This window comes from Phragmites australis, chromosome 24 (assembly GCF_958298935.1).
Source record: "Phragmites australis chromosome 24, lpPhrAust1.1, whole genome shotgun sequence".
Taxonomy (NCBI): Eukaryota; Viridiplantae; Streptophyta; class Magnoliopsida; order Poales; family Poaceae; genus Phragmites; species Phragmites australis.
Window position 1 is genome coordinate 5227273 of NC_084944.1, and position 71466 is coordinate 5298738.

The 71466-nt window shown below is 41.3% G+C and overlaps 5 protein-coding genes across 5 annotated transcripts; all 5 read right to left on the minus strand.

The window, feature by feature from the left end:
• Positions 1–513: 513 nt before the first annotated feature.
• Positions 514–5397, minus strand: LOC133907500 (auxin response factor 22-like). The gene is made up of 4 exons (XM_062349553.1): positions 5004–5397; positions 3769–4895; positions 1024–1907; positions 514–881 (listed from the first exon to the last, which is right to left on the minus strand). The coding sequence occupies exons 2-4, from the start codon at positions 4831–4833 to the stop codon at positions 785–787; spliced, it is 2046 nt and encodes a 681-aa protein (XP_062205537.1). The 5' UTR covers positions 4834–4895; positions 5004–5397; the 3' UTR covers positions 514–784.
• Positions 5398–16769: 11372 nt separating this feature from the next.
• Positions 16770–26179, minus strand: LOC133907369 (protein ENHANCED DISEASE RESISTANCE 2-like). The gene is made up of 22 exons (XM_062349394.1): positions 25912–26179; positions 24772–24846; positions 24629–24682; positions 24459–24524; positions 24316–24374; positions 22699–22733; positions 22460–22549; positions 22344–22390; positions 22169–22269; positions 20380–20475; positions 20237–20301; positions 20089–20160; positions 19844–19990; positions 19424–19740; positions 18833–18896; positions 18570–18745; positions 18348–18449; positions 18221–18271; positions 17989–18132; positions 17798–17893; positions 17252–17353; positions 16770–17118 (listed from the first exon to the last, which is right to left on the minus strand). The coding sequence occupies exons 1-22, from the start codon at positions 26137–26139 to the stop codon at positions 17023–17025; spliced, it is 2283 nt and encodes a 760-aa protein (XP_062205378.1). The 5' UTR covers positions 26140–26179; the 3' UTR covers positions 16770–17022.
• An 11430-nt stretch (positions 26180–37609) lies between these two features.
• Positions 37610–42802, minus strand: LOC133907931 (UDP-xylose transporter 1-like). Its single transcript, XM_062350057.1, has 8 exons — positions 42501–42802; positions 39451–39597; positions 39134–39318; positions 38966–39033; positions 38707–38839; positions 38400–38561; positions 38041–38319; positions 37610–37940 (listed from the first exon to the last, which is right to left on the minus strand). Exons 2-8 carry the CDS (start codon positions 39569–39571, stop codon positions 37818–37820), a joined length of 1071 nt encoding a protein of 356 aa, XP_062206041.1. The 5' UTR covers positions 39572–39597; positions 42501–42802; the 3' UTR covers positions 37610–37817.
• Positions 42803–44508: 1706 nt separating this feature from the next.
• Positions 44509–49219, minus strand: LOC133907347 (mitochondrial import inner membrane translocase subunit PAM16 like 2-like). Its single transcript, XM_062349370.1, has 4 exons — positions 49060–49219; positions 48278–48365; positions 44995–45125; positions 44509–44889 (listed from the first exon to the last, which is right to left on the minus strand). The coding sequence occupies exons 1-4, from the start codon at positions 49060–49062 to the stop codon at positions 44761–44763; spliced, it is 351 nt and encodes a 116-aa protein (XP_062205354.1). The 5' UTR covers positions 49063–49219; the 3' UTR covers positions 44509–44760.
• Positions 49220–49949: 730 nt separating this feature from the next.
• Positions 49950–53509, minus strand: LOC133907346 (probable cytokinin riboside 5'-monophosphate phosphoribohydrolase LOGL10). Its single transcript, XM_062349369.1, has 7 exons — positions 53202–53509; positions 52381–52478; positions 52254–52284; positions 51229–51328; positions 50762–50832; positions 50522–50665; positions 49950–50375 (listed from the first exon to the last, which is right to left on the minus strand). Exons 1-7 carry the CDS (start codon positions 53307–53309, stop codon positions 50316–50318), a joined length of 612 nt encoding a protein of 203 aa, XP_062205353.1. The 5' UTR covers positions 53310–53509; the 3' UTR covers positions 49950–50315.
• Positions 53510–71466: the final 17957 nt, after the last annotated feature.

Sequence of the window (71466 nt, forward strand, 5' to 3'; positions counted from 1 at the left end):
CACGAATTCATGCTCGACCTCGTGTTCGTGTGGCATGACTGTATCGCGACCCGTACGGTCGATTCAGACCATGTGCTAGCCCAGTTTAAACCACGTGAGGATCCACTCTTTTCAAATGACAGGTGCATGAGCATCCTTCGCGACCTGTCCGCGTGCTTCAGATACCAGATCCTTCCGTCGCTCGTACAATGATACTTAGCCGAAGTCCACCTTACCAACGCGCATGGCTTCAGAAACCAGAAATTTTAGTGTTCAAAACCCTTGGATTTCTTGGGACGATCCTGAAGCTTCAACTGTCAAAGACGTCGCATTGGACGGTTCAGATAGACCCTAGTATTCATGTGATGAAATGAACATTGCATCCGTGTAGGAATTTAGCATATGAAATGCTCTCATAGAGCGCCGTTGCAAGAATAAACTGTCAAAATGCAGCAACATATGCAAGCATTTTAACTGAAACGACGACAGCGAATGCCTGATTCATTAATAAGTATCATGTAGTACCAGCCTTCCTTAACACAACTCGCACTTTATTTCAAGCTAATTCATCGAAGAGGTTATTTCTGAACTCCCACCGAAGTACATCACAACTGATCACAAACAAAGTTCTGACGATCAAATCACGTAAACAAATGAAAACCACTACCGAGGCTTTCCACAAGACTGAACAAACATCGCAGTTTCTGCTTCACAGCAGGCAAACAAAAATGAAAATGTAACGATTCCTTCATTCTAAGCTTAGCCTTCCACAAGCTTCAGATTGGCACATCGAAAGGCCATGTACTCAAGCCCGCTCAACCATACATTCGATGAGAGGTTTCTGCAGCCTCCCCTCGCTGCTCTCTATTATGGTGAGCCTCCGTGCTACTTTCATGAAGTCACTGTAACACATAAGGAATGAATTAGATTTATCATGTATGCCATTTTTTGAGCTAAGATATCAAATATGTGGTTGCAATAGTATAAATTAGACACAACTCAGAAGGTAGAAAAAAGCCCCGCAGATCTTAAGGAAAGGCTCACCTGAATGGTTCTTCACCAGTATGCTTGACAGCACCAGCTGCGTCCCGGTAATGAAGATGGCTTATTAGTGCTGCTTTCTCGATTCCAAACATGTCAGCTAGCTGACCATACAACTCTTCGTATGACCCAAAGACAGACAAGTCGATGGTGCGACCAAGATCCTCTGATTCCATAAATACCTTGCAGTGCCCGGCTTCTAACCCAAGCTCAGATGCTTCATGAGTTTGAGACGAGAAACCAATGCAGATCGATGATCCAGAACCGTCAGATACATTTGCAGTCTTCTGCGAATGGCTATTAGATGAACTATTTCCAGTAACCGCAGGGTAGAGTGTTTCACTTGATCCTCTAGAAGTCATCTGCTGCTCGGTAAGAATAGGCTTTCCAAACAGCATTATATGGGGTTTCTTTCTGTCATCAGATTTGTCTGTGCCCTGTGGTGTGCCAATTGTCAACAAGCAAGAGATACTCTCATGGACTGGTGCACTGGTGATCACAAAACCCTTGGAAATCCGTGAAGGCGGAGTGATAGCGTCAAGCCGGTTAAAACCACCGCCATGGAACAGACCAAGGTGCAGCTTGTTAAGCTGGTGGTCTGTTAGGGGTAAACCAAATTGAGCATGCCTGGCTCCCTGTATGCCTGCAGGAGCGTTGTCCGGGAAACAGCATAGGGAGCTGTTGCTAGGACCAAGTGGGTTGCTGTGGAATGTTGGATTCAACAGCTGACCATCAAATGGAAAGTCAGGATGGTGAGGCACCCGCAACTTCTTTCTAGGTGGAGAAAATGGTCTCAGGTGAATTGGTGGGATGCTGGATACCAGCTCCACAAGCCATGGGTTGACAGACTTCACATTCTGCAACAGGTCTGGTTCATCCCATGTCACCTGTAAGAAATTTGCAACTATGTGAAAGGGTAAAAAGACACGAAGCAGACAATGAAAGTGGTGCTTGCAGAGCTAATAAGCACAAAAGACACATCAGACAACAATTTGTTAAACCAATTTCGCAAGTAAATTATTTTATGGTTGAAATTTGAAAATATTCTTTCAAGATCTGCCATACTTGATGACATTGGAGATAATATAATCTGATGACCTTCAAATCTCACTTAACACTACTAGTAAGATGCCTTCCTCGGTATTCCTACATTGCCTGTCAAACTATGTATCAAGCCAATTCCAAGAAAACCAAGCATATTACAGTTAAGAGAGACAAAGGACCAAGAAAGTCCTAGGGTACATCTGAAAATAGAGCTAGCTCGTTCAGGTTAAACTAATGCTAGGTCAATCTTATTACCAGAAGTTCAACATCTCTTTCTCAAGGTACAAATGTACAATGGTAGCTATTAGGCTGCATTTAAGGATCAGCTAGCAATCTTATAAGGGGATTGATCATAAAAAGCAAATGTAAGGTACTACCATGAAGTAGGGACAAGGACCAATCAATTCAGGAGTTCAGGACCAAGAGACCTACTTTTTATACATGGATGTTTGTGTAAGTATGTGAATGTTATATTAGTTTGTTATATTGGTTCACTACCAACATTTGAAGTTCAACAAGACACATATGGCAAATCAGGATTGCAAGAAATGCATTCATAAACACTCCAAACAAAGCTAGCACTGGTCCCTAAATCCGCATTTACTAATGCCTCCTGACAGCTGACGCTAACAAAACCCAATTCAATACCTGGGCACTCTCGTAATGAACTTCTCAATAATCAGGGATACTTAGTAGCAAAGTAGTCTGACGGTAGAAAAATGTTTTTGATATTTCTGGAGCTTGATTAATTATGCCGAATTCGTGGCCATCTTTTTCCTTGTTAAGTGGATGTCTCCTTTGTCAATGTTAGTAGCAAGCTTTGAAAGTTCATCTCCCTCCCTCTCCCATCACTCCCGCTCTTGAAAAGAACAAACTGTGCAACAGCTATTATTTGCATCTCTTTTTTGGTTATTGATTCAGGAAGAAGTCACAATAATGACGCTTGCCAGCTTTTAAAGTGTGCAGAGACACGGACACAGAAAGTTAAGTAGATAAAGGATGGTCTACACTGAATCTGTCGACTTCGATGATAGGGTTTTGAATAAATGGGTGATTAGAAATGAAACTGTTGAAAATGATGACACTGATATCAGTTTTCAGTGACCACAAGAGACTGGTGAAGCATACTAACAATATATAACGAGTTCCTGATGAGAAACTAACTGAACCAAACAAACAGTAAAGTTCCCTATATGGTAAATGTGTACTCATTTTCCTATGTTGTTCTTTATGCTTAGAACTATGTTACAAAATTGTTCCCATCCTAGTAAACACAATTAGACATCTAGCTTCCTTGCCTGCCTCTGTATCTCCCAATTACGCCTCGGCCATCCAATTTCTCATTGGTAGTTTGTCCAGTAATCCAATGGCATTTGGATACTTCATGTGGGCTACAAGCGTGTGAGCACAATGCGCTGTGTGCTGGTCATCTCTTACATGCATCTTCTAGAGCCAATTGGAGCACCTCAAGCAAAGATCATCTTTGAGTGATTTATGCATATTCCATATTTCTATTGAACCAATGGTTAAACGGGAGCTGTTGATTTTAGCAGGGCATTGCAAATTCATAGATACCAGATACAACATAGTGACATACTAGTAACACCCACTCAGACAGTAAGAGTTAAAAGATCAGAAACAGTATGCATTAGCCTATAATGCAGTATGGCATATAACTATGGATAGCATGAGATCAAGCAAAACCTGAAGAAGCCTCCACGGTGAATTCGGCCATCGGATTGGATCAGCAACCTGAGCAGAAGATATTGTTCCCATAAACCAGCTAATCCTTGATGAGTCCTCCGTCTCAAATGCCATCCTGGACCTCATCCCAGGGCACCACTGGATCCTCATCGCATTCAACACCGATGCAGCCTTCACAACAAACTCCGGTGTGCTAGCTCTCGGGTAGTACACCACCTCAAATGGCTGCCCGCTCGCCGCTAGGCTTGCCGCATCCACGACATCCGCAATCTTCACCTTCCCCCTGCCCCTCATGTGCCCACTTGGACCCTTCGTCAGTTTACTCTCCTCCTTCAAGAAAGCTGAGAACCCCCCATATCCCGGAGCGTTCCACCCGGACATGTACTCCATGCCACCACAAGACACCCGCTTCGCACGCCGTATACCGACGCACAATTCGCCGTGCTCTGTGCGCAAGAACACGATGTTATCCCCCGCGACGAGCTTCTTCTGGTTGACGAACGTGCTCCAACCCGTGGTGAGCAAATGCCGGCGTGGCGTGCCCCGGTAAATGTGCCGGAACTTCCACACTTCCCCGTGCACGTCCTTGGCGAGCACCGTCTGCACCGGCGGGTCGGCCCGGTAGTCCAGCTTGGGGAAGATGGTCTCCGCGCAGTAGCGCGGCACCGAGAAGCCGCCGCCGTTGTTGGCGTCGGACTGCGTGAGCGTCTTGGCGAAGGACGCCAGCTTCTCCCGGGCGTCCGCGGGGTCGCCTCCGAGCTCGTCCGGCTCCCGGAACTCCACCTCGTCGGGCGCGACCGGCACCAGCCGGATCTTGGCGAACACCTCATCGGTCTCGGGATCAGCCAAGAACCGCACCCCGGCCACGCGGCAGAGCACGAGCGGCGGGAGCTCGCGCGGCCCGGCCGCCGCCGCGAGGTCCGCGCCGCCGCCGTGCGCGTGCTCCGCGTGGCCCTGCGGGAAGTAGAACACGCGGGACCGCACAGGGGGCATCTGCACCATGCTGCCGGCGCACGCGTGCCACAGCTGTGGGTCAAGGTACCTCTCCTCGCCCGCCTCCTTCATGGTCTCCTCCTGTTCCTCCTCCTCCACCGCCACCAAATGCGATCACTGTGCGCCCAAGAAACCTGCCACGTCCACCATTAATCACATCCCTCGCGAACCAAAACACACCACGCAACCAACCAAACGAAAAGCAAGCAATTGGAGCGAAGCGGCGAAAGCAACAGCGATACCTCTCTCACCCACGCCCATAGTTCCCGACTGGCAGATCAAGGAGCACCAGAACGGCTGCAGCTGCGATTGATTCTGCGAGAGATGTTAACACCGGGCACAGCGGAAGCTAAATCTACATCAGGGCAGCCTCCGCCGCCCCTGCAACTTCTTCCACGAAACCCGGGGGTGAAATCGAAGCTTTGGCGGCCGGAGCCGAAAAAAAGATCAAACCTTTCCTGGCTCTCGACGAAGGCGAGGTGGTGGAGGAGGAAATGGCGGTGGGGGTGGTGTGCGCGCTGCTACAGCGGCACAGTGGCTTGGAATTATGGCGAGGTCTTGGTCTCTTGGACCACCTCCGTTTCGGTGATGAGTGCCGCTCGCCTCGCACCCTGCCGCTGCAGTAGCAGCCCAGTGGAGGTGCGGGCCCGCCGGATCCGCCGCGCCCGCACGAACAGCAAATAGCCGCGCCCGCGTGGCGCGGCACGAGACACCACCCGTAGAGCGCATGACGCGTGGGGGCGGGCGTACGCGAGGCCCCGCGCGCCAGCGAGTGGATCTTCTGCTGTCGGTGGGGTGCGGCCGGCCGTGCAGTGAGAACGTAGTGACAAGAGGTTCCGTTCCGTTTTTGCGGGTCGTGTCCGTTTCCATCTCAAGATAGCTGTTCTACCAGTCCAACAGACTCCTGGACTATCTCAACCGATTTACAAATTTTTTGTCGATTGTTGCAGCATTTCAAAAGAATCCCGACAGTATAAAAAATCAGAGCTCTGAGCTTTAGTAGGATTGCAATGCTCAATGGAATTTGCTACAGATAATTCCTAGCATGTCATGGAAAATTTTCGAAATTCTCGATTTATCATATAAAAAAGTTCTGGGCTCTCATCTATCACTATTTAAAAATTTTCTTCCCTGTATATTATTACCGTTATAACGGAGCTAACAGCAATAGCGCACATGAGAAAAGAAATTTAGTTTTTTTATCCTCTTATATGTCATTAATATTGTTATAATAACAATGTCATACATGATAAGAATAATTTCAAGTAGTGGTACATGATAAATGATAACTTTTTTTTTGATAAAATGAGAATTTTGATAACTTTCAATGGTATGCAGGTAATTTTGATAACTTGCTGGTATGCATCGTGATCATCACCGGAACAAGTAAACCATGACTCGAAATGGACCGGATCATGTGGCTTGTTTATCGATCTCCAACTCCTCACCGCACTACGCCCTTATCTTCGGCGATCATGCCATTCCCAGCGCGGCGACGAACTGAATTCCGAGAAATTATAGCAAAGCATGGGCCAGGACGGTCTGGCTACAATTTGTAAACGCGACACACGATTGCGACGGTCTGGCCAGGGTTCGAAAATGCTATCGCATGCCACGAATATTGACTATTATTGGTCGATTCAAATTCAAAAAACCAAATAATACAAAATTCAGCTGAATTCTCACCAAATTTTTTGAATTTTGATCGATATTCACAATATTCAAAGAATTTGCTTGGAACGTATTTCGATGCTACACTGTCTTGTGAGTCCGAGAGTACAGACTATATATATATATATATATATATATATATATATATATATATATATATATATAAAAGGAATGAGAGCTGGAACGCTCGGTTGACAGCGACACCACCTAGGCTCTAACACAGTGCCTACCTACTTTATTAGCGAGTATGCCCAGCACTCCCTGGCCCCTTTAAAGAAAAGGGTGAGGATATATTCCACCACAAGAAATCGATTGCACCTCTCAACAGGGATGAAAATGGACGAAAACGATCGAAAAAACTCTCTAATCTTTTCACTTTCATATTTTCTCTGCCGGACGAAAAAGAAAACGGGATAGGTGAGAACAGAAAAAAAAACGGTCGGACATAATCGGAGGGTCGAAAACGAACCAATCCGATCGGGAAAATACCGGTATTGGTCGGGATTCGAAAACACAAAATGGAAACACCGACCTACAGAACCATCAAGACATGTCAACATGTATAAGTTTCACATTATGTTCAGATAACACTAAATTAATAAGTTTAATGAACCAATTCAATCAGCAAGTCGCATTAAAGTAAAAAAAATATCAGATGATTTTTCGATTCACATGACATATCATTTTTTATCAATATTTGACTCAAACAATACAAGATACGAAGATACAACAATATAAGCCTTAGGATCGAGCAGTAGCTCGATCGGTTCGCTTCTAGTGGCAAACTGACAGGGACGGCCAGTCGTGGGTTCGATCCCTAGGATCGACCCACAAGCCTCATCGGGGTTTTTTCTTTAGTAGTTAGGGGTATGCACACACGTGCCCGTTTAACGAGAATATATCTGTAACATGTATGCTTAGGACATGCACGTGCGCGCGCGCGTTAGGCGTGAGTGTGATGTAAGTGGGTTATGTACGTCATGTTTTGTACCCCTCTAAAAAAGAACCACATAAACCTTAACTCGATACTCGAGCATATAATATATATAAGTGATAAGTCTCAACCAAAGACATAAGTGAGCGTAGGGGTAAAAATGGACAGAAACGGTCGGAAAAACCTCGTACCGTTTTCACTTTCACATTTTCTTAGCCGGACGAAAACGAAAACAGGATAGACGGGAACGGGAAAAAACGAAAACGAATTGAAAAAAACAGGATACGGCACCGGGACGGAACGAGATTTTTCTGTTCCGTTTTCATCCCTACCTCTCAATATGTCATTGGCCTCATCCCTATTCCCAACCGTTGGATGGATCATAGCGACGGTATTCGTAACAGCAAGATGGACGCTTGACTCGGTAGCAGTGCAATGGTCGGCAACGCATCGCTGATGTCACCACCCGAAGGATCCGTCCAAGCGTGGATGGGTCCACAGCGCCAGCGCCAAACCGCCAATGTCTAAAAACTAATTCTTATAATCCACAAATTAAATTGTACTACGAAATTCTATCATTTACGATACGATAAAAATAAGTTTATTCACAAAATCTAAATCATGATAATCAATAAAAAAAAACAAAGGCCGGTAGTACTCCTATCCTAACGTGTGTTTTAGACTTCGTAAATTTTATCAAACCAATTAGCTGAACTACACTCAAAATACTCTACGCATTTGTTGCTTCAAAGGTTGGAGTAACAAAAGTTCGGTTCTGAAGACCGTGCCCGATCGATCAAAGGCTTTAACATTATCAGCGGCACGAATTCTTAACACGGTCGCGATCTCTAGGCGCCGTAGCGACCGATCCGACGGGCCAAAACTCTTGTTGACTGTACGTACGATTAAGGACGGACGGCAGCACACGGTATTGTGCTCTTCTGCACCGTGCCGTGTCGTCCTTTTCGTTTCCATTTATACTCGATGGATGTCGGTTCCCTTCGCCTGCCGCCAATGGCGTTTCCAGTTTTGGAGAGAGAGAGAAGCAAGGCGACATGACCAGGCCGGCCGTCCACTGTTTTGGATGTGGGGAGCCATGGTCCATGGACGATGGCACAAGCGTGCCTTTCTGTAATCTCGGTAATTACCAATGGTTAAATTAAAAATGGACGGATCACTGGGGTAACATGTGTGGATAAATTAACCCAAGGATAGAGTTTCGAATTCGAAGATCGCATTTTAGCAAATTTATAAAATTCTATTTTATAAAAAACTCGCTCTCTGTAATGATATGTGTTAACTTTTTTTTTCCCTTCAGACTAATTATTATAACACATGATGATTGATATAGATAAGATTTTTTGAGAATCTTCTAATTTACTTTACCGAGAAAGAGTCTTGGGGTCGGTGGTTTTGACCGGAGAGCAGCTGATTCCGTGCTGCTCGAGAGGGTGGCGAGACCGCGAGAGCACCACGCCCGCGGGATTACATGAATGGATGTGCTTAAACTTGAAGCTGTACGGGAGCGTCGGCTCGCGTAGTCTCTGACTGACCGAACCTGGAACCGAACCTGGAACCGAACCTGGGGAGCCTCGCCCTCGGAAATCGCAGATAGAATTCAGGCCTGCCGAATGAAGCAATTCCAGTCTTCAATTGATTTTTCCTATTTCACCCCTCATCTGTTCACTATACCAAACTCTGGGGCTGTTAGGTTATTAACTTTAAGAAGTTAAAGTCAAATTTTAATCATGTCAAGATTAAAGGTATATTAAAATCCGGATAAATAGAGTGAGAAAAAAGTTTAGCCGGATAAAAACTAAGGAGACCCTTTTAGACATCAAAATATTGTCTAGTTTTGCTAAAAAAAATTTAGCCGACTAAATTTTTTTAACGTACTATAAAATTTTAGCCTTGATTTAAATGGAAGCTATTTTTTAGGCGTGATTAAATTTTAGCTTGAATTTTTGAAGTCCAGAACCAAACAATCCTAGACTGTCTGAGATTAACTTTTACGAAGCTGGGTAGGGTTCTAATCGAGTTGAGATTTTGCTACCGCATTCGAGTCTCCATCGACATAGTGCAAGAACCCCTGCCGCTCCCTGACAAGTTCCCTGCACTTAGCGAAACTGGCCCATCCGTGGATACAAGGGGTTGCTACCAACTTCTGCATCCTAGAATCGGCTAGGCCCTTGAACTCTTTTTTTTTTCCTTTTCTATTGATTTAAATTTTCAAAATGGATGTCCTTAGTCTCAAGAATATGATTCGAAAGAGTACTTAACACTCAAATGGTTAAGCCCTGAATAGAATTAGAGACTGGCCGATCAGGGTTTGAGTCTTGTTCTCACGCCTTCTCATAAGGCTATGACGTATTTTATTCACTGCGCTCTAAGAAACTGATTTGAAAAAACATTTTAACAGAAGAATCGAATAATCATACAACTACATGGAGTAACAACCTAATTACAACGTAAGAATTTCACAGAATTCCCCTGGAAATAATTTAACTCCCTTCTTCTAACAAGAGTCTATTTGTTTTAATTTTAAGAATCCATTCATGCACGCGTAGTTGATGCCTCGGCCGGCATCCTCCAAACGTGCGGGCGGCCACTCCAACCCGTGCAACCGATCAGGGACACACGCAGGCTGGCCTGGCATCGCCGTCGTTCCCGATCGATCGCCTCACTTGTGATGCACCGCGCGCCGTGCATGGGGATCCGTTCAGGTCAATGGCACGTAACGATTTTGTCGTCTGGCACCCTGAACGGCCCAAGCCACACCATGACCAACACGTCGTCAGCTCAAAAAGTGCAGCGGCTCGGCCGTCACGTCGGCGGCTACAGCGCTTCGCAGCCAAGGCCGTATCTAGAAACAGTGATGAAGCTACAGCAAAATAGAGAGATGCAGCCTATAAGATTGGACCGAATAGGTGTATAAGATTGAGTTGAGCGATACGTTAAGAGTAAAATTTTAAGACTTAGCTGTGATTTCCGTTTTTTCCTGAGTGCATCTACATCTTCTCCCTTCGAATAGCTTCGCCCATGTCTAGAAATTTGAGACCCACTGCGAAATGCAAAATAGGATCTAAAATTGGAAAATACAGATAATTAAAGCATACTTTCACTTAATTATATAACTTCAATACATATTATTTCTTACAATACTTAGGAATATATCAAATATTGATGTTAAAAGAGTAAAGGTAATAATAGGATCTAAAATTGGAAAATACAGATAATCAAAGCATACATTCACTTAATTATATAACTTCAATACATATTATTTCTTACAATACTTAGGAATATATCAAATATTGATGTTAAAAGAGTAAAAGTAATACTCAAGCAATAAACTAACCTTATGTTTTACTGAAAAGCATCATCCTTTTAGTATTTCTTAAAATAAAATTTGCTATTATACCTTCATAATTAATCTTCTCTAAGATATCATTTTCAAGTGCTATTATCACTAATCCATTGAGTATTTCTTGTGCCATAGTTGAACGCAAGTAGGACTTTAATAACTTGAGTTTAGAAAAGCATTTTTTCACAAATACAACAGTCACATGAATAGTTAACAAGATTCTATATACAATAACAACATTAGGAAAACAGCCTAGCTATTTCAAATACTCCAGAATATCAAGAGGGCTTATAGATTCCTTAAGGATAAAATTTTGGATGAATTTCAACTCCACATACAATTTTTTTTTCTATCAATGTCTGAATGTTCTCCACTCTTCAGTGCAGCCTCGAGATGAACAGAAGAAGAAAATAAACTCTTATCATCTAAGGAGCGTAGCTTATCTGAAGTAAACAAGAAATCAAAAGTATTTTGCACCCCCTGGTATTGTGCAAATATGCTAGTAAGTGAAGCTATAGCTTGATCAACAACAAATATAATAATTGACCCTGAATGACTCCTCTGCAAATTGTGAAGTAATAGATGCATCATCAGTGCTCTCGTCAAATTATCCATTTCTTTCAATTTTACGCTTGGTACGGAATTCTAGATCAATATCTATCTCAAGTGCAATTTCTTTTACAGTCTCCATTGCATTTTAAAAGCCAATTTCTCTATACTTACTGAAACAGAAAATCAGCCCCTATACTTTCTCAATTGCAATATCAATAAACATATCATTTGCTTATAGCTACTTGTTGACCAAATTAATAGCAGATAATATTTCATACTAGATGACTATTACCATTAAAAATTCAAAGCCACCAAGTCCATTGTCCTCCTAAGATTTAGCTTCACTACTTGTCTTTGGATCATTATCACTTTTAGCCACATGTAGTAAAGCCTCCCTTATTTCCCAAACCTGAAATCTTATAGCCTTAACACTATCAACGTGACTTTTCCAACGAGTAGATGACAATGACTTCAGAGTCAATCCTGTTATGTTCTCTTTCAGAATGTGCTATTTCTTAGTAGAATTAGCGAATGTTGTATTGATACATTGTATAACTAAAAAAAAATCTTTTGCTTTACCACAAGACTTTGTCATATCACATAATGTTAAATTCAGACTATAACAAACCACAAGCTGAATAAAAAGCTCTAGGATTTATATCCAAAAATTTCTTTTGTACCCCTTGATATTTTCCTTTCATATTTGACCCATTATCATATCCCTATCCTCTCACATTGTCTACAACAAGATCAAGATTCTTCAATTCATTTTATAGAACATCAAACAATCCTTACCCAGTTGTATCATTTACATCTACAAAACATAAAAATGATTCTTCAATGCAAATAGTATCTGAAGATGCACCAACATACCTTATGATCAAAGACATTTGTTCTTAGTGGCTTGCATCAGGAGTACAATCAAGTATAAGTGAAAAGTAATTTGCTTATTTTACCTTCCTAATGATTTTATACCTAATTGCAGCAGTGAGTAAATGCGTCGAACATGTTGTTGGATAACAGGGTCAAATTGACCCAACATTTGAACCATTCCTAAGAAATTAGCATTGTTGTCTTGGTACAACCTGCTATTAGTGCCACGAAATGCTATATTATGTTCTGCAAAAAAAATTACGATCATGATAATTCTAAACAAAATTTTTCTCCAATGCTCCCTTTCCTTTTGAAGTTCTGGTTGAGCAACTTTATCAATTATTTGATTCTTTTGCAACCTGAGGCGCAAGTCATACCAAGTAGCCATATTCAAAAAATGTTCTTCACTAGTTTGATGCTCTTTTAAGTCTAATGCCAAGATGATCTAGTCATTGAAGCCCTCATTTGCTAAGTGACCTTTTTCCATGCCCCTTTTCTTAATAATTTGCAACAAAAACAAAATACTCTATTATGATCTTTGCAATATACAAGCCATTCTCTGTTAAAAGTTTCTCTATTTGAGGAAACTCTAGTGTAAAATATTGGAGAAAACCTTCTAAAGAATCTATCTTTAGGACATTTCTAAATAGACAAGTCTCTTTTTAGGACCCTTTAGCACCATAATATCAACTATTTTAGGATAAGTGCATCCCAATATCTTGGATCAAATATATCATACTGAAAAGAATTATTGATGTCATTATTACTTTTAGTATTTGGTGATCCATCCAAACTAGCATGAGCTCTAGCAGCATGGCGACTAACTTCATCGTTAATATTAGCATCATCATCATGATCAATTTCTGCAGTGCGCACCTCAACTTCTATTGTGTTGTTAGCATCATCACCATGACCCACGTCAACATTACCATCAGGGGTTTGATTTTCATAAGTAAATTGAGATTTTTTTTTTCACAACAAACCTATCAAGAGCACCCTTTTGAGTTTGAGCTGCCGCTTCCAATATTTATTTCTTCTTACGCTTTTCATAACCAGAATCATACCTCCTATTTCTAGAACTAGAAGACATGATGATGATTGATTAAATAATCAAACAAATGCCTTCCTATTTATAACATGAATTTTAGACTTAGTTAGAGATTAGAGAAGAAAAGAAAAAACCTAGCTGTGATGTGGCCTGATGGACAGGGGCTATACCTTCTACCTTGAGTTGCTGGCTGTTGCGATCTAGAGTAAGGAGTTCAGGACTTAGGAGTTGCTATGATGTACGATCAGGACTTTGGGAATCGGGAGTTGCGGCTAGCTGGCTGTGAGCCTGCGACTTGGCGTGCCTGGCGGAGCTGTGAGACTGTGAGTCGGCGGCCAATGGAGAACAGGAGAAGACAAAGCGATTAGCTTAGGGAAGCAAGAGTTGCTGTTATCGGGTCGGGTCATTGGGTGTTCACGTGATGGTCATGAGCTCATGATGGTGGATGTGTCACTTAGCAGGCTTGCGGGTGCCCTTGCCGGTCTTTTTCATTTTTTTTCTCTTTGTTGGGCCATCTATTTTGATGCTAATTAAGCATACGTAGTTAGCACTAAAATTAGATTTGGATCCCCTAATTTTTTAGGGTACTATGCAGTCGTCCACCCTGCACCTGCCAAAAAAACCGGTGCTACCACTAGTAGCACACTAGAACTCTATAAGCAATAAAACAGTGATCCTGAACGTACGCGACCTTTTTTTCCTTAGATCTTGAACGCGACGTCGCACCGATGATCGACAAGGTGGCGCCGTTCTACCCTGGAAGCCCAAGAAATGCCAATCCCACTTCTGCTTGCTCGTTGATCCTCCTGGTTCAAGGGACCCGGAAACTGAAACATCGGTGCCCATGATCGTTGCAAATAATTTGGCCGCAGGTCCCTTTCAGTTCCTGACGAATGTGGGAGCTTACCCCCCAACCCAAGTCCTCGAATATGATGATCATTCTAGCCTTTACTCGATCACTTGGTCAATGGATAGCTAATGGTTTGCTTTGGTGTTGGATCTGATGATCTGATCTCGATCAGGTTACAAATGGATGTGGAGTTGCATTTCCCTGGTATCAGATTCTCATGATTAGAATGCACTTTCTTTCCCAATTATTGCTTCTCTTGATGACGAGACACCAAAGAATGGAAGGCTCCTATCATGGATTACTGTCGTCATAACACGCTCCTAGAATTTGCCTATGACGGTGCAGGTCTCAAGAGCAAATAGGTTAACGAATAATTTCACTAGTTCAGGATAGCACGTATGAGCACACGTCTCATGCATACAAAACCCTCGTAGTAACAATTATCTAGCAATATTCCAATAGACGTTAAATTGTTCCATAGGTCAAATTATCAATTAATTAGGAGATTACTAACTAGCAAACTCTCACTAGATCCTATCTAGTTAACGTTCACTATAAACATTGTAGTGAGGTTTCAAAGATTGTCGAGCTGTGTTTCAAAATTGTTGGATGATGTTTAGAAATTGCTCCCAAGTTTTCAGAAATTATCGACATGTTTCAGGAATTATTGAATTATGTTTAGAAAATTGTTGAACTAGGTTTTAGAAACTTTTGACAGGTTTTAGAAAATGTCAAACTATGTTCAGAGAATTTGTTTAACTAAGTTTCTGAAACTGCTGCCCTGTTTTTAAGAATGGTGTTCACTATATAGTAATAATTCCTCCCTCCGTCCAAGAATACAACACGCGTTTTATTTTAAAAAGTCAAACTTTATATAATTTGGCCAATAATTAGTCAAATTATAAATATATTTAGTGTATAAAAATTATACAACTAAATTTATATTTCAAAATATTTTCACACTATATTAGTTTTCTAGCTATAGATATATTTTGTGAGAAGATAATAGTTAAAATCTAATTTTGAAGATCGGGTTCTAATAAAATATGCATTGTATTCTTGGACGGAGAGAGTATCTTGTAAAGTTCGTCTTGTAGAGCCTCTGACTAATTGACCACGCACGGCTAATCCACCACTAAAAGATTAATTAACCCAAGGCACTGTTGAAATATTTGGAGATCCTGGGTCGCATATACCATATACGCCTGGGCGTCAAGCATTCTTTCTTCGTCAAGCACAACTCGTTTGAACCAAAATGTTGTACATAGTTAACGCAACCAATATTTCTCTCTTCTTTGTTTAAAAAACTCAACAATTGAAATAACCTATAAATAATTCAAATGTGCCATCTCAACAAATATGTCATCGCAAATTGTTAGACAAATCTCAACATATTTATGTGCTTGCAAGGCATATATGTCAGTCAACCTGCGGAGGTGTTGGCTACTTGTACCAACTTTCGCATCCTAGAACCAGCCAGCCGCTCGATGCCGTGAACGACACAGATCCGCCGCGCCATGACAACGTGGAGCCACTCTGACCGCCCTAAAAACGCCGCGCCCAGGCGTGCGTCGCCGTTCCCGATCGGCCGGCGCGATCATCCCGCCTCGCTTCGCTTGCGTTGCGCTAAACCGCGCGCACGTGAAGGGGGCCGGGCGCCCGGGTCGGCATCCGCCCGTGCATCGCGCGACCGACCCGACCGCCGCCGTGGGGACCCGTTCAAAGTCAATGGCAAACAAGGATCCTGTCTAGTGCTACCATCCACGCCGCACTCGCACACCTCGCTTTTACCTTAGGACATGTTTAGTTTACGTCTAATTTTGTCACACCAAACTTTAAGCAAAGCGTGGCTACTTACAATAAAGTTTAAAAATGAGTCTACAACAGTGCAAATGATTACAAAAGTTTAGTAAGCTAAATTATAACATTAAACTAAACATATATTTAGAAATATGTGGCGTCGAAGATATGGCTAGCGACTAAACATACCCTACCGAAAATGGTCCGCTCAAAAGTGCGGCGGGCTCATCAAAAGCTAGGCGGTTCAGCTGTCACGTCGGCGGCTACAAGCGTGACGGACAACGGACATGGTACATCCTACGTGGCCAGGCCAGAAAAGCTGGCGCTACCACTAGCAGAACACAGTGATCTTGACCACGATGTCGCAGCGACGATGGGACCGTCGTTTTATCCTGCTGTCCTTCCGGAGGAGCGATGGCCCAAGACAAGAGATGCCAACTCCACTTCTGCTTGTTGATGCTTCCAGTTCAAGGGATCTGAAAACAGGAGCAGGAGTGCCCATGATCGCTGTAACTTTGGCTGGAGGTCAGGTCCCTTTCAGTTCCTGAGGAATGTGGGATGAACCTCCCAAGTCCTCAAATATAATCATTCCAGCCATTGCCCACTTGGTCGATGGCTAGTTAACGGTTTGCTTCGTTGTCAGATCTGAGGATCTGATCTGATCTCACTCAGGTCACAAGGGACGACACGGTATCAGGATTAGAATACACTTTCTGTCTTCGTTTCTCCTTTCTCGTGGTGGTGAGAAGGTTCTAAAATGCGATGGTAATCGCTCGGTTATCACGGTTACTGACCAATTCGGTTCACACTGTATTTAGAAACTGAGCGGTTACCGATCAAACTCAAATTCAAAAATTAGACTGGTTTCTACCAAGTTACTATACGGTTACCGACTACGGACAGTTTTTGGGAGTGTATCTAATTTGTGAACCCTGGTGATAAGATGCCAAAGAATGGAAGGATTTCATCATGGATTGCTATCATCATTACAACGCAATACCTGAGCGGTCGGCAAGAAGAGAATGTACAATGCTGCAGTGGATACCCCACTTTTGCGGGGGCAATGCAAGGAGCTCTGGGATTCGCTGACTGTGTCGGCAGCAAGGAATGGCTTTGAAGCTTTTGGTTTGTGCTGTACTGGCTTCAAAAAGAATCAGGTCAATCTGACGCCTTTAGCATTCGTCTATCGACACTGCCTTGGAGGCGTCCAGATAATTCAGTCGGCAAGTGCCTAGGAGGAACTCCGGGAGCTCTTCATGTGTATTGCCCTGAATGAGGCAAACCAGGCATGAACGTGGTAGTTAGAAAGAAGCAATAAGTCTTCTGTGGTCTCTACGGATATATGGTCAAGCAGATTAATACGAACAGGTGTTGTGAATTAGTTAGATGTACGTCGATTACCTGTACCAAGAAGGCCATTTCAATCACAAGATTATTCAAGTAGCCAAGCACAAGGCTCACTACACCTCGTGCTACTGTTGATGAGCCTATATCAACTCCAAGCTGAAAAATTACAGGCAAAGATGTTTAGAGTTGGAATCTCAGGAAACATATATTTATGCAGTCACATGCCATACTGTCAGAAAAGCAAATCTAAATCCGACCAATATGTAACAAGTTACAAGGAACCGCTTGAATGTTTGTTATGCTCATCGTGGATTGTTGTAAACGAAACTAACAACTAGCTTGAGTAAAAGTTCAGTCCCATACTGCTTCTCAGATAAAACATGAAAGAATATCAAAGCAATTAAAGACAAAATAGTGGTAACAGAAATTAAAGCAGTCATTATTTTGCCACTGTACCATCCCAGGAGAAATATAATCATAATGCTTCAAATAAACTGCTCTTGAATCCAGTAAGAATGCAAAACATGAATAATGCTGTATTTGGATGATAGATCATAGAATGCAACAAAAGAAGCACATAATCACATGCTGAGAGCTTACCTCCAAATAGTTGCTCCCCCGGAAATAATTGATTTCTAGTGCCTGTCCAACCAAGCAAGCTTTCTTGCCCACACTCTGCTTAACGATCCAAGATCCCTAAATGGACACACATTCCAAACGAAATACATCAACATTTTATTGAGTAAAGTTCAAAACGAATCAAATAAGGCTCATAGTGCAAAAATAGGTACCTTTGAGATGTAAGGGATGAGTTTGAACCTTGAATTTCTGAATGCGTCATCTCCATTTACAAATCTTTCAAGTAGAGGGACCTTTTCTAATTGTGTATCCATCATATAATACAAAGCTAAGCTGTATGTGGTTGAACCAGGAACCTGTATCCATCATGTTAAAAGTAAAGATTTATTTTGTTGTACGCATATGACAAAATCAACCCATGTATAAACCCAAACAATATCTGACCTGTATGTTTACAATGAAGAAGAATTTGGTGCCCCCTTGTGCTGCACATCTCTACAATAAAAGCTATTGGTAAATTTCTTTGTTCCTTTTGCCGTTGAAACTGAATACTGGCTTTAGCATAAGATACCTGGACTAGTCCTCCAGGGCGACCAGCTAGATCATCCTCACGCTTATCAGACTTTATCCAATCAGCACCTACCATTTGCATCAGGGTACTATTTGCCTTGATCTGTCAAAGTTACAGGTAAGTTGTAACTGCATCATTATGGTAACTTAACACATTCAAGCTAAACTTTGAATTCGAATTTTTTTTCTTCAGGATTTGATCTTTGCAATATATCTAAGATACCTTTTGACGATCATGCAAATATGTCTCTCCCCGGATTAAGAACGTTGTAGGATCTGTCATTGCCCAAGTAGAAGGCACTGTACAACTCGAATCTTTAGGAAGAGTATATCCATAGCAACATGGCCCATTATCAGCATCCGCAGCTCCCTGTAGGTCAATGTATCCTCTTTTTTGGACTAGAATAGAGGCAAAGGAGGAAAGAGAAGACCAAAGTTAGAACCAAAAAAAAAAATGCTGAAAATCGGACACTAACTGTAACACACCTGCAAGATCATGCAACCTTTTTACAAAAACAGCAGCAGTGGACAATTTAGCATGCCATTGGTCCTGCAAAAGATACGCCAAAACATTATATATGATCATATGAGATATAAAATTAGTAAGGAGTTCAGATGGCCTGGTTCACCGGATTATGTCAACATCATGCCATTCTTTGTAATTAAGTTGCTGTTCTGACATAAAACGTTCCAACTTTTCAAGGATGGACACATTTGATATGTTCAATATTTATTTTTATTCTTGAAAATGTAGGAGCTATAGTATTTGCTAAGACAGCTGCAAGTACACTCAAGCTGAATATTTGAAACAAGAATGGATATTTTGTTTTCCTCGCTACTCAAGGTTATTGTAGAGACTCTACATTTGAATGCACAAGGGATTTTTCAAGAGTTAAAAAGCCAAGAGGTAAGCATGCTGATATAAACAACCACACAACCATACATCCATACTGTGACCAAAAGATAGTACTTCAGAAGATGTGATGCAACAGAACTGACTTTATCAATAAGAACAGTAGTAAGTTAGTTGCTTAACAATCTTCTATCATGCTTCATGCAAACACACAATTAACTCACCACAGCATGTGTGCTCTCATCAGAAGGAAACATAACTTCTCTCTGATCATATTCTGATTCATCTGGGACATCAAAGAACTCATCTGCTGCATCGTTAAGTTGAACGAAGGAACCAGCACTGCTTAAATGCCTGTTAGAACCACCCTGTGATCCTTCAGTAGGACCCTCAAGCCTTCTGTTCTCATTTGCTGGCTGCATTTCTAAATTTATTCGCTCATTTTCACCTTGTGACAGTCCCATGTCCCTGATCAAGTCACCTGATGAGAACTCCATGCAAGCGCAATTTCCATTTTTTGCTCGGAAGAATTCTCGAAGTGCTGTAAAAATGTAAGTTCGAACAGAGCATTACTGAAATTTGCAAAAAAAGAGAGGTTTCACAATCACATCAGGCAACATCTATTGATTTAATCCAAGACATGCCTGCTATTCTGCCTAGCATACGTATAGTGATATATTTGGCGGATGAGGTAAACAGATAAGACTTCCAGAATTTCCAATCTATGGCAAGCATGTGTTTCACAACTGATTGTCTTCCTTGATTGACTGGTGATATTACATATCCTCCACCTAAATATTAAAAAAGGCACATATAATTCAGTATAAATGAAGACAATAGCTAGTTTAGTTCTCGTGGAGATTCAATTGAAAAGTAAAGCATACATTACTTTTAAGACATGCACGGATGTATCCTCTCTCAGGTCGACATTTGTAGTGGAAAACAGAGTGGTATAGAATAACTGGAAATTCAAGAGAAGTGTCAGATCTAGATCATTGCAAGTAGAATATTTACCATTTTCTGTCAAACAATAGTACCGTAAGTTCCATCATCTTCTCGCCTCCAATATCGTCTAAGTAATAGATCTCTTTTTCTCATTCCCCTGAAAACTAAATACAATGTTATTCAACTTAACGAAGCATGTATGTAAAAAAGCAGGATAATTGATCCAGCAACAGACCATGGTAACCAGTCGCCTCTCAACTTCTTGTGGATTATGTCTGTATGGCCATCTAGATGCTCGACTACCCTTCCTTCCCGCAAACAGAAGTCCCACCTAAAAAAGGATCAAAACAGTTGAATAGTGGAAAAAGAAACACATATAACTCAGTCACATGCATATGCATATCAATGCCATGTAGTCTGAATTTATTATCAGGAGAATTCGTAGGAGTGGTGATCCACTAAACGAATTTGAAATCCTAAAAAACATTACATAATGTTGTTCTTGAAAAGCTTCCCTACTTTAGGGAGTACACATGAATTGTTAAGGCCAAGTTTGAGTTTGACGCCAATAAGCTCAGGTCTAGAACAGATGCAATTTTAGGAAGTTGTTTTAGCCACCTATTGCTTGATTGTTGGTAGTGCTTTTATAGAGATGGGTGAATAATCATTAGGGGCAAACTATGAGAAAAGCAAGGTATTAACTCTCCTCTTGTTCTATGTGCATGACCTAAAGCTACAAGTAATTCGTTCTTGGGAGAAAAAAAGTAATTTAGACAAGAGGAAGTACAATAAGATTATTTGGAAGGACAAAAAAATAAGTCCAAGATTTTTTACTTGCTATTCACTGGGATTTTTTATTCCAATATTCCGAAAGACGGTAACTAACCAGTTGGTGTCAAGAAGAAGCAGTATTGTGGTCACTGCGTAATACACAAAAGCAATTCAAAGATAACGCTGCTAATATCCAAAGTTGTTCCCAGGATGCTCACCACTTGCAACGCTCGTGCTGCCACTGGAAATGGAGGCCACATAGGGTAATTGTCTCATAAAACTCATATCGACATTTTTTGGAGGACAAACATCTACTCTTCCTATAGCATGTCAAGAGTGGTCTAGGCCTCTAGGGTCTCAACCCTCAAAAGGACGGTGTTTTAAAAACCGGCCTAGGTGGTTGCTACCAGTTCAAGGCAACAACTTGTAGCTGGAAGCAGATGAGACCAGGTCAGCAGCCACCATGGTCCCAAGCCCTTTCATGCCGCGCTTGCCACAGGCCAAATCCACCTCAATTTTGCCTACCGGGTGGCAGCAGAGGCAAGCATGGAACAAGAGGAGCAAGAGCCAGATAAGAGAGGCCAACTGGTGGAGGCAAGGGAGAACGGAGAAGGCTGGCTTAGGGCTTCCTTTCCTCCAGCTTCTTTGGATGATTGGAAGTGGAACATGGCAGAAGGTTAACTTTGAGGTTCTGTGTTTTATACTTTTATGGGTGTATTATCTGTGTTGTACAGACTTTAATACTCGATGAATCAGGAAGAATGTGCAACCGTGAGGTGATATAGGACAGGGTGTCATCAGGACTTTTGAAAAATGAAAACTAGAATTTAATTAAATACTGAACTTCTATGGATAGATAGTTATATTAAACGAGCTTGATGTTGAATGGGTAAAAGTTTCTTTCTTTCACAAGACAAATGGACTAAAATATGTTTCCAGTGGAGTCAACCCCCTCCTGCTCACCCTGCCACCTCATCTTTTCAGCTTTGCATGTTATGCTGCTACTGCTTAACTATTGTGTACATCCAACAGTCAACGTGATACACAGTTGGGTCTTCATGTTTCCTGTACGCAGAAAATCATGCAACTTTGGGCTCCCATTATTTCGATCACGTGAATACCCACACATGCTCAGAGAGAGTTTATATGTTTCCCTACTCTGGGATGCTAATGCTGTAATGCATTTGCAACAAAATGTACTGCAAACAGTTTATATAAAATAAACAGTTTGAAAGTGGGAACATTTGTCTTACTCTGATCTTGATTGGCCAAGGGACATTAGAGTCTGGAAGACAGCCTCAGAATTCGCTTCAACAACACCAACTGCCATTATAGCCGGATGATCATCCCAATACTGAGATAGGCAAAGCCATTGTGAATTTGTCCATCCACACTCATGCACAATGCATTTTTGAGAACAAGAAATACCTTTCCATGAAAACCACCGTCATTTGCCTCAGTAAACAAGCGTAACCCTAGATGCAAGGAAAACAGATTTTTAGCTGAACTTTCATTGATGAGAAAGGAAGGCATTTTAATATTACCATTTTTACAGCCAAATATTGTCCATGGAGAAGGTGCAATAACATCAGATGCCATTGGATCATTATGAGCGGATGAAAATAAAGTCCAATCTGATAACATTTCACACCAAAGAGAAAATAAGAATGGCGTAGCACTAAAGAGCACAAAGAGATATGTTACTTCTATAAACATAGTCAAAAGCTAACTAATTCACTATAATTACTCATACCACTGAAAACTATATAAACATATAAGTTACCTATTGAGTGCATGCAGCTACTGCGGCGGCTTAACCTGCAACGATGTAGTAGCCAATTAGACAATAGAGCAAATACAAATACTATTATATAAATACGAATACAGTTAGTTCATTACAATGGCGTTTCTACTCTCTTTTTTACAGCAGAGCATGGAGCAAATAACTGCAATGGCTAGCAGCCTGCGGGTCAAACTCAGTCAGATCAAGACATGTTTTCATGTAACATTCAACCCTCACACGAGACCGGTTATGCATGTGTAGCAACTCAATTGAGCTTTTGTCCTCACTTCAACCAAATCCTGAGTACTCACTCCAGTCACAAAAAGTGCTGTTTTGGGCATCGACATGGTATTCACAATGCAACTGTGACTAGTAGTTCCTACGCTAATATAGTTATGAACGTAGCAAAAACTATAATACTATGAAAGTAGTTTTTGAAGAAAATCTACTCAAAACATTTTCAAATATTCAGACTCAATATAATAAAAGTAATTGATGATCAAAGTTTTGACTGGTCGACTACATACAACCCAAAACGTCACATTTCTTGTGACAGGAGGAAGTACTGTGTTAGATAGAATTCCGATGTAGCACTACACCTCCGCTACTCAACTAGAGTCACACGGGACACTCCAATTGGACCAGGGTGTTACACGCAATGCCCTTAAAGTGATGTTTCCCTCGGTAAGTCGGTAATATATATGCGTAGGCAAGAGTCCAGAACCACCTTGCTGCTACCTGCATGGCATGGGTACCCACGCATGCAACAATGTTGATTCTCCGGTAGACTTGTAGCATTTAAAACATCCCAAGGTCAAAATTCACTTAACGTCCACCCCCCAGGTGGGACAAGCTACACACACGTAGCACCTCATTTGGGCTCTCGCCCTCACTTCACACTAAAGGAATAGTCTAAAGTTACTATGTGTGGCCCATGCGACATTATATGAAACTGCTACTTACTTTAGAATTTGAGTGTGAGACTATAACCCACCACCACTACTCCACTTGAGCCACACGGGCCACTCCAATTGAACCAGGGTTTTACATGAAGAAAATCAAGCACAATCAAAAGCATAGGTCTGTGTTGCATCCCTTTTAATCAGCATAAACATATTTTTCTAATTTCAGTTTAAACTAAAATATCTCATGGCATTTTGTGCCACCCTAATAATGATTTCTCTTCGGCACTAACAAGATTTTCCTAAATTACACAGAAAGGGACAGCATGGCAATTCACCGTATCTATGGTTGCTTTCAGGCATTAACAAGAATTTCTAACGTGCACAAAACAGGGATTACATTATAGATAATCCTGACTCCTAAGACCAATATATCAATGTATGATATTGATATCTCAACTATCCGATAACATCCTTTACTACTTTAATCTGCATAAAGTTTTGCATTGCAAAATACAACAAACTGAGAAAACAAACTGATCAAGCTGAAGTAACATAACAGAACTAACTTAACTATATGAACATTACTTCCAGTCACTGTTACAAAACATCGGCAGCGTAGCCCGGAGCTCGACTAGTGCCTAGCGCTTTTTAAAACACTGCTCCTAGTTCATATGCTAAATAAATGACAAAACAAAGTTTGATCAGCAACTACCTGAAAGCCTGCCATCTTCTATGTGAACAAGCAACAATGTGCTCATCTTTTCTTGGGGTCTGTTCACAGTACGGAAAACACGTGAGTGCTTTATTGAACATAATGATAGCAAAGTGGAACAATAAAATAAGCAAAACACCAACCTTTAAGGCAGACTCCATTAAGCACCTGATCCACCTAGCTGCTTCTTCTGAACTTCTCGCACCCAACTGGAAAAAATTGGTCAACAGAGACAAAAAGGAAATCTTACTATCACAAAACAAGCAGAAGAACTTTAGCTGTCCAATTAAAGGAGTTGAACACTACTCTTTACCTTAAGTTGATCATAATGATTGGAAGCATTATAAAGTGTGAATATGTAAAAATCCTGTCGACAAAATGATGAGGAAGATGCTTGAGATATTGTTTGCATAAACCTTAAGTAAAATAAAATAATAAAAAGAACATAGGTCTTACACTCCTATTTATGCTTTCTCTCCCATTGTCTGTCACACGTATACAAGAGTCAAGTATTGCACTTCTAACAGGATCCTGTACCCAAAAGGGAAAAAAGGAAGCAAAAAGCATGGTGTCATGTTTCAAAAGAACATAGAAGTGGAGGCACCAAAGTTGCCTGCAAGAATTGAAGGTAGGCGTGGTAGCAGATCATAATTTGATTTTTTTCCGGTTTGCAAGTAAGATCAGAGTAGCACATATACAATCACCATTTCATTCCAGTAATCGAGTTTATATTGCTTAGCTAACATGCGGCAATTATCTGCTTTCCTCTTCCCAGTGGCCCTAAATATTGGTCATAAGAGTAACAAACTGATGATCAATGCAGGACGCAGCAACTGCATATGCAGAGAGCCAAAAAGGTAGGGAAGGTGCCATATCCTTGAGAAGGGACAGCATTTCTAGTCCCTATATGGAAGCCACCCAACAGTTCACCCAATGTAGAGTTCACTGAATGCCACCTTTCAACTTCAAATGTTAAGGACCAGCTGTTTGATTCGACGCAACAATTCCCCTAATCCCAGAATACTGATAATTGAACAGCACATTTGCTCCAAAATCCTAATCCGTAGCGTAAGGGAACACAACACTTGCTGTCTCAGCAACCACTGTCCCATTCCGTAAAATGGCCTTGAAGCAAACTTGGCGTACAAACAGGCCAAACTGATATGGTGGCACTGTTTTAAACTTCTAATGCCGTGCCGATAAGGGCATCGAATTGGCTCCTGCCACTTTTAGCGCTTCCTTAATCCTAGCGAGGAGTAAAATCCAAGCAGAGGAACAAACAGCACCACGCATGCAAAGAAAAACAAGTAATGATGATGGGAGTTCCGCGTGAATAATCCACGTGAACTCATCTCAACCAAACGGCCGCGTAACGAACAGAAACTAACCCCCAAATCAACTTCTCGTCTGTACTAGCATCCCGATTCCAGTTCTAGCACCAGAACAGATCACCATGAGGGGATGGTAAGCGTCAGAACCGATCGAGTCATGCATTAACAAAAGGGAACAGATGCTCTAGGATCCCCACGAAAATGCCCCCCAAAGACCACCGAATTCGCCCGCGAAGAAGGGGTACGCGCCGGAACGAGGCGTTACCTCGCGATTGGAGGATGGCGCGGACTTGAAGCAGCGGAGCGCGGCGTCCTCGAGCACGAAGTAGCGCTTGCGTGAGTACTGTAGCCCGAGGCGGTTGGATCGGATCAGGTACAGCCACCCCTCCATCCGCATCCCCTCCTCGCTGCTCGCCGCCGCAGGCGCCCCCTCCGCCGCCGCAGGCGACCCCGCCCCGTCCTCCACCGCCGCCACCTCCGCCCCGCCGCCCATTCGCCTCCGCCACCCCTCCTCCACCTCTGGCTGCAAGCAACGCCCCTCCACCTCGCCTCGCCTCGCCTCGGCGTGGGGTGGCTTGTGACTTGTGTGCTCGGGGCACCTCGCTCCTGCGCTCGCAGTCGAATTGAACTGGGCGCAGGCACGGTGGACAGGAGAGAGAGACGGGGGGAGTAGGAGGAGCGAGGTCTGGCCGCGTGGGTCCCGCCCGTCGGTGGGCCCCCGGTATTTCTTTTCGTTGTTTCACGGCTGATGGATGAGCTGTTACTTCCGCTGGCTCGACAGGTGGTTGGGATTTGCTCTGCGCTCTCTCTCTCCTCTGGTTGTGCAGAGCAGATAGAGACAGGGAGAGAAGGAAACGATGAAACAAGGAGATAAAATGCAGGTGATTATTTATGTGTTGTGTTCTTCCTCCACGGCTCTACCTACCTGCCTCGGAATTTTATTTTTTGAAATAATATTATTACGGTCAAATTTACTACAGTAAAGATAGTGACAATTAAACTGAAATGGAGTTAATATTTAAAATGGAAAAGTTGCTAAAATAGGTGTTAGTCGGCACTCTAATTACCGACTAGAGTGTTATCGGTAATTAGAGTGCCGACATTCTATTTAGCACACACATAGAGATGAGACGAACTTATATCGGCATGCCAATTGTTGATATGTACTGAAATTTCATATCTTATATTTTTAGCTATTTTTTTTATCTAAACAAATTCAAATGAAAAAGTGAATCCAATTGATATGTGTAATTTTTACATAAAAATTATCTCTATACAAGATCATATAAAAAATTAGAATTTTTTTTTTAAATATCATCCGCGCGACACAAGACATATCAAAGAGAATTAAACATCAACTATACAACTACGGATAGACTATTTGTTGCTCACAAGAGATTAATCAACACTCTAATTACCGATAGTTAATTAGAGTTCCGATTTACACATATTTCTCTAACTTTCTACTGTTGCATAATATTTTTGTATTTTTCCTAATAAAATAATATTATCAAAAAAATCGGATTTCGGGGGGGGGGGGGGGGGGACAGAGACGTCACAGGCACGTGCTGGATCTCTTGTGGATGTCTCTGTTCGAGGGGAAGAGGTGGTGAAGGTTGAGGAGGTGCTCAGACTCGTCTCATCTGACGACATGGATTGGCAATGAAGAATTTCCCAGCCATTTTGGTGTCAGGAAGGGTGCATTTGGGGTAGCAACTAGCAAATAAGTTGTTCGCTTCGTCACCTCCAATTTTTCTTGAGTACCCAATTCACTTAGCGTGATGGCGACGATCGCGGGAACCAAGTTGACGCGACTTTGACGACGAGTAAAGACAATTACGCAGAAGTTTCGTAGAGGTATATTTCGTAGAAATCTCATAGGTGAGGAAAAAAAGATCCGGTTCCCAAAAAATCTGTTACCAAATGGAACCTAAGGTTTGTAACATTTCGGAAAATAAGCATAGCTCAGTTGGTCAGGGTTCTGAGTAGAACGTGTTCATTTGAGTTTGAGCTCTAAACTCGATATGGATCATTATATTTTTTTATTAATTTTTGAGAGAAATAGTGCAATATACGTCGGTACATTTAGTGATTAAAATATATAACTATGTTATATGAGATTATATCTTTAATTTTATTTAGACGTGCCCAAATAAGTGTAAATGTGATGTGCATGTACGCATCCGACTCACTTGTAATTAAGAAAAAGCTTAGTTAGGTTTTGTGATGTCGACACACCCCAGTTAGGACCAAGACAATAAAGATGCCGTGCGCGCTCAGCAGGGCATGGCGGCCCTCTTTGCACCATCGCCGACCCGCCAACCAACCGATCGACGAGGAGGAGGAGGAGGAGGGAATTCGAGCGTTGGATCGAGAGCGTTTGCGTCGCGCGCATGCATGCATGCGTGACTGTAGTGAAACAGTTTGCAGACGACGTGTTCGGCGAGCGAGCTCCGTCGTTCTCCCTCAAATTTTCTGCACCACACGGGCATGTGCTACGACTTAAAGGTGTAATAACCGGCGATGGGCTTGGCGCCTTGGCAGATCGGCAGCTCGACATGCCTCGTTGCCTTGTAGCACACGGTTTCCGTGCTCTTGGACGTCTACCTCGTCTCTTTTTGGCTCCCTTTGCTTTCTTTTTAAGGTTTGTTTCTTGTTTCCCGGGTCGTCTAGACTAGTGGTATTTTTAGTTCATATCTAACATTATCATGACTAATTTTAGTTAAATGTGGTTTGCAATAAAAAGGGTAATAAATAAATTCTTAACCATGAGTACATAACGTATAAGTCAGAAGGCTAATAAAATATGATTTGCCTGCGACAGTTAACTAAATAATTACCTATTAATCTATGACGTGACTAAGGTCAAACGTGATAAAATTAGATACAAATCAAGCATATCCTAAACTAGCGAGTGTATTAATCACGCTGCCGAGTCATCATTTACCTTTCTCCGGCATAGTCAGTCATTAACCACTTGGACCGCCGCTAATTAGATTAATTAAACTAACTAGATTTGATTGCATCCGCTCGAGGCCATGAGAAGACTTGACCCGGCACATGGGTGACGCGAAATCACACATGGAAGATGCCGGAATAGATACGTCATAAATACTCATCGTCTTTGATTTTTCACGATCATTTTTAATCATAGTTTTCTATTAAAATATAACTATAATATCTAATAAAAAATAATATTATAAAAGTATTTTTAAGATAAATCTACACGTATAATTTTTTATTTTTAAATTAAATATTTAAAAATTATTGATAATTAAAATTTTAATCAAATTTAAATTAAACCCCCGTACATGTTCAAGTAACGCCCATGCTCGTGGGACAGCACCCATGACGTATTCTTGAAAGTTGCAGTGCACCCAGAATAGTCTGAGACAGACGTGTTTGGAGCGCTAGAACTCTGAAAAGTTTCTCGCGACGTAATTGTGCGTGCTCGATCAGTGCTCAGTCTGTACCTCTGTCCTAGGTGCAAAACGACCTACTACCTTCGTTTTTAAATAATTGACCATTTTAATTTTGATGTTTATGCTTTAACCATTGATTTTTAACAAATACAAAAACAAATAGTTAAAAGTGTATATTATGAAGTACTTTTAGTGGCAAATCTAATGATACTATATCCATTTTGCTTCACTGAATACTTCACAACGTATTGTTAGTCAAAGTGTGAATGCAGAAGTCAAAATTATCAATTACTGAAAAAACGGACGGAGTGTACTTGGAATCAGGGGAAATAGATTTTGATACTAGAAACCAAACTTTGGCATCCATCCAAAACTGTTATCTGGACTCCGGAAAAAAAAAAGTTCTGACATCGTAAGTTTGGCGTGCTCGATCTGTTGCTCTGGTGACAGGCGCTCTCTCCTCTCATGCAGGTCTGTTTGTTTTCGATTATAAAAATTAGATTGTGACTATAATTTAAATGCTGAAATAAAAATTTGAATTGTGATCGTAATTTAAAAGCTAAAACAAATAATCAGTCGTAAAAGCTGAATTGTTACACTCCAACACTCAGATCGTAACCATACAACAATCCACATTCCATCAGATTATAATAATCTACGATCCAATTATAATTTAGCTTCTTATAATCCACAATCTATAAGCTGTTTTTCACAATCCCAATTAAAACAAACAGACCTAAAACTTCATCGGTGCTGAAACAAACAGTCCCTAAAACAGACCCTAAACAAGCCGGTGCGGAGGACGAAGCTTCGCCGGAGAAGGTCAGGGGTTAGGTGTTTTTTTTGGGGGGGGGGGTGGGGATGGCAGGGCCCGCCGCGCCTGATGGTTGTGCGGTCTTCAGCTGGGTCCTCGAGCACCAAGGGCGGCTGCGGCCTGAGGATGAAGACGACGTGCGCTCTGCTTTGCGCGTTAACTCGATCCCACTAGAATGGAGTGCCACACGGGCACAAGTAAACTGATCCTCATTCAGTCTCACGCTATAACAGGATGGTTCAGCTGAACCCTGATTGTGTCTGACAATTTACACAGGTTACTGCTCCCATCATTCCTAGGATATTTGTTCGATCCGCATACCTGGGAGACATGATTGTTAAGTAACAATTCAAAAATCAAAATCATAATAGTTTTATCTTACCTTTGTGTTGTGTTTGGACTGTTTGAGTGACGACCTTAAACTACACAATACTTTTTAATTTATTATCTTAATAATTTTTTTAAAATTATTATTTTTATTATTAAATTTAATTATTAATTAATTGTATATTACATTGACTCTTTATTTAGATATTTAATTTTATAATAATTTAATTTTTTATAAGACCATACTATTTAATATGTATCCTTATTTTTTAATTCTAATATCAATTTTAATTATTATTAAATTTATTTTATTTAGACTCTTTATTTAGATCCTTACTTCTCAAAGCAGGTAAAACGAATAGCTATTTTTCTATAATTTTTAATTCTAAATTTAGATATTTATTAATCGTATTTAATATGTACTTTTTGATTTTTAAATTTAGTTATTTATTAATCATATTTGATATGAATTCTTTGATTTAATCTATATCGTTGGATGTTCGTAATAATAAGTGGTTTATATATTTTTTTAATTAATATGTAATTTCTTGACTTTAAAATAAACAATATATTTTTTAAAATAATAATATAATAGGTTAGCGTGTGGTAGAAGCTGAAGAGTTGGCGTATGATGTATAAAATTCCTGACAACAACCACTGGAATTTTAAAATCCAGTTACTGCCAATATAGTAAACAACTAGAGATAGGTAGGTTTGCTTGGAATTATGCGTTTTTGAATTTTCAACATTTGGAGACTATACGGTCATCTCCCACTGTTATAGCAAACTGTTATCTCTTTTTTTTTTACCATATTTTTTAAAATTTATATAGATCCTACTGTTTTCAATTTTATATACTTATAATATTTAAAATTATCTCTTAATTTTTCTCTACCCAGAGCTAACTGTCTAATATTTCCCTCTATGTCAGCAAAATAAAAGTTAGTAGCTACCTCTTATCCGCGCTCCACTAGTTTTTTTCTTTCAATATCTACATTAATAAAGCTAGCACTGTTTATAACTATTGGAGTTGTCCTCTTAGGAGTAGTATAGTACAGTTTAAAAGAATAGAAAAGGCCACGCACCATGGAATGAGATTTGTCAGCCTGTTTGACCTACAAGTGGGCCTATTGGTCCCACATACGTCGTGTGTTGCAGTTCTGCGGCGTAGCATGGCTGCAGTAATATTTTAAGAACCAGTTGTTAAGGTAACAAGTTGTTTAGCTTTGAGATTCCCTAATGATGAGGCACGCAAGCTATAACCATTTCATATTCGCCCACTGGGCATTTCTTTTTTAACAGTGAGCAGGCCAGTGTCATTTAAATGACCTTGATAGAGGATCATAAGGTTTGTGCAATTATCCAGATGTCATGAAAAAGTTGTAGATTACCGCTACCACTTGTTGCTTATTATAATAGGATGCTTGGAGGATGTGTTTAAGAAAAAAAATCAGGTTTTTTAACAGCATTAGCACAAGTACTAATAAGGTAGTTAATCATATTTAAAACATGTAGTCTTTTGTTTGGGTTAGAAATTACATTTTTATGGAGACACTTAACACTCTCTTTTTTCTTAGACATCTAACCATAAGTATTTAGTATTGTTCTTACCCTTATGAAGAATTACTGAAAAAATTAACCAATATTGCAGTCGCGTAGTTAGGAACAATCACAAGAGCGTAATAATATAGTGTGTGTGTAGAACACGTATTCAAAACGCAAAAATTCCGAGGAACGCCTAGCTAGAGTAGTAGTATTGGACAACACAACAAATTTTCTAATGCGATGTTAAAGGAGCGTGTCCCTGCCTCGTGGGTGTAGTGCTAGTTTTCATATTTTTTTCCCCGAATTAACTTTTGTTCGGAAACTCTGGTCTTTGTTAGCACATCGATCAATTCCGGTTGGTCTGTTGTCGCATATCAAATCCGATAAATATCATTAAGTATAAGCATACATCATAAATATTATGGGTATTATATTTAATTATTGAGTGCATGTTAATTTAATGGTGGCTTAGCATTTGCTAAGAGTTACGTGAATATCCGATCGTGGAGTTTTCTTTTAGTTTAAGTTCCGTTTAGACTTTGTGTGTAAATTCAATTAAAATGAGTTTATCTCGTATTGTAATCGCTGCATAAAAATTCTTAAAAAAATTTAGCACTAGAGCACCTCGGTTTAGATCAAGAAAAAATAGAGAAACAAAATAAGGGGAGAAGAAAAAGAAATAGTAGCTATAATAGACTTTGAGGCACTTACACATGGATCCACATGAGCTGAGTTAGTCCCACCACCTCTCATTTTCTTTCAGCTGCAGCAGCACCTTCTCCCTCACCCACTCTCTCTCACTCTCACGTTCTCACTCCCAACCGAACCAGCCAAGAGCTGCAACAACTCTTCCTCCAAACTATCTCCATTTCTTCGCTAAATCCTCCCTCAATAAGCAAAAATCAAAGTATACATAGGGTATCATTGCGTTCTCTAGCTTCTAAGCTTCTCATTCATCTAATCTTTTTATGCATACATAAAGGATTCGAGCTATTCTTCATCTCCCCAAATTCTTTTGGTTGAAGCTTATGGAGCAGTAGCTTGGCCTCTCTTTCCCAAGCTTTTTCTTCTATTTCTCTTCCTCAACCGATGGTCACCGGCTTCAACAAGGACCTTAGCTAAGTCTTTTAGTATCCTCATGGTGAGAATGCACGGATTGATTTGATTAAGTTCGAGTTTTTGGGTTGTGATCGAGTAGTTGCAAAGTACCACTTCTTTCATGTTGCTTTGGAGCTCGTAGAGGAATGTTTGGGTGAGCAAGAGCTAGTAAATTGTACTTATGGAGTTGGTAAATTAAGTCTAGAATCCATGCTTTAATGTCAACACAAGCTCATGTGAGATGAGTTTTAACATACAAGTTGAATCGATAAAGAAATCGTTGTAAACTCATGCTTACCAGTTCAATTCGGAACTTCCGAATTGTCACGATGACCAGAATAGAGAAAGGTCATCCAAAACTTTCGGTCAAAACCCTCCGAATTTACTGTTTATCAGACTTTTTACTTTATTTATTTACTTTGTTGATAACTTATATATTTTATAGTTAATTCATACGAACTCCAAAATCATGAGACCAGTTGCATTAGCTTTGTATCAGTATGAAATACTTGTTAAAAATATTGGAACTCAAGAAATACATTTTGATAATTAATTAATTAATTAATTATGTTTTAGCTTAATTAAATCATAGTTAATTAATGCAATGTTCTAAAATTATGAAACCACTTGAAAAATTCATTTTATGATCAGTGATATCTAATAAAAATAAACTTTGGTATGAAAGTATTGTCTAAATGGTTGAAGTTTATTTAATCTTGATAGCTAGCTTAATTAAGGTTCATTTTGAACATATCTTAAGTACATCATTTATACTATAAGCTTTCGCGCTTCAATTCAGATGATTATTGAAGCATACCTCATTGCACCTCATTTATGATCATCGTATTGCATACCCTCTTCTTTAGAGAATGAAAGATCAAAGTGTGATGCGGGCATGATCGAGTGCGATTTGGAGTTTATTGTTGTTTATTGTGAAGCTGAGCACCAAGCAAGTATCTAAGTATTTTTTGCCTTATAATTTAGATCATGTGGAGTCTAAATTGATAAGTTATCGAACTGTGTATGTTGTACATGTTTAGCGAGTCTGTGTTAGGTTTCATGGGTAGAACCTATATTGATGCATTACTTCTATCTTGTTTTACTAATGATCTCTATCCTTGTAACCTGGGTATAACATGCCATTGTCTAAATTAAAAATTATCTGAGATGCTTAGAAATGCACAGGTCCTCGGTAGAAGTCGAGCGGTGTTTCGACCATCGTTCGCCAGCTATAGGCTTAATTATTGATCATAAGGATAATGTTGATGATGAGATGTGAGAATGAGATGAGATATGGGTGGTGCTAGAAGTAGGTCGGGAGATGAACTCGAATTTATAGACCGTTTGTATCGGTTAAGCACCGACTATTGTTGCAGTTGGCTTTAGTACTTGTTTGTACTACCACATATCCGTATATGAGATGGATGAGTCGAGTACCTTATATTGCTGTGACCTTTTGGCGTGCGGGTCTATGCTATTGTGAGCTTGTAGAAGTATCTAGTTTACTTAGGTAGTAGTTCTAGATGACATCCACACTTATAGGTGCATATTCAAACGGTTATGACTTATTTTGAAAATATTGTCACGTGAATCATCGCTTGCAACCGATGGGTTATATGGAGGGTGATCTCATGTTGTGTGGGTAAAAAAGTACCCCTGTAGAGTGTAAGATCAATTCGAATTAACACGCTCTCGGTCATGAGCATGTTTCTGTTCATTTGCATCAATCGTCCGATATAGAATGATGTTATGGTATGTTAGGAAGTAGTTGTGATGGTTGATAATGAGTTGAGATGTTTCAAATTACATATATGTTTATATTGTTGATCTTAGATTAAAAGGGTATAAGTAGTTATGTGTAGCTGCTTACACACTTGAGTTGAATTTTGATTTTGCATACAAATTCACTTAACTTTATAGCAGATTTCTTGCTAAATCATCCAGATATATTATCCTTGAAGTCATGTTATTATATGTACTATTATGGATTTAGCTTTGCGAGTACCTTCGTACCCATATCGCTTTGACGAGTTTTGCAGGCAAGAAAGAGGTAGTTTTTGGTTACTTCACGTCTGCCAATGTTAGCAACAGGCGAGAGTAGTGACATCTACTCGGACGATATCATTTTGGGTGGTGCCTCTAGGCAAAAAGTTCTACCTATTTTTTTTTATTGTACTAGACTTTATATTTCGTTGCATAGTGTCTCTAAGCGGCTAGGAGTTTAAGTTATGCTTTTATCCTTCTAGCATACATTTATATAAATAGATATAAATGTATAATAACTTAAAGACTTGTAATATAATTTCATTACTAATTCTTTATTATACCTTGATGTGATAAATCATATTGTAAAGAATTATATTTCAATCTTAAGTATAAAATACTTGTAGGGACTATTATGATTATATTCTGATTAATTATTATGATTGTGATTGTGTAAATAATCATCATAATAATTAATTAGAACACAATTTAGACGATTTCTTATAGCTGGATATCAAGATGTTAAAAATATATATAACTATTTTACAAATATAGCACCCGTGTTGAGTATGCGAATTGAATTCAAGTGGACAGGTACCATCATAATGATCCTAACCAAATGAGTCTTGACAAGCTCTTGTTCTAAGATTTGCCTTTTGTACCTCCAGTAGTCTTGTAGGGCTGCACTACAAATGACACTTGCATCAAAGAAGAACGAAATTTGCTGGTTTGATTTCTCAAGGAAAAACTTCTGTTCTAAGATTTGCCTTTTGTACCTCCAGTAGTCTTGTAGGGTTGCACTACAAATGACACTTGCATCAAAGAAGAACGAAATTTGCTGGTTTGATTTCTCAAGGAAAAACTTCAGAGGAAAGCCTTAACCTTCACGTAAACAGCTTTGCTATTTGTTGATGCACGCCGCTCATTTTCAAAGGCCTTTTCAAGGTCAGAGCTGTGTCTCTGCCGCCCTATGTGGCAAAACGTAGCGCCGACAAATCTAGTTCCTATACTAGCTTGTTGGCACCACAACGGGCATGCCATAAAATGGCTGTTTGGGGTCGCTGTTGGCGCACCGCACGCCGTGGACCGGTGCGCGCCAAAAACCGATCTTGCTAGATTCGCGGACGTCATGATCCACCGTTGGCGCTTGACCGATGGGTGCGTAGTATTGGTGAAAACAAATTATATAACATTCGATCTTATATATAGATTTTATTAGATGTTGATATATATTTTTTATTATAGAAAAATACACATGTAGAGATTACTGGATCGAGGATGGACGGTATGAATGCAAGTTTTGCAGGAGTCTTTTCCACTTGAGTCTCATATAATCTGCTTTCAGGATTCGTGGCTTGGTGAATCTTAGACTGCTCAGATGGATCAGCCGATATTGTTAGACCTTGGCTCGTGCTCACGAGCTAGTTTGAGGTGACTCGTTAACTAAATAAATTAAAATATTAACTCAATTCGCTATAAAATACATCGAGCTGAATCGAGTGGAGCTACGAGGTTGATCTTTTCGTCCACGCTGAACCGCCTTGTCCGGCCCTTTGATTGATTAAGATCTAGGTCACGCCTTCCCTGACCGGTGGATGTACGGCCAGCCCTCGAACACGTGACGCTACGCGAGGCTATGTCTGCGATCACCTGAGGCTACGGCACTCTGATCCTCTCCCGTCGTTGGACCAGCAACTCGAGCATCAGAATCGACGCGTCAGCCCCCGCAGCGTACTCTCCGCGTGCGAACCGTCGGGCATCCCGGAGGCTCGCCGGAGTGGATCAGGGGAAGGAAATTCCCCGCGCCCGACTCGACGGGTCATTTGCGCACCCAGCGACACCTGCCTACCTGATACGCGGCGAGCTTTGACGGCCTCGGAAGCGACGCGACCACGCACTTGCCGAGTGCTCGCTCTTCTTCTCGGCAACCAAGAGGCCCGGGCCACGCGTAATACTTGTGTAGAGTAGAGATAACACAACCAAGTCGCGGCTGATAACCTGAACTTCTCTCTGTTTTTTTAAGTCGAGAGTTCGAGGTGAAATCTGGGGCTGCCGAAGAACTTCATTGAAAAGAACTGGGGCAGGGCTGACTGAAAGGGCCATAGTTCATCACCGCGGCTAATCGTATCTGAGCACAGTGGAAAGCACATCCGGCTGACTAGGAATCCCCTCGTGCGTTAGCAGTGAGTAGGGATGCAGTTTTTGCTTTTTCTGAGTCATTAGATGGACCCAAAACTCATTCAATTAAATAGATCCAAGTTTCGAAGGAAAGGAAGATGGGATGCAAATGAATTAAAGTAGCGACTCATAACTATCTATTGAGTACCTATTTGCATTCTTATCTATGAGGATAGTGAAGGTAGATGCTGGCGGCTACGAACCTAAGATGCGCTCTTCCACTCAAGACTCAACAAAACGATGCGGTTGATGTCGACAAAATGAGGTCATTTGTGAAGCCACTTGGACATCCATGTCCTGAAAGAAGCTTCAGAAGCACTCCTTTCGGCTGGAGAAGACTTTGCTCTGGCTTCAAAAGTTTTGAGACCCGGTGGCCAGCCGTGGCCCGCAAAACGGGCTGGGCTTCTTTGGAAGCCCTTTCTTTTACTAGTTCACCTTTGTCGTGCAGTTGCGAATCATGCTGGAACCCAACGTCCAAAAGTTCATAGTTACTGTCTTCCAAATTTCCAATGAGTCCATAGCAAAAATACATGGCCTTGGCAGATAAGCAAAGCTTGGGGCTTGGGCAGATTCTTGTTGGTGTAAAATTGAGAAGATTTTGCGCATCTGGTACTACAAATCACCGTTGCAAGCTCATGGAAAGAATACATTTTGTCATCTAGGCTACAGCAACTCATCACTGTACGTAGGAGAAATCACATGGAGAAAGAATTGGGATGGCACTTGGTACTTGCCCGGCGATACATCTTTGAGCACATTTCCCTTCTGCCGTGTTGCTCGTCTACCGCTCTAATAGGTACGCGTTCACCGGCCGGTCAACGCGCTCTTCGCCGTCCTCGGCACGTCGTCGAAGCTCTCCGCATCCTGGCTCTCCTGCCACGCCGAGCCCTTGGCGCCGAGCAGCGGCGCCGAGTCCTTCTCGCTCATCTGCAGCATCCAAGATGTCGTCATCTCCAAATTCACGTACGCATGCACAGGTTTCATGTAGTTTTCTACAGTTTTAGGCGACGCGGTGCCATGTGCGTACCTGCGCGGCGACCGGAAGCGAGCCGGCGGCCTCGGTCTTCTTCCGGCTCTCAGCGACGGAGTAGTAGGAGTAGAGACCCATGCCGAAGATGGCGATGAGGATGCCGACGACGTTGCGGACGGTGAAGGGGTCCTTTAGGAGCATGTAGCCGAAGGAGAGGACCAGGCACGTCTTGAGGTGGCCCAGCACCTGGTACGTCACCGGCGACGTCGTGCCGATAACCAGGAACGTGCTGAAGTTCACGCACACCGCGATCGAGCACGACAGCACGATGAACGCCTGCGTGGGTTCGGCACGCACGCACAGTTACAAACCGATGCTGATCTGTTCAGGAGATCTCCGGCGATGCATGTACTTACCACGACTGGGAAGGTGTAGCTGAAGGCGAAGACGTCGCGCTTGGTCAGGAGCTTGTCAACGAACGGGCCGGTGACGAGCAGCACGGCGGACTGGTACGGCGAGGACTGGTACAGCAGCTGCGTGGATGACACCTTAAGCCTCCTCTGGATTTGGTTGGTCAGCTTTGTTCAAATCAAGATGAAAGCTTAAGGATGACAAGCCAGCAGCTGGATATGCAGGGGTGCATGGAACTAAGCATGAAAGGTTGTAACATCTAGCAGCTAGCTTCAGTGGTTGAGTATTGAGTTCAAGCAAGCAGAAGGATACGATCTGGCCAACGCATGTCGCGGCGATGGTGAGCACGGCGATGACCGAGCCGAGGAGATTCAACTGGAGATCGGTGACCGACGCGATACCTACTCCCAGGAGCAGGACCATGAGGGAGGCCTTGATGCTTTGGCTGAAAGGTTCAAGATGACAGTATAAGAAGAACTCGTCTTTGCATAATCTCAATACGGTACCGGATCGAAGTGTTCAAGAACAGAGCAAAGATGTGCTAAAATGTGGCAAGGAATTTGAGTATGACCTGAACTTTTTGTTTAGAAAGATGGTTTCCAAGACAATGGTGAAGGGTATAATGGCCAGCTTGGTCATCTGCAACAATGAACAATCGTAAATTCAGAGGCAAGACGATAGTTCTACTGGTAAGTGTCAGCACTTGGGTTTAGTAAATAAGTAGTTGGTGCATGCTTGCCTGGTAGAAGCCAACAGAGTTGAAGCCGAGGCAAAGGTTGAGGAGCCCAATGGAGATGCCATTGAGCAATCCAAAGGAGATGACAGTCCGTGCGTCGATCGACTTCGGCTCGAAGAAGCGCAGCCGCTGCGCGACGTACAGGGTGATGAAGGTCACCATCAGGTGCCAGCTCGTCAGCGTCGTCGCTGCACTCCCAAATGCCACATCACACACACAAAAAATCAGAAACTTGATGTGCATGCACGGCATCAGTAATCGACAAATAATTTGCCGGACGGGGGTAGTTAAGTTCTGAAACACTGGAGCGATGTACTGACCGAAGAAGAAACCGAGGGTGCTGATGAGGTACTTGTTGCAGATGACGATGGCCACCGACGAGGTCACCGAGAGGCCCAGCGCGCCGGCGACGCCCATCCGGGAGGCCGCGCCGTCCGACATCTCCTCCTCGACGGCTGGTCACCTCCCTGGTGCAGACGAAGCCACGAATGATCACCGTGATAAATCAAGAAAGAAGCTCTATGCTATGAACTTGATTCCTTTCCGGGTACATGCATGCACGTGACAAGCTTGGTCGGTCAGGAACGTTGACATTGCCGTGGCAGAGTGGCAGCAAACCCGCGGCACGTTTCATGTGACTTGATCTGTACTTGAGTCGGTGTAGATTAAAATGGCGTCCGTTTGAAGCACGAGCGAATCAAAGCTAGTCATCTATTCATCTGACAGCGAGATGGTCCATGGCTAAACAATCTGTTGCTTAGCTGCAAGAACACAACTGGAAGAAGGCACCTGCGTTCCAAGTAGCCACCTCGAGTGCTGTGTGGTACTAGTAATGAAGACCAGTCTGCCTATGCATTCGGTGGTTGGTCACATCAACATGTGGCAATGGCAGTATGGCACTTCAAGTGTTCATCTACAGGTAGATGGCGAAGTACTGCTTTGGCAAGGTCAAACTTGCACGTCTCATTGGTCAGCAAATGCGACGTGTCTAGTCACCGAGGTAGTCCATAGCGCCTGTTCGACATAGCTCAGGTATTTGATTTAGGTAAATTATTTTTATTTTAGACTGAATATATATATATATATATAAATTATTTTATTTTATAAACTTTAAATCTTATGGGTATGTTTAGCACGGATCAGATCTAAAATTTGTTAGAGCTGATTATATCCAGTTCTAAGATATCCATCGTCTGGAAAGATGAGTGGATTAGGGTATTTGGTAAAATCATCTGTTTTTTATTTTTTAATAAAAAATAAATATTTAAATTATTTTATTTTATTATACAAACTATAGATTTAGTATGGATCTCGGAACTAAAGCTATGACAAACGTGACCTATATGTATCTCAAAACTGAAGCTCTATCAAATATGATCTTAAACCCCGTTTGACATCAGATATTATATTTATAGTCTAAGATAAAGCTATTCTAATCTATTTTTAGATTAAATAGAAATAAAATGACTTAACTAAACATCTTTGATATATTAATGGCTCTAGCTCTGCACATTTATAAAGCAAGAAATACCTAGCTTTTAGTTTTTTAAAGGTACAACTCTGTCAAATATGCCTCTGGTCCGCTAGTAAAATCTAAGGGGCTGTTTGGATTGTGACCCGAGAGACCTGACCAAATTTAGGTTCCGCACGAATATTTTGGCTGTCCTTTGGTTTAGAGCCAAATTTTGGTCGTGCCAAAAATTTTTTGGCCGTGTGCAGTTCTTGGCCAAGCCAAATCACGGCTGTGTTCAGGCCTTCAGGGCGAGCAAACGGCTGGCCAGCCCGTCCATGGTGAGCTGGCAGCACCTCGTTGGTCCATTAAATGCGTTTCTTTTTTCATTATCAAGTTTCAAATCACAATATTTACTAAACCATGTATTTGATTTGTAATCTGTTTGAACCATTGTGTTATTTGCAATTAAATCTATAAATCAAAACACATATTGACTGTATTGAACCGTTGTGTTATTTGCAATTAAATCTATAAATCAAAACACATATTGACTGTATTTTGACACTAAAAAAATTAGTTACATATAGATTCCAAATATCATACTCACAGTTTTCAAAATTTTTGATATGACTTCAATCCAAACATCTATTTTTAACTCAATTTTGACACTGCCTTAACATTAGTTTGATCACAAATCAAACATTATTTTTTATTAAATTTTGACAATGCTCCGATTTTGACCATGACTAATATTTGGTCAGACCTTCTACGGTGAGTTGGTGACGAACCAAACGGCCCCTAAACGTTTCTGGGGAGGTCTGGGGATGCTGGCCCTGCCTATGATACTCGGACAGGCGACTGGTTCGCATGCTCCGAGAAGAGAAGGGACAGGCCAACGGAAGCCCGGCAGGAAGGCCGGCGGAATCCGGGGTGGATTTGCAATGCCGCGGCCGATTACGATGCACGGTGGCAGATAAACTTCCAGTGGCCCGAGACGCGCAACTGCGCAAGGCAGGCGACTAGGCAGGTGCTCCCTGGCCCGCCATTCGAGGACGGTAGAGGAAAACTTCTATGATTCTATCCACGTGAAGCAGCGTTCCTAGTTGCAGCTGGGATCTATCCCTGCAGTGGTTTGTCTAATTTCGTCCAACCCTGGTATATACTACTGCCAACTGCTATCATCTTGACCCAGTTCTCGCAGAGCACACACATTGGCAGTTTTGGTCCCCAACTCTGCACGACAAATTCTACCGAACAACTAGGTCTCAGTCGTGTACGGAGAAAGCCCAAACCCGACCTAGTATCATAGATACCATACTCCCCCATCTTAAATACAGCATAAATACATGTATTTAGATAACACACGGTTTCAATATATAGATTTAACTATTATTTTTATTAGAGTATATTCATAAAATTCATTGAAATTCATTGACTTTGGAATGTTATGAAAGTATTTTTTAAAACAAATCTATACATATGATTTAAAGTTTCTAAACTAAATATTTTAAAAGATATTGTAAATCAAAATTTTAAAAGTTTCATAAAATATTTTTCAAAACTATAACCATTATCGTCTACTACTAGTAGCACTACTAATAATGCGTTAATCTTTTCTTTTTTGGGGAAATCGACTAGTAATGCGTTCTTGAAACGGCCTAAGCTTATACCACTTCGGCGCATCCAAATTAAGCATATGCAATCCGATATGGCATCGAGATTAGAAGGTGAACAAGCCGAAGATACGATCTTCAGGCGAACAGCAACTAAAACACATGGCATCGGCAGAATCCGAATCCTATCGAGCAAAACAAACGAGCAAAACCTATACGAAAAATGGTAGCAAACAGATGGAACGGAACCTACGAATGATCGGAAAAGGGAAAGCCACGCGAGAGGGAGGGGGACCGTGCGCACCTGCCGCCGCCTTGGGGGAATTCGTGCCCTTCTCCCCGGGGAGGCCTTGGCTCTTGGTCAGATCCTCCGGCGGAAGGGCGGACGGGCGGAGGGAGATGGAGCCGTCGCTCTCCGATGAGGCGACGACGAGGGAGGGGTTGGAGAGGGAAGCGGGTTTCGGTAATTGTGTTGCGCGCTGCGCGAATCGGAGGAGATGTGGAAGTCTTAGGGAGAATGGAGGAGGGTTGGTGGCGAACAGCTCAAGCGCCCGCCGTCGCTCGCATGATCGCACCACCTCGCCGTGGCCAGGTGTGGCGTGGTGTTATAGTCCTCCCGCTGACACGTGGGTCCTCCCTAGGTATTTGCATGCACAGGCATAGCAAATCAGCAACTCGCTTGCGTGGTCCCACCTGCCATTGGGAGTAACACTAGATAGATGAAACTTTCACATTGCCTTTTTATAGGCCTTCTTTGGATTGTAGGATTTTTATAGGAATTATGGAGGATTTTCATAGGAATTTTGGAGAATTTCAATCTTAGGAATTTTTCCTATAAGGGTCATTTGGAATAAAGGAATGGACTTTTGAAATTCCTATTAAAATCCTATGGAATAGCTGTTTTCATAGGACTTTTAGAGGAATTAACCTTATGGAAAATTTCCTTTATGTCTATTTCTCTTATCTGATTCTCGTCTTTTTACTGTGCCCCATCTAAACGGTCATTCCTATAGATTTTATGTATTTTTTCATTCTCAATATGCTAGGGTATTTCAATCCTGTGTTTTTTTATTTATGTGTTTTCAGAATCACACGTTCTAAAGAGGTTATATTATGATGAAGGATGAAAAAAAAAATAGTACAACTGGCTCAGCTTAACTGCCGTTAGGTATCCTCTCTCTCTCTTAAAAAAAAGAAACTGCTGTTAGGTACTCCATTAGAAGCCTCGCCGGCATGGCGTGCGCAGCTAGCCAACCTCGACGAGTACGGTGCGACGGCGTTTATTATTTATGTCTAGTTAAGGTATAATTTTTTATGGTAAATGATATAATTATCGATAGTAAGATAGATTTACTAATTTTATCAATCTTTAAGTTCTATTTTTTATTTTTATTTTTAGTAGACACTGTATAAATGTGTGTGGGGTGACGTGAGTAAGGGATGGACGAATTCTCTGCGCTGCAACTTGCGTACTTTGTTGGACCAGGTAAACGATTGGCGAAAGCAGAGCAGCTGCTGCCAGATTGGAACCGAGCTCTCGAATTTGGGCCGCCGAGAGGTCAGAATCTTGTCCGGTGAGAGATGGGTGCGCCTGTTTGATGATAGCACGTCTTTTATAAACTAGTGTTGGCACTGAGCGGCGGTACTAACCATCAAAATTGAAGTGTTCACGAATGGATGTCCAATACCAAAGCAGGGACCAAACGTGCCATTAACCGATCGTTGTATCTGCCGTTCTTCTAAGATGAGATGAAATATACCGGCAACGGTCCAAGACAAATGCGTTCCCATTCGGTTAGACATTTGGACCGGGGCCAAATGCAGTCTGGAAGTGTGAAAAACTGTGCAGCCGATTGACCCGACGTGCCACGTTCGGCAGCCTAAAACCATCTCCAACGGTTAGCTCAGAATCCTTTAAAAAAAAAATTCTCGTTTCTTTCGAACGTCCAACGGTTTCATTTTAAAATTTCTGTCAAATAAAATTTCTAAGTAATTTCCTCCAGGATAAGATTCTTCTTTCTTTTTATTCATAAATCCTTTTAAAAAAAAACTGTTAGAGATAAAAAAAATAAAAACGGAGAGTGAAATCGAAAAGAAAATGAAATGAAAGTAATATGATTGAAGATGGTCTAATCAGCAACCGCAACGCAAAACACTGGCCATTGCCAGACCCAGACGAGACAAATCATTCCAGGCTCCAGATCTACCTCGCGCTCCTACCATCCTCAAATATGTCTCCACCAAGAACTACCCTCAGAAGTCCGAACAAGGGAAATTTGGCTCATTTGACATCAGTGAAGATGACATCAAGGAGACCAAAGTACAAGAATGTTGTTTCGTGGATCATTGGACCAAAAGAACAAAGTTGTGCCAGCTGCCTAGGCACTGTGCCAGTCTACATTGAAGCCTTGCTGATCAGTTCTCTACAGGTCCGCGGTCGCTGCACTCAAACCTTTACTGTAATGATAAAACAGCAGCGACCGTCGTCGGTATGTACATTTTGTCTTATGAGGGGAAAGAATACAGGTTATATTTCTGAGCAGCTGATTCAAAGGGGCGGAATGTCAAGGAGGAGTTCCGTCCTGCTTATTCTTTTGGTACACAGTTTCTAGGCACTCCTTGGCGCGGTGAACCTTGGATTGGATGTAGAAGCTCCCAGATTTAGCGTTTCTCTCGAATAAGTTATCATACCGCTGCATCACATATAGTTATCACTTGTCAGTATATCGGAGCCATAACTGTGCATGTGAATAATGGAAGGTGCATATAAGAAACTGAAGATAAGCGAAGTAGCAGACCTGTACAATCTCTTCCCATGTTGACTGCTCAGATACGCCCAGTATCTGCCTTGCTTCTTGCTCAGTCATTGTTTTGCTGGCTCTACGAATATTATTTATTGCTTCATGGGCCACACCAGTTTTATTTGCATCTGGCAGAATACAGGAGCAAACAAGATAAGGAGGTGGATATAGGAATCAATTTCACTCTTTTCTGGAAATAGCACTAACAAAGTATGGAAGATAATATCCATCCTGTACAGACTAATTTTGGGAGGAAACGATTGGAAATTATGCTAAGATGATGTTGAAAGGCACCTTCCTATAGTGTTTTTTCTGGAATACGCAAGAGAGCTGCGCATTGTTGTATTAAGTAGAAAAAGCTTGCTGGATATACAACGACCGAGGATCGGTCAAAGTTTAGAAGCAAACGAAAAGGAGATTACAAAACTTAAGAACTACCAAACTGGAAAGCGCAGAATTAGCTAATGGAACCGTTGGCTAGCAACCGATCCTTCAAGGTGCTAAGGCCTTTGGCACCGGCCTCACACCATCGATTGATGTCCTCCCAAATTGTTGCCACCAGGCCGGCGGCACTGATGTGGACTCTGTTGAAGATGACGTTGTTCCGTGCTAGCCAGAGCCTCCAGCAGACCAAGAAGACTAGGGAGTCTAGTCCTTTCCTATAACAGCCACCCTCTGAGACTCGGAGAGCGCTCCACCATTGTAGCAGAGAGGTGTCTGTGTGAGGTGTTTGAATTTCCAGCACATGCCACCATGCCTGACGCGCAATAGTGCAGTGTAGGAGGAGGTGCTCTGTAGTTTCCGGCAACTGTAAGCAGAGCGAGCATAAATCATCCGCTTGCAAGCCATGCCTCTTCCTTCTTACTGCCGTCCATAGTCTACCATGTAATGCAAGCCATACAAAGAATTTGACTTTGGCCGGCGCCCATGTATTCCATACCAGTTTGGCCCCATCGAAACGGATGCTCCCTTCGAACATGATATGATATGCAGAGCGCGTGGAATATTGGCTGGAAGGAGTCCATTTCCAACACACTCGATCTTCCTCATTGCAGAGGAGAACAGAGTTTAGATGATCCCACAAGTGCAAGAATTGGCATAAGGCCTGTATGGATAGGGGGCCACTTATGTCTCGGATCCATCTACGGTCAAGTAGGGCGTCATGAACAGTTCTACTTTTCACAACCGAAGGAGCAGCACAATTGAAAAGTTGAGAGGCAAGGAGTCTGACCGAGCGGCCGCCCAACCAGGCATCAGACCAAAACAGCGTAGATTTGCCATTGCCGACCATAAAACTTGTGGAAGCTTTAAACAGTTTGATAATGTCCTTCTCATGTGTCATCGGCAGGGTAGCCCAAGGCTTGGATGGTTGACACCGCTGCCACCATAGCCAACGTAGGTGCAGAGAGACACCAGCAAGCCGGAGATTTGGAATACCCATGCCGCCGAACTCTAACGGCCGGCACACAGTAGACCATGCTACCTGACATGGCCTTGTCACCCGCCCAAAGAAAAGCCTTTCTAATTTTGTCGATCTCCTTAATCACCCAAGGCGGCACCGAGATGGCGAGAAGAGTGTGAATAAGAGTCGAAGCTAAGACTAACTTAACAAGAGTGGCTCTCCCGAGTTTTGAAATAAGCTTGGCCTGCCATACAGGAAGTTTAGCTGCCACTTTGTCCACAATCGGCTGTAGATGAGCTTTGCTTAGTGGGCCTGTTGTAGAGGAGCTCCCAAATATTGAATGAGGAACGATGATAAAGAGCAAGGGAGATTGTCTTGTAAAACAGCAAGGTCGTCCTCTGAACAACTGATCGGCACCGCGGCGCATTTGAGCAGATTAGTATGGAGACACGTAGTTTCCCCAAAGAAGCGAATGATGGCCAAATGGGCAAGAATGTCACAAGTGGTTGGCGATATGAAAAGAACTGCGTCGTCCGTGTAGAGAGAAGAACGATGCAAGATCGAAGCGTGCTCCAATGCTCCAATGCTCCCAGCATCAGCAGCCTTGGCAAGAATGAGCGCCAAGGCATCCATGACGAGCACGAAGAGGAAGGGGGGATGAGTCATTGACACTATGCATGCCAAGACATCCATGACGAGCACGAAGACATCCATCTAACCAATAAATGAGCATAGTGTCACCAATGGATGAGTCATTGACTCTTCATCTAGGGGATGTACAGGGAGTACATGCAATATTGAAACTTGCCAAATTCTGTGGTCCAATGGATGAGTGGTAGATAAATGAATTTTAGCAACTCGTGTAGGAGGCAGCAAACATAAACAGTTCGTCTGTTTGCACCTGAAGATAGGTTTACATCTGACAACCCCACCCCCCCCCCCCCAATCACTACATGAAGTGAATCGGATTTTGTTCGAAGCCAGGTATAATGTGAAATCCAGATACCCAGTTTCTTTTTTCTTAGAAATCACGTGCTGTTGATTAGTACCACATTTAATTATAAATTGTCAGCATATCACTAAGCCAATGAACTTGAGAAAACATTGTCCACGGCAAAAGAAGTCCATAGTTTCCTACATTCATGTTGGTAATAATTTATGTTCACTAATGAAGCCTAAAGAAATCAAATAGTTGTTCTTCAGCAACACTCTCTCCATATCTAAGAAGGGTATGTAAACAGACAACTTGAAGCGGACTTCATCTGTGCCCAAAAATCAGAATTCACATAATATGGTGAACTCCATTTTGGATGCTCCCCTAATCAAGACGACAAAGCTCTCATCAAAATCCTTTTAGTTTTTGGATAGATATACCTTGCTAGTATATCTGGATATAGATACTTCAAGAATAAAAGTTAGAAGTTCAAGAGTCTATTAATAGGCTTAGGCTGCTAGAAGCTAGATGTTCAAGCATAACTTTGGCATGTCAGTAGAAGTTGTCCGACACTTAGGTGTGTTAGCCGTAAATATGCAACCCAACAAAAGCTTTAACACCAGTGCAAGCACCAATCAATGAATATTTACCAATATAATGACAAATGGTTGCATGATAAGATAAACAGGGACCATCTTTATTTGGATATGTCAAGACTAGAAACACAATTGAAAAGAATTTACTTCGCCATAAAGCAAAATACATAATTATCATTTCACTCCTATTTTTTCAGTAACAAATGTTCCAGTAAATGACATTTGACTCCAAAATTTTGTTGGTGCCATCTATCCCTAAGTTTTTAACTTTTTATCTACCAGAGGAACAAGGAGGCAGCAGACTCTCTATATGTGGGTCATGAAGAAGCTCGTGGCAGCAGAACTTACTATCAAGTGCTTTACGGTAAGCCTGAAGCATCGCTCTTCCTATAATCGTAGAGCCCATGACAATCAGGTTTGCGATAAGCTTCCCAGCCTGACAAACCAAAAAGGAAACAACATGTAAATTAGCAACAAAATATAAGTGTGTAAATCATGAGTTTAAATATGTGTGCTCATTCTTTCAGAGAGCGCACGCTCAAAATCTATCCAACAAACAAGATGGCACACCTAAGTAACCACGAAAGAGAGAAGTTGCCAATGAATTTGATACACCTAACTTGGCTCAAAAACTTTCGCGTGAATTTTTAGCTTGTTTAGGTGCTCAATGCCTTATGTTTTTCTGCTGCCTTTAGTCAGCTGCTGCTGCGACCTAAATCTGTTTCTAATCTGTTGCTAAATCCAGAACTCAGAATAATGCCACTATAATTCGACAGGAACTCCACGAACTGGGCGCATGATACGAGACGGTGCCAGAATATTCTTCTATCCTGATATCTACAACGATGAACAACCTACTCCCCGGCGCGTCGTGGGATCACAGCACCTGCCCACATCACGCGAAGAAAGCAAGCAATTCGAACGGGCAAGCACCAATTCGCAACCTGGCGGTCCCTAAATCTCGCGGATACCAGCCCTAACCCCGACAGAGGCGAACGCGCGAGAACAGGAGACTGAAAACAAAATAAAACAAAACTTGCTGCTTTTCTATCGCCGTCGCATGCATAGGCAGCGCGAAGTCGGAGGCTGAGCGGGAGGGGAGGGGAGGGGAGGGAGAGGCGGGGGCTGACCATGGTGGCTCCGACGGGATGCGATCCAAGCCGCCGCGCGGCTGCCGGAGAGGCGCCCAGAGGAGAGGAGTAGGGGAGGGGGAGGCTTCGCGATTGATTCGTTTCGTGCTGGGCCGGTAGTTGGAAGGTTCCAGAAGACAGGAGATTTTTTTAATTTTAATTTTAAATTCAGCAATTTTAGAGGCATTTTGAAAAATAGCAACTATAGGCCTCTGTCAACCTGTCACCTTTCTAAACATACAGATTTATTTTTTAAACATGTGCCCCATTAGAAGGACCAGTGTTGCAGACGCATATTTGTGCTATTTTTTCAAACAAACTCAAAAAATTGCTAAATTTGAAAATTTAAAATAGAAAAATAAAAAATCAAAGACATAGGCCCGGCCCGGCCCGAATCCAAATACCCCTTTCCGCCGCATCCATCCGGCCCGACTCGGTATTTTTATATGGGCTAGCGGTCCAGTTCGTTGCGGCCTGACGCCGAACGGCCGAAAGCTAGCTACCGCAACCGCACCGCGCCCCTCCTGCCGTCACCCGCCTGCGCTGTTGCCTGCCGGAGTGCCGGCACGCTAGCTCGGCCGGAGCCGGCGAGCGGCCACGGGCCAGTGGTGCAGACGACGAGGCCGCGCGCGACATCGAGTGCACGGCTTTTCTGCCGTGTCCAGTCCGCGGCCTTCAGCGTCCGATTTCGCTTGCTCAACATGTAGAGTGCAGCAAAACACAGCTTCTAATTTCCTCACAGCTGCACTGCCCACACAACTGCCTGGCTCATTCATCGCGTTCACGTTTCGTAGTGCCAGCGATGGTTAGACTGCGAGAATTCAGAAAAAAAAGGAGTGTTCTGACACGAATAAAAAGCTCTGCATCGTATAGCGAACACACCTGCTGAGTTGAGTTGAGTTGCCGTAGTCAATCGATTCAGCATCTTTAAACTACTAGCATACATAGGCAGGCACCGCTGCTACCACTACTACTAGATAGGGTGTGGGGAGTACCGGTCAAGTTCTGAACTTGCTACCACACCGTCCACGCCGTACGCCCCCGGTCGAGGCGAACACGCATATACAAAACGAGCAGAGCCTTGTGCACGCACGCACGCTCTTGCTACACCAACCAAACTTTCAGCACTCCAAATCCACCTGCGCGCGTCAAGTTTAAACAGAAAAGAATCCCAATCTGACGACTAGCCAGCTTCCTCCGCCGATCCATGGCCTGTCTCGTCCATTTTCGCTCCAGGCGTCGCGAGTGTCAGCAGCCTAGTGGCCCAGCTCCCAGTTCAGCGTCGACGCCACCCTGTCGTGGTAAGGCACGTACTCCTGCACAACCGATATGATCGCAGGTCACATTTTGCACGCGATTCGATGAACGAGCTCAGGCCCAGAGATCTCTGGTTCCTGACGAGCAAGAGAGCCCGGGACCGGGAGACCTGCTCGAAATTGAAGGCTGTGTCCTACGAACGCACCTCGAGCTTGTCCATGAGCTCCTGCGCCGTCGGGGCGAGCACGATGATGCGGCGGGCGCTTGTGTTGATGAACCCCTCCTCCACCGCCTTGTCGATGAACGTTAGCAGCGAGTTGTAGTAACCGTCCACGTTCAGCAGCCCCACCTGCATGAAGACAGTGGCCATCTCAGAGATCGTTTCGGTTGCTCGCCACGAACGCCATGGGCTGAAGCGGCTGCGCGAGGGACGGCATCGTCGTACCGGCTTGTGGTGGATGCCCAGCTGCGCCCACGTAATCACCTCCAGCAGCTCCTCCAGCGTCCCGTACCCTCCTGCATTGCATCGACAAACACATGCTTCACATAGTCACATGATCAGCTTCACCTTCAGTTCAGTACTACACGCGTCTTATCTTGATACGTCAGTCTACTCTCACTCTCTCTGTGAACGTCTCAGCTCTGCACCAATTATTGGCCAAGCTACTAGCTACCACATTCACTTTCAGGCTTGTACCATGTACGCGTGCGTGGCGCTGTTCATTGCCAGCCGGCAGGGGCAGTGTTCCACTGTCCTATTTAGCTGAAACCTGCCAGGGTTTCCTTTCCTTTGCAGGATTCACTAACGTCCTTTTCACCTGATCCTGTTACTAGATACTACCATACTACTCCTAGAGTAGTAGAAATGCATGCTGCAGTATCTGTGACTCTGCGACTGAGAGAGTGACTCACCGGGCAGGGCGATGAAGGCGTCGGACTGCCTCGCCATCTCCGCCTTCCTTTGGTGCATGTCTGCCACCGGCCTCACCTCCCCCACCGTCTCGCCACTTATCTGCCAGAAACAATGCATGGACCAGTGACTAAACTTTCGTCTAAATTTTATGAATTTTGGAGGAGAATGAAATATTTAATTTCGAAATTTTCTTTTACAAGGCCCACAAAGTAATTTCTTTTACTGACATGGAAATTGCGCTGTGAAAGAACTGCTTCTTGCCATGCCATGCCATGATGCGAATGTGCAGACAAACACTCGCTAGTTTGTGCGTTCCCCAAGAGGGCCGGGCACGGCATGATTGTGCTCGGAGGGAACCCAAAAAAAAAAAAAAAAAAAAAAAAATTGACACTACGTGATGATTTTGCTAGTCATCTCTTGACTCCTTTGGGAATGGTTAAAGGGGCTGATAGGAAGAGGACCACAGCAACAAGGCCACGGGCATAATGTGCTCAAGTGAATGCCGACTGAACCATGACTACCACGATGTAAGTGTCGTGACTAGTCGTACAAAACTCTGCATAAGATGCTGAACTTCTTTCCCTACGACCAGGCAGAAAGGGGATGATGCTACGGCAGGACTTTTGGGGGGAACAAATTTAGCGTCCGTAAAGCTGCGGTTTGCTCACTTGTTTATCCTCACGCCAAGACCTGGGATTTGTGCCAAAAGCACGTACTGCTCTCGATCACAACGTGCTCAGGGCGGATGCATGATTGTTTTATTCCCCAGGTGCCATGTCCCCCGGGACTCCTGCACGGTCGTCCAGAGCCCAAACTCCCAAGCCCATTTGATAATCGCTCCTACGCCGCCCTAACGGCACTTGAAAAACTCACTCAAGAGTGTGCCTGTTCGTACACGCGTACCAATTCAGCAGCAACAGCTTAGCAGATTTGATAGGCAAGCAGCTGTGAGACATGCAAGCGACGGGCAGTGGTAGCAGGAGATGGGAATGGTCGGCGTGCAGGGGAGGGCAGACGGACATACCTCTGGGGTCATGAGCGTCTTGGGAATGACCCTGCGCGTGGACAACAAGATGACAAAAGGAGGTGAGCGCATGGACAGGGCAGCCATTCTTCTGGGGGTTCGTGGCGAGAACGGACGACGCACTTACCCGATGACGTGCCGGCCGCCGTCGTACACGGCCTGGGAGACGAGCCCCATGAGCCCGATGCTGCCCCCGCCGTACACCAGGTCGACGCTCCGCGCCACCTGCGGACACACACAGACACACACACGCATCAGTCCATCGATCCAGTGATTAAACACTCCATGGTGTACTTGTTCCTCGGTGCAGCTCGCACACGTGGTCGGGGTGCTCTGCTTCGTGAGCTGGTAGCCATCGATGCCACTCTTCCATGCGACGGAGCTAGTCCCTTCTGAATATGAGCCCTGAATGCAGTAGGGCCGGCGGCTCGGTTCGACCACGAGCGCGCTACCGATACTCACGCCGGCGTTACCGCCACTGTGAGCTCGTGATTTCACGCAGATGCAGGCGAAAATACAGCACGCGAGCGGATGGCGCAGGGGAGGCAGGCCGGGCAGGCAGGCAGCCCAAAGGAGGACTAAGAGCAGAGCGGCGCAAGAAACAGAGGCGGGGGGGAGAAGAGGGAGGGATCTGCCAAACGCTCAGCAGCTGTTTTCGCTCTTGCAGCCTTCCGTGCTGCGTGATTACTGGCTACTACAGCTGAATTTTGCAGAGTATACTGTGGGTGTGTGTGAGAACTGCAGTGTACAGAGGGATCGTGATGATTTTGCATATCTAGCTAATTTGACTGACGTAGTGAAAACTGCAGGAATTGAGCATGGACGACAGAACCAGAGGCCCAGAGAAGCTAGCACGTACGCATGCTGCGTCTCGGAGACAGGAACCGAAGAAGTGCAACTACTGGGGCACGGGGAGTGCTCTTAGAGCGAATGAGCTGAGTGAGTTACCAGCTCGTTGCCGAGCTCAATGGCGGCGTCATGGTAGCTCCGCTTCTTGCCCTGGCTGCTGCCGCAGAAGACGCAGATCCTCTTGAACCTCGACTGCCTCATCGTCATCTCTCTCTCTCTCTCTCTCTCTCTCTCTCTCTCTCTAATACCAGCAGCGCTCGTATGTATTTATCGCTCTAGCCTCGCCAGCACTCCTCGCCCCCGTGGCTGGGGTGAGGTGGTGCACACTGAACAGTGTCACTGTACCGCAAGCCAGTAGTGCAAGCAAGCAGCGCGCACTACGACGACATGGGCCTCCTCGCTTGCTGCCGGGCTGAGTAGTGCGCCACCCATGGCTCCTTATATAAACGTGGAGCGAGAGGAGAGAGGAGAGAGAAAGGTGCTGTGGAAAATTGCATGCACATGGAGAAAACGCTCCATCCACCCACGGGCCAGGGCCAGCGAGCGATCCGCGCTGCCGGCCGGCCGGCCGGGTGGCTCAGCTTTCCCGTGAAATGGACGGGTGCATGGGTTATTGACGAGTGAGTCACCTTATCTATTTTGCCTGCCGGTGTAAATTGCGTCAAGGCAAAAGTGAGGGTTATCTTTGCCGCATGGTCGTTTTTAGGAAAAGAAAGCATGGTACAGACAGACTTGTAAGTTGATAGTACTTCTTTTTTTATAGGGCGCTGTTTCGATAGGGACATAAACCATTTTCATTTTAAGTGTGGGATTTTAAGACTTTTGAATGAATTTGTTGGGGGCAGAAGCTAAGTCCATTAAGCGTCAAAGCACAATTCCAATATTGATGGTGGTGGAATCGAACATGACAGAATCGCTCTTGGCTTTCTTATCTGAATGAAGGAAAGATATATAAGATTATTGTGACAATGAGATGATTGTTTGTTTATGTCTCTATCTGTATCCAATGCTTTCTCATGTCGAAGCATGTGAGCATGGATCTAAATAAACAACTATTTTGCTTGCTTACTTCTAAATATTAAACCAAAACATATGTTACTATCTCTGTTTTTTACTGGTTGTTTAGAACATCGACACAGTCTCTAGTAAGTACGTTTGATCATTACTTTTGACAACTATGTTTTGGTAAAAATTGATAAAGTTAGATGATGTTAAAGTATTTTTCACGATAAATTCACTACTATCATTTTCATATGTCAAATTCTAATAGTTTTGTGTATATTAATGATCAAAGTTTTTAAAGTTTGACTACACATATTTTAGGACGACATTTATTTAAGAACGGAGGTAGTACTAGATCGTCAATTTCATTACATTGTTATCTCCAAACCCCATTGGCACGTAATCTCTACTATAATTACATTAAACTATATGGTTTGATCTTTTGGAATTTTACATTCAACACTTGCCTTCTTCTCTCTCGTCCTTGGCTGTAGTCGTTAGGGGAGTAGGTTTTGAGGTTAGGGAGGTGCCCTCAGGCTTAGAGGGACCACTTCCATTTTAGAGCCATCAAAGAGAAATTGGATTGGATATAAACCAAATGGAAGTTCAGTAACACACACACACACACATATATATATAAGAAATTAAATCTCCAACAGAGTAATTCTGATGACACAACTGAAAGTTTTTTAGAGCCATTCAGAAATGCTTGTCCTGCAGTTGCGTTGCTTGGTTATTAGAGACCTGCAAGAATAAACAATTATCCTTTAAAAGAAAGTAAGACTGCTTGTGACATATGAAACTTTGATTTGAAGATATTTACTTGTAATTTTTTTAACTAATATTTAGGTAAACAAGGGCACCTGACTTGGTTGAGTGTTGTAATAGAGAAATGTCGGCTGTGGCTGTAAGCTAATGTGAAAAGCATTGTTGACCGGAGGTAATAGAGGCATAGCATGCTGATGCTGTATTACTTGCAGATTATAGGTTTCACTTGGTACGGTGATATTGGGGGCTATTTCAGTTGATACAGAACTACCACCAGCACTTTTTGCCCACTTCAGGTTTACCTGTCAAGATGAAAACTTAGTTAGAACCCTTTTGATAATATACTTCGGTAATATTTTTCAAAGCTAGAGTGTACCTCTCTTTTGTCGTTTATTCTGGTTCACTTCAAGCTCTTGTTTCTTTCTTTTGTTACTGTACCCTTTTTATTCCTTGTATTTGGATTACATTCTCCTTGTTGCATACAACAGGTCCTTTCCCTTCTGGCTTATGATTAGATGACATACCTGAAAGGACAATGATATCATATGGAGGAGATGAATAGGTGTTCTCTTTCTAAATTTAAAACTATGTAGTGGATTATATAGAATTCGAAACTTTCAGATTCAGAGATTTGGAAGAGTCCTCTACAAAATCCAGAACTTTTGGATTTAACTTGTAACTTCTGGGTTCAATGCAGAACCTAAAATGCTAGGTTCAACTAGTGCTCTAACACTCTAAACAAAGTTTAGGGTAATAGATAAGCATAACAATTCTAAGAAAGATATGCAAGAGAGTTTAAGAATTGATATCACAAATAAAGATACAAGCATGCAATTCAATTCTATACAAGATATACAAAACGAGGTAGAACGAATTGTAAACAAGCCTATAGCAAATAAGAACAAAATATAAAGGAGACACGAAGACACTTGACCTGTTATTGAAGTTCGGATATCCACCGATATCTTATGTCTCCGTTGAGGAATCTCGATCGCATTTGAGCCGGATTTCTTTTAACCCTTTTCCTCAACAAGCTCGGTCACACTTAAGCTTGGGTTTCCACTATAATCGACTCTTCCTCCATTCTAGAGATGGTAAGTTCTACAACCACTTTTAAGTCTCCTCACAAGCTTCATTTGAGGAGATCACCGGCAATCGCTCCACCAAGCCGTCTAGGAGACGGTGGTATCCAAGATTAACAAATTCCCGAACTCGCACATGATCCATGCCGAGTGCTCAAAAACATTCAACCAATGTAACAACTGTGGGCTTTAAAAGCACCACACCCCTCTCTCTCTCTCTCTCTCTCTCTCTCTCTCTCTCTCTCTCTCTCTCTCTCTCTCTCTCTCTCTCTCTCTCTCTCTTCACTAAGCCACCAAGACTTGATTTTCATCAAATCTTACTAGAGAGAGAAGATGAACATTCAAAGGTGAAACACCTTCAAAACACCTCACACCACCAGCACAAAGCCGGCCAAGCAACCTTATGCACGCAAGAAGGCCAAGGTGTATTTATACCCTACTTTCAAAAACTAACCGTTGGGCAGATTCTACACAACTCGGAACTTCCAAGTTCCTAAAATCCCAACGATAAAAAACTAGCCGTAACATAACTTTCTGGCCTAACCCAGAACTTCATGGTATAACCCAGAACTTTTGGTTTAACACAACCTCAGTAACCAAGAACCCCAACCCAAACTCCATCTGGAGGTTCCGGCTAAGCTCATCAGAATCCGGACATTCCGGACCCACCCGGAACTTCCGGGTATAACCAAAAGGTCCAAACGAAGCACCCCTGCCCGAAGCTTAATCTGGAGGTTCTGGATACCTGGAACTTCCAAGTTCAGCACAACTAACACTCTGAAAAAAGACGATAACTCTTGATCCCGATATCCGATTTCATCGATTTTAGACTCTACGGAAAGTTTATTCAGAGGGCTACACATCCCTACTAAAATTATGATCACCATCACATCGGATCAAACTAGGAACATTTTAAAACTAAAATCGGACACTTCCACACTTTTGGCACCAAACTCCTAAAACGAACTCTCAAACACAAACACATCCTGCACTAAGCACATGGATTGAGCACTATACGCAACAATCGAGCAATGCTTTCGATAGTCCCTCTTGATAGTACAGCCATCGATCATATAACCCGGTCTTCCACCAAACTCCTTGAGACCGACAAAACTAGAAAACATATTCTAGTTATACCTATGCCCTGAGCAATCCCATTAGACTTGACAGACACATCATCCTAATCTCGATGCTTCTCGTAGCTCTGCAAATGTCATCACCAACTCTTCACTTGATCTTGATTACGATGTTCATCCTTGCTTTGCTTCTTGATCTTCATATGATTGATGCGAATCACCCATAGCTTTCCATGGCATCGCACGGTACATTAGCGCAAAGTCTTCACTCGTCCTTTACCATTTCATTGGTCTTTTTGGCGCCAAGCCATTTGCTTGAATTTCACCATCAAATGGTTTATCACACCCGAGTATTACTTGCACTTCATCGTCTTACCATAGAAAACCATTTTATATCCGACATCTTCAATGAATTCACTTGTTCACCATCGATGCATGGACTTAAGTTACTCGATCTCCATAAGTAACTTAACTTTCACACTTATTGTCAATCTTCATATGAAACCTAACCCCACTCACTCTCAAGCACATAGCAGATGTGTTATTCCACAAAACTCTATTGATAATATCATACCTTTAGTTACTTGATCTTCCGCAAGTGACTTTGCCTTTACGCTTATTGTCAAACTTTTTGAGCTTCTTGTTCTCCTTATGAGAATCACTAAGAGCTCAAAGACATTGATGCATTTCTTGACATGACATTCCTCAACGAATCCATATTTTATCACTTATGCATTTTCATATGGAATAACCTACTAACAATTCTCAATAACATTGTTAGTTCATAGGTATTGTTATTAACTTACCAGAGCATCACTTAGAGTTCATCCATCTTGATGTATATCTTTTCTCCATGCATCACCTATAGAACAACCTACTAACAATTTTTGATAACATTGTTAGTCCATAGGTATTGTCATTTATTACCAAAACCACACTTAGGGGCCAGATGCAATTTCAATCTCCCCTATTTTAGTAACTGATGATAATCTCACTAGATGGTTATATTTAAAAAATTAAAATTCTAAATATACATTTAATTCAAAGATGAATATATATATAAAAAATAAGTTTTGCAAACATCATAAAGATATTTAAGGTTACCAAAACTAGTTTTACTAGCATCAAACACCACTAAGATTTTAATGTTAGTAGAACTAAATATGTGTATATAGCAAAGTCCCCCACAATCTTTGCATGTGTGAATGTATATTGAATATTATTGCATATACTATCTATCTCAAATTTTAGAAGTAGTTTCCTTTATACATATGAAGCAAGCATGCCAAAGTATATATCAAAATGAATATGCTTATGCAAAGAAAAAAAATAAGCAATTCATGCATGCAAAAACCTTGACCTCATTTCTTAAATCCATAACATTCAAATTCTCCCTCAATTTAAACAAATTCTCCCCCAATTGATATCAATGCTAAAATGAAATCATCGAAATAAATTCTCTCGTAATAGATATCAATATGGTAAGAATTTTGGAGCACTTGCTAAAAGGATACGAATTCCACCCCCCCCCCCCCCCCAAAATTCTTTTGATTTGTCAAAAAGTAAATTCTCTTCAAAGCACATTAGCCATATCTTACAAAAGGAATCATCAAAAGCTAGTGTATGACCATATATAGTTTGAGCTCCCTATGATGTATCCATTCATCATAATTAAGTAAACTCAAATGCACCTATCTAAATATGAACTATGTGAGGAGATCATAATATACAATGGGATAAAAGGGATTTAAAGATATGCCAAATGAGATTTCAAAAGATACCAATTGAAAAAATATATCAAATGTCATCGCAAATGAAATCAATTAAAATTCCAAAATATATCAATTAAATACCTACAAGAAATACCAATTGAAAATCCAAGGCATACCGATTGAAATAGATGATAATTGAAATAAATTCAATTGAAGGCAAGTCAACAAAGAGTCCCAAATCAATGTCCAAAACACAAGTGCACTGGATTATGCTCAAAATTGAATATAGCAAATTTGTTGATATTATAACGATTTTTTCGTTTATCACAAAGAGTCAACATCTCATAAGCTTATATGTTCAATATAGCCAATTTAAACCGGACTATAAACTTCAAGCAAAATATAGATCTTGCAATTTTTCATCAATATTGCATATAAGATTTGATATGAATTCTCTTACATATTTAGGATTGGATGAATCATAAACATGATTATAGAGTTGTCACAAATATAAGCTACTTTAAATTGTTTATATTTGCAATAGAGAGGTTTTTAAGTACTTGTATGAAAAATAAATTTTCGTGAGTTTTTTTCATGCTATGATGCAATCTACACAAGATTGAATCTTTAACATTAAATGCATGAATTAAACAAGTTACTGAGCTTGATATTAGATTGATGTAGTAGATTTATTTATCTATGTTTGGCTTTACTTTGATACGATCTTTCTTTTGACTCCAATTGAAGTTGAAGAAGATGATCTTCTTTATGAATACCAATTGAAAGATAAAGACATTCTTTATGAATCCTAATTGAAATGATCTTCTTTTCAGAAAGACCTTATTATAATTAATCCAAACATCCAATGCATCTCTATCGTACCTAAAACTCATTTAAGTACAATTTAGTCTCTAAACTCATCGGATCCTAAGAGGTTAGCAAAACCAACACATAGAGCAAACCCTCTAATAAACAGTGTATATTGATATGAAATTAATAACAATTGAAGTTCAATAGATAGATACCAATTAGAGACAAAAGAAAACTCTATGCATTTTATAGCCATTACAGGCTCTTGAGAGAAACTTACTCAATATGTTGGATCAAAGAAAGCAAACATGTTATTGATATAAACAATTAAATTAAAATGAGCACGCTCACAACTTTCAAGGTCCACTAAAGATATAATTTGGACAAAATGACATATAAGCAATAAAGATACCAAACGAAAGGAAATATTAAAAAGTTGTCTAAATTACATCTAGGATAAAATATCAACAAATAATCACTCACAAAGTTCAAAAAATGAACTAAGTGAATAAATTGAGCATATAAAGAAATGAATTTCATTCATGCTTAAAAGCTTATTTCAAGTAATTATATTAAAAAAGATATAAGCATTAAGATAACAAGCTTCTATAAACTCTCGAAAGAAAGTTTCCTTGAAGAAACTAATTTTGTTAACATAGGAGTTAAATAAATTCTTAAAAAAAAAGAAATTACTAAGAAACAAAAATTGAAACAAAGATTGTCAACAAGGCTTACCACATGTATCACTGCCAATTGTAAGAAAATAATGGTATATAGAGATATCATAAGTAGGTAATTGCAATAAGATATAGATCAACCTTCTTTCAAAGAAGCATGTGAAGAAGGTTTAGAAACTAAGCACCATGCTTTAAATGCATTCTTCACAAAGTCAGCTATTGCAAGTAAATACGTAAAAATTATAGTTGATTTGATCCGAATGAGAAAAAAAATCAAATTAAAATCTTAAGATTAAATAGATCACTAAAGAAGTACCAATACCCTCAAATTCCAATTTAAAATCAAATGAGGATCAATTAATGGATATTTGCGAGATAGAGCTTTATATGAGTTTGATATGCCATATAGATGCTAGATAAAAAAATATGTCAATTCTAAATGATATTACTCAAATATTCACACTTTATGGGTATTTAAGATGAACAAAGCATAATACTCCCCCATAATATGATAATTTATTAATTTCTTTGAAAGAGCCACAATAGAATTCAATAAAACAAATAAGATAAATAAGGCTCCAAAACCATACAATCAACAAATGAGTCAATGTTTCATACACATACTAGTTATATACTTATACATACTAGTCGGTAAGAAAAGATAGATGTGCTAGAAACAAATTCATATTACACTTAGCAATCAATCAAGACATACTAGGATATGAAATATAGACATGACAAGATAATAATAAAGTCTACACGTATTAGGATAAGCATAAACTCTAAACAAGTATAGATACAAAATCTACACATGCAAATAGTTAGGAACCTCTAGAATCAACATAATCCAAAACTTCTGGATACAACCTGAAACTTTTGGTTTTTGTTAGCTTCCGACGCTTATGAGTTAAACTCGGATATTCTGAATTCTATAAATTCTAGAAAATTGTGTAGAACAATAAATCTATCATAAAGATGTAAATATGAATTTAAAGACAATGTAATAGAGAGTTACCTTCATAGAGTGACATTGGATAATAATAAATATAATTCAATATAACTTAGCTCTTTAATCAATTAGATAAATCTTTAAACAATCAGCCAAGTCTCCAATACCCTCCATTTTACATATTGAACAATTTTGAGATTTTTGGTCCCCAACATTGTGGGGTCCTAAGACATTAGTCACAATAAGCTTGGTAATCAAAATAACTTTTTTATTCTTCAAGTCATATTGAGTACCAATCAATTTGACAAACACATTGTCAATTTTATAATTTCCAAACAAATAATTTTATTGACAATAAGATGCTTATAATGAGTACCTTGGGGACATAATGAAGATAAATGTCCCTTATTATGGCATATGTAGCATATTTTACCGTCTAGCCTCTTCACTTGAGGCTTATCACCTTAATGACCATTCGTTTGACACATTCGCTTGTATGATCTTGAAATGACTTGAGGCCTCTTCTTTTGATGCTGGTTATATTGATGAGAACTTTCTTGATCTCTTGATGATGAAGAAGCTTCTTCCTTTATAGACCTCTTGTCTTGTTGTTACTTAATCAAGATCTCTTCTTCTTTTTCAAAGGGTAATCTTGAATATGATGACTCTATTTCTTGCACTTAAAACAAGTCATGAGTACGGTGATCTTTTTTTGATCTTGACCCTTGTTCTTTGCATTATTTGACTTGTTCTTGTTAGAATTGAGTCCAAATCCACTTTTATCTTTGGATACCTTTGGTCAACTAGCATCTCATCAAGAGTGGTTTTCACTTTGAAGCACCAAGTCAAATCTTTCTTCAAAGAATTGACTTGATCTTTAAGCTCATTAATTTCCTCTATAATGTTAGTTTCACAAATAGAACTAGAGGAGGCAATTTTATTAGAGAAACAAAGAATATATAATTAATAATTGGATATAAATTTTCATTAGATGAATTTCTGGGACTAGCACATGTTAAATCTACATTAGGTAAAGAAAATGTGCTAATATTCATATGAGGTTCATTGGATTTTACCATTGTGACCATTACCTTATGAACTATTTCTAACATGATATGAGAATCTACAAGATCTTCATGAGTACACAAAAGCTTATTATGACTTGTAAGCTCATATGCTTGCTAGTAAGCTTTTCAAGTTGAGTCTTTAGTTCAATATTTTTTTCTCTAAAGATGCTACATGAGAAATAGAGTTAGAAGCACAAGCATCATAAAAAGAAGAAATAGTGAATTTGTTCTTAGATAAAGTATTGCAATTAGGTCATGACATTTCTAAATTCACTAGAGGCATAGCATCTAATTTATCAATTAAAAAAATATGCTTAACTTTAAGATCCCCATATAGATTAGATAAATAACTATGAGATTCTTGAAGTTTTTCATATTTCTTATTCAAGGCCTTAAGCTCTTCAATTTTCTTCATAAGAAATTCCTCTTGCCTCTCGAGACTTTCCTCATGACCTTCTATTATGTGTATGAGTTTGATCATTTTAGACATATCATTTTTCTCAAAATATCAAATTCAAGCTCATCACTTTCACTATCATTGACATTATTAGCATCACTTACCGCTTTCTTTTTACCTTTGGTAATAAGACACAATGGAGCATATGAGTGAGGGGATGAGTATCTTGACGTAGTGGATCCTTCACTTTCAAGTTGATGACAATCCATACTATAATGTTCATATAGATGATATGTATAGCACATCCTGTTTGATATTCTCTTTGGTGGACTTCTCTTCTTGATTTTTCTTGAGGCTTTTAGCTTTGTCTTAAGTAAGCTTCTATTTCCTTTAAAATTTTAGTCTTACAAATACCAATGTAAATGGATTCATTACAATAAGGAAAATTAACCATATCATCATGATTAATAGGTAAATTTGCAATAGTTGATATGCAAGGATTAACAACACTAGTGGAAATAGAAATTTCAATGCAAATGTTGTTAAAGTCCAAAGGAATATTTGAACACTTATTAATCCCACTCACCATATCATTACCTTGCTAGGATTTATCAATTGGTGAGGTGGATAACAAAGTGACATCCTCTTAATAAGGGAGGAAGTCATTTGGTGCTCTCCATGATGTGATGATGTAGTAGAGCATTCCACAAATGATATCTACGAATGAAGTTCTTCTTCATCACATTTGGGTTTATCATATATTTCTTTAAGAGTAGTCCAAATGAGATGAACATCTTCTAGCGGTATGGCTTCCTTGATTGATCGTAAGTTTCTCTGTTTTTGTTGTAATTTTTGTTTTTTTTTGAAAGCTGAATTTTTTCACCTTGTTGAAGTTATTTTTCTTGTTGTTAGAAGTATACAATTCACATTCAGAATTGATCTCGAATTCACTTGCTTTTAAATCATCAATTTGAAAAGTTTTTCACCCGGTGATTATCTCCTTGAATTTAAACGTTTCTTTATCAAATTACAAGTTTTTGTGCGTGATAATATATGGATTGATTTTTAATAGAATTTAGTGTTTAATTACATCCATAAGAGGTATGTTTTCCTTGAAGATTTTTATTGTGGCTTGTTTACCTGCTTTAGGTTGTTTTCACTCTTGATTTTGAGATGTATTGAGTGAGAAAATAGAAAAAAAAATATCTATTTTAAAAAAAAATCGCTAAAACATATATTCATCTATTTTAGCCATCATTCTCGGTCCTATAATTACACACGGTAAGCCCAGGCAAATTAGAGCAGTGCAAACATGCCAGCCGGCTGCCCCAACGTTCGCCCGCAAGACAGCAGTCATCCCCCGTGCGGGGGGAGCCACGCGACAGCACGAGACATTCTGCATCTGCGGCGGGCACACGGCACGCACGCACACATACGAAACGACCGTGTGCGAGGCCAAGCCATCGGCTCGTGCCGGCGCGGCACGCGGGCCGACGCGCCCGGCCACGCCGTACCGAGCCGGGGCCTGGAGGGTGAGCAGTTACTACCAGCACGGCAGGATGGGCGCGCGCCGCGCGGTGGAAAGGGGCGGCGCTCGAGTCTGCGCCCGCTCACTACACCTCGATTGTTGTGTTTCGTGCACGGTTTGGACGGCGGTTTCATTGGCTGGTCAGTCGGTCCGCGCGTGCGGCGACGTCCTGTGTGTACCGCCTGGCCGGGCGGCCTTGCAGTATTTATGAATTCTCGCCCATACATGCGTGACCGGGGCCTCCATGGATGCGCGCGTGGTTGGAGCCGGACTGAAGTGTTGGTGTTGTACGTGGCCGTGCACATGCGTGATGTTTCCAGTGTCGTGGTCGAGGAATCTATCAGTGGGAGGAGAGAAGCGTCTTTGGCAATTCGGTAGAGCCACGGTAGGATCGAGAACGATGACGAGGAAGGTTGAATAGATGTCTTATTAAATTTTTTTAATTAGATAATATTTTTTCACTTAATATATTTTAAAATTTAAATAGAAATAAATAAAGAGTGAGAAACTAAATTAAAATATGTCTTGATTTGTATATAATGAGTCATTGATAATTTTGGATTTAAAATAATTTTTTTCACATAAGCTTGTTTGTGTGTGATCTTGTTTATGGCTAAACAAAGTTTGAATTGGAACAGATTGTTTCAGAGTCCAGAAAATTATGTTTCACCGGAACTTCCGGTTGTGTGGGTTTTGATCACATCAGATAGTCCGGTGTTACGGTGAATTAATTACCGGAGTATTTTAAATGCTGAAGAAGAAATAGAAACAAACATCGGATGGTCCGATGATGGATTTAGAGAGCGTCGAAGTATGTTCTGCAGAAAAAAGATTTTTGGTGCCAAGTTTGATTCTATATGCCGGATAGTCCGGTGCTGAGTTTGTGAACACCGGAGAATGCGCCAGACATTTTATTGCAGAGAGATTACAGCAGGGTGGTTTGGTAGATTGACACACACTGGATTATCCGATGACATGATCACCAGAAGCTTTCAACGAATCTTTTCTTGCAGAGAGTAAAATTTTTCTAGAATAGATAGTGTTACACTCACTAGATGGTTCGGTGTTCAGAAGCAGAACATATTGGAATATCCGGTGTTCACATTTTCTATAGAATATGCTCTGACTTGAAGTTTTTGATTTTGAGCTAATCTGGACATATTTTTTAGTGCGAAAAAATATGTTTGCTTGTTTCATAGTGTGCATGTGATATATACAACTTGACGATTGATAACGAGTGATCATGTCATTTCTCTTTTTTTCTTGGACTGACAAAGCGAGCGAATCTCATGTCGCCTGATTACATCATCACAAAGCGGAAGTGGGCTTTCTTCGGTCCTTATTACGGTTCATGAAATGATCTTTCTTTTACACCTGGTTCATGACATGAGATCTGATCAACAAATCAGAACTAAAATAAACAAACAAGATGGAATCGGATGCACCGAAAAAAGACGTACTGGAGGCTTTAGCTTTAACCATGCATGCAAGATATCATTCTGAATTTCTGATAGTCCAAAATTCCAAATCCTAACAGGGGATGATCCAGGGGAAAGTCATCAACACACCGAGCCACCGTTGCGCCAGGCTCACGCATCGCCGGAAAAAGGCGCCCTTTTCTACGTACGGCATGCTCTTACAATATTCCACGCACCAACTGCGAAAAAGCGAAACTTTCCTCACGGTTTACGGTGCTAATGAACCATCAGAAGTGTATTTAAACAGCGTGTTTATACTGACTACTGAGCCATCAGAATATTACGACACGCCGCTGCACACTCTGACACCCGGATTTGACTGCCATTTGACCGGCCCCTAACACCCCGAGTCGCAATGCAGGCCTACAGAGCATGCAGCCAAACCACTCAGGCGTTGTTAGTTGGTCTTAGCTGCATGAATTATATATATATATATATATATATACAGCTAAGAGAAAATAGATTTTAGTTGAGTTATATTTGTTAAAAAAATGTTTAATTAATTGTATAGGTTTGAATAGGCTGAGTTTAGTTTTTATTTAGTTAATCAAATATGAGATCATATGAATAGATATAAGAGTTGAAACTGTGATTGATTACTCATATAAATATAATTTTATGATATTAATAAATGTATCCGTATGTATAAATCTGTATCCGTTAAATTAGACTGCGAACATATATTTATATCTGTTAAGTTAGATTGAAACAGTATATATAAACAATCAAATATATTTTTTAATAAGACTATATATATCTACAGACCAAATTACCGTGACGTGGGCAACCAATGGTACTCAGTGTCTTAGTGACCGACCGACCGACCGATCGATTCCATTCCATCTACCCGTAAACAAGAAGTTTGAGCTATGCCACTGCCGACGAGCTCGCATGCCACAAGCCGCCAAAATCCAGCTGATAACTTTACCTGCAATCCTCAAACGAGTAACCACTCTACGTACTATCAGGATAAGAAAACAACCACTCTATGCAGCATGGAGGCGACCGATGATAGGAAGGGACAGACAGCCATCTGGGGAAAGCAAAGGGAATGGAGATAACATGAAGATGAAGGGGAAACCGTCGACCATCCAATTATCTAAGGAGGAGAGACGTCAGGCAGGGCACCCATCCTCCCATGGGCCGGCGCCTCATGCGTGATGCGTCCACCCCAGACCCACGCAGCTGGAGGAAGAAGATGACACGCGACACGATGATGGTGGGTGGCGCATCAGGCAGTAGCCTAGTCGAGTCTTACTCTATGCGCCGGTCATCATGCTGCCCCCCTCGTGCCTCGGGGGTAGGGGACAGGTGGCTTTCCGGTAATGCTGCTCGCAGGGTCGCTCCACTCGCGGCTAGCTCACCCTGCCGGGCTAGCCGCTGCCTTCTCTTCTCTAGCGTTTGATCGCCATGAGCGTTCTGCACCGAGAGCATGCATGCAGATGCAGATGCAGCTGCGCGAAGCACCACGCGCCTGTGCCACCTGCGCGCGGGCGCGCTCTGATCGGTGCATGACCACCTGCACTCGGCGGCCATTATGCAGAATTACAGAATTACTGTTTATATAGTTACTGTTTATAAAATCATTATTTAGTGGTAGGTACTGTTCGCCCCATGACTTACCTTTGGTTAGTTAGAGGAGCTGATTCCCTCAAACATGGAGTTAACTGTCACACTACACTATAACAATAACATAGAGAAGGATAACTGGGCACTCAACTTTCTTGGAAGTATGGTGAGACACCCTGCACAAAGATGCCTTTGAATTGGTGCAACCCTGGAGTCACGCAGCACAACACAAAGGCAGACCAGCTAGCTAGGGCTATCTGAAAGAATAACCACCCTTCTTCTTGGGAGTACAATGATTTTCGATAACGGCTTAAGAACAAGTTCATTCCATTTCCAACATCTGCACCTGCCTGGAATGATTTGGCCCCTAGTGTGCTCTCGGCATTATAATATTGCGATAATCATAGACCAGCCCCGTCCCTTCCTTTCTCCCTGTTAAAACTTTTTTCCTCCCTTTTTGTCTTACTTTCTCTCAAATAATGATGATCATATTTTTTTCCTGTGATGATGTACCGCCAGCTAGATTTAGCTGTTTACCGTGCGCGCTGAGGTATAACTGCTAAGGGCACATACAATATATACTACCCACCTTGATATAACCAGTTTTTTTACCCATAAATTTACTAAAGACTATTGGTAAACATGATTTATCTTCGGTGAGAGAAAGTGATTATTCAAGTGATGATGAAGACAATAACTTCGCGGGTCTCACCATCACTAATGATAATCTACCACTACCTCCACCACCTATGTGCTTTATGGTAAAAAAGTAACAACAAGGTGAGTAGGGAGGAAGATGATAGTAATGATGATGATGATCTTTCTTATAATTAATATATCTAAGCTCATGAATAACTATACTACTATCATCAATAAGCAAAAATCTAAAATCAAGTCTATTAAAAATGCTAATACTAAGCTTAGTTCTAGTCATGATAAATTGTTTGTTAAATACAATTATGTGTTTAAGAGACATAATGAAGTTGTTAAATCTACCAAGTCTCTTAAGGCTTGTAATAAGAAACTAAAATTTTAGCATGTAGACGTGAAATGTAAATATAAGAACTTGAGCTAACTTATGATGCCATTGATTCTAGGTTAAATGAACTGTCTACTATTGATGTTGTTAAGGTCAGTGTATCTATTTTTTGTGATGACCTTCTTGACATACCATGCTCCTCTTCATGTGATAATATATTATCTTTTAAGACTAACCATGCAAGGGAGCAAGAGTTCAAAGATGAGATTGCAAATCTCAATTCATGTGTGGCCCGGTTGACTAAGAGGGAGTATAAGCACAAAGAAATTCTTATGAAGAATGCATTGTACTACAATAAGAGAGGTCTTGAATGTTTCTCCAATTTAGTGAAAAAGATCATCAAGTCACCGGAGATCAAGAATTGCTTCATCAAAGAAGTTGGTTCATATTGCCAATATTGCGAAGTCATTGATCACTACACAAGGGAGTGTCCAATTCCTACTAAACTCATCTCTACATTGCCTTCTAAATACAAGTCTACTTTCAATGATAATTATTTCTTATTGCATAGACTTAAAAATGCCAAAGTTATGGATAAATTCATTGAAACTCAAGCTAAGGGCAAACTTCCTAGGCTACTTTGGGTGCCCAAAGCTCTTGTAACTTATGTCAAAAGTAACAAACTTGTTTGGGTACCTAAACCACAAGCTTGATCTCTTATGTGTATGTAAACTATAAAACCGGTGACAAGCACTGGGTGCTTTATAGTGGATGTACATAATATATGACTGATAATATAAAGATGTTTACCTCACTAGAAGATGAAATGGGCGATCATACAAAGTCACCTTTGGTGATACCTCTAAGGCAAATGTGATAGATTTTGGTAAGATGGCAATCTCCAATGATTTCTCTATCTTTAATGTTCTTTTAGTTGAGTCTCTTAGTTGTAATTTACTTTCCGTAGCTCAATTGTGTGACTTAGGCTTCACATGCTTATTTAGTGGTGTTGATGTTGTTATAACTAGCAAGAAGAATAATGATCTAATCTTTAAAGGCTTGGGACATGGACATATCTATCTTGTGGATTATTTTCTCTAATGAAGCTACCTTGGCAACCTGCCTCTTCAACAAGATATCTATGGGTTGGTTTTGGCATCGTTGACTTGCACATATTGGAATGAGTCAACTCAAGAAGTTGATCAAAAATGGAATAATGGTTGGTTTGAAGGATGTGGTATTTGAGAAAGACAAGTTGTGTAGTGCTTGCTGAGCAGGGAAGCAAGTTGCAAGCTCTCATCCATATAAGTCTATGATGCGTACATCAAGACCCTTTGAGCTACTACATATGGATCTCTTTGGACTAACAACTTACAAAAGTCTTAGTGATAATCTCTATTGCATTGTCATATACAAGATACACTTGGACTTTCTTTTTAGAAGACAAGAGCAAGATCGTTAGGATCTTCAAGAAGTTCGCAAGGGGGGCTCAAAATGAATTTGAGGCCACAATTGTGAAAATCCAGAGTGACAATAGGACGGAGTTCAAGAACACTTAAGTTGAAGAATTTTATGATGATAGAGGCATCAAACATGAATTCTCATCAACCTATACCCCTCAACAAAATGGAATGGCAGAGAGGAAGAACAAGACATTGATCACGCTTGCAAGAGCTATGTTGGATGAGTATGGTACACTAGAGAAATTTTGGACGGAAGCAATCAACACGGATTGTCATGCATCCAATCGAGTGTATCTCCACCGACTATAGAAGAAGACGTCATATGAGCTTTTCATTGGGAGGAAACCCAATATCTCATACTTTCGGGTGTTCGGGTGCAAGTGCTTCATCTTCAAGAAAAGAGAACGCCTAGTAAAGTTTAAGCATCGTTGTGCTATTGGTTTTCTTATTGGTTATGCATCTAACTCCAAAGCATATCGAGTATTCAACAATGTCACCGATTTTGTTGCGGAAACATGTGATGTGGAGTTTGATGAATCTAATGCCTCCTAAGGAGAAGGTGTTTCTTGTGATGATGTAGGTGATAAACCCTTGAGAGATACAATAAAGAAGATGCCAATTGGGGAGATCAAGACAAAGGATGATGATGAAGGTATACTTTCTACTTTCACTCCACACACCTCCATGAAGCCCCAAGTTGATCAAGATGACAAGAAAGATGATCAACCACTTCCATCATATGATATACATATCTCTCAAGAGGAAGCTCAAGCTCAAGAGAAAGCCCAAAATGTTGGACCACCTCAAGATATATCTGAAGAACCACAAGTGAAGTAAATTCATATTTTCAAATATCACCCAATTGACTTAATCATTGGGAGTCCATCTAGGGGGGAGGGGGGGGGGTAAGAACACGCTCTCGTCAATATGCTTCATTTTATGAACATTATTTGTTTGTCTCTTGTTTCGAACTCACTCATGTAGATGAGACTCTTAAGAATCCGGATGGGGTGATGGCAATGCAGGAAGAACTCAATAACTTCATCAGAAATAAAGTTTGGATTCTTGAAGAGAGGTCTCAAGATAAGAATGTGATTGGAACTAAGTGGGTCTTTCGCAACAAGCAAGATGGACAAGTTGTGGTGTATGCAACAAGGCAAGATTTGTCACATAAGGTTTCGCATAAGTTGAAGGTTTGTATTTTGGCGAAACATTTTCTCCTATGGTAAGACTTGAAGCCATTTGTATTCTTCTTGCATTTGCTTCACATCATAACATTAAGCTTTATCAAATGGATGTGAAGAGTACGTTCTCAAATGACTTCATCAATGAACTCGTTTATGTTGAACAACCGTAAGGTTTCGAAGATCCTAGATATCCTAATCATATTTATAGGTTGCACAAACCATTTTATGGACTCAAGCAAGTCCCAACAGCTTAGTATAAACACCTATGTGACTTTCTCATCAACCAATGATTCAAGATCGGGAGGGTGGACACTACATTGTTTACAAAGATCATCGATAATGAACTATTCTCGTATCAAATTTATGTTGATGATATTATCTATGGTTCAACTAATAAAGAGTTTTGCAAATAATTTAGTGATATGATGTCTAGGGAGTTTGAGATATCAATGATGGCGAGCTCAACTATTTTCTTGATTTCAAATCAAGTAATTGAAGGAAGAGACATTCATCCATCAAGAGACGTACACAAATGACATTATCAAGAAGTTCAAGATGGATGATAGGAAGCCAATGAAAACCCCAATACCTACTAATGGACATCTTGACATAGATGAAAC

Excerpts from the sequence above, each read along its gene's own strand:
- LOC133907369 (XM_062349394.1), bottom strand. The coding sequence starts at position 26,139 with ATGGGCGGCGGGGCGGAGGTGGCGGCGGTGGAGGACGGGGCGGGGTCG. Across the intron at positions 24,683-24,771 it reads GAGAAAGCATAAATAGGAGT|GATTTTTACATATTCACACT; the intron begins GTAAGACCTATG and ends TTTTGTCGACAG. Across the intron at positions 20,161-20,236 it reads AGAAGATGATGGAACTTACG|TTATTCTATACCACTCTGTT; the intron begins GTACTATTGTTT and ends TTGAATTTCCAG.
- LOC133907347 (XM_062349370.1), bottom strand. Across the intron at positions 45,126-48,277 it reads TTACCGTAAAGCACTTGATA|ATGCAAATAAAACTGGTGTG; the intron begins GTAAGTTCTGCT and ends GTATTCTGCCAG. Across the intron at positions 44,890-44,994 it reads CATGGGAAGAGATTGTACAG|CGGTATGATAACTTATTCGA; the intron begins GTCTGCTACTTC and ends TATGTGATGCAG.
- LOC133907500 (XM_062349553.1), bottom strand. The coding sequence starts at position 4,833 with ATGAAGGAGGCGGGCGAGGAGAGGTACCTTGACCCACAGCTGTGGCAC. Across the intron at positions 1,908-3,768 it reads CACCGTGGAGGCTTCTTCAG|GTGACATGGGATGAACCAGA; the intron begins GTTTTGCTTGAT and ends AATTTCTTACAG. Across the intron at positions 882-1,023 it reads ACTGGTGAAGAACCATTCAG|TGACTTCATGAAAGTAGCAC; the intron begins GTGAGCCTTTCC and ends TATGTGTTACAG.
- LOC133907931 (XM_062350057.1), bottom strand. The coding sequence starts at position 39,571 with ATGTCGGACGGCGCGGCCTCCCGGATGGGCGTCGCCGGCGCGCTGGGC. Across the intron at positions 38,840-38,965 it reads TTTCTAAACAAAAAGTTCAG|CCAAAGCATCAAGGCCTCCC; the intron begins GTCATACTCAAA and ends TGAACCTTTCAG. Across the intron at positions 37,941-38,040 it reads CGCTTCCGGTCGCCGCGCAG|ATGAGCGAGAAGGACTCGGC; the intron begins GTACGCACATGG and ends TGGATGCTGCAG.
- LOC133907346 (XM_062349369.1), bottom strand. The coding sequence starts at position 53,309 with ATGACGATGAGGCAGTCGAGGTTCAAGAGGATCTGCGTCTTCTGCGGC. Across the intron at positions 52,479-53,201 it reads TTGAGCTCGGCAACGAGCTG|GTGGCGCGGAGCGTCGACCT; the intron begins GTAACTCACTCA and ends GTGTGTCCGCAG. Across the intron at positions 50,376-50,521 it reads AGCTCATGGACAAGCTCGAG|GAGTACGTGCCTTACCACGA; the intron begins GTGCGTTCGTAG and ends TCGGTTGTGCAG.